Source organism: Telmatherina bonti (assembly GCF_933228915.1).
Source record: "Telmatherina bonti genome assembly, chromosome: 7".
NCBI classification, from domain to species: domain Eukaryota; kingdom Metazoa; phylum Chordata; class Actinopteri; order Atheriniformes; family Telmatherinidae; genus Telmatherina; species Telmatherina bonti.
In genome coordinates, this window is record NC_136625.1 from 12,932,676 (window position 1) to 13,004,764 (window position 72,089).

A 72,089-nucleotide genomic window follows, 5' to 3' on the forward strand; every position below is an offset into this window, starting at 1 on the left:
TTCCTCTTTAAATGAAAAACACAAAACCATATTTGTGAGGCAGGAAAGAGGGCCTGTTTCTCTGGAACCAGTGGAAATATTTCAGCCTTATATTTTCACAATACATCAATCTAAACTTAAATATTTCTTATAAACCTCAAACTTGGATTGGATTAGGACTGAAGGTTTGGATTTACTCTTACAAGAGATCAGTCATTGCTGACCCTGTCTGTGGCAACATCAGAACTATCTTCAGGAAAACGAACCTGCATTATGAGGCCATTCAGCTTTTTGCTTAGCCTGAAAAATGTTGCAGGAATCAAAGTACTTTCAGGCTACTTTTCTGGAAGGTTGTCATACCAGGATGTTTTCTCATTTAAACTCCCCTGATTACCTGTCTAACGCAACACTGTTGCTGTAAGTTATCACAGTTTGGAGGACATCAGTCATCTTGAAAGGTTCAAATAAATAGCAGCTGCCTTTTAAATCAGCATCACCCTGTCCTGTTTGGTAGTTTAAACCTCATTATTCTCACCTCCTGATTTCAAAGATTTGACCCAATTCTTTTCCATGTTATCCTCAGCAACAATTACACATCTTTCAAAGTGCAGATCCCCTCGTGAAACGCACCACTACATGGTCAAACACACAGTTGTGTGTATATCTGGAGACCACAGCAGCGTAAGTTGACAGAAGGGAATGGGACTTGGGGGGGGGGGGGGGGGAATCGTGCGCGAGCTCGCGCACATCAAAGCAGACGCGAGCAGAACGCGCTGCAGTGACAGTGGGAAGTACAGTCCGCGTGCAGCCTGCGCGAGGAAAAGACCAACTAAACATGCTGGATGGATGGACACAATACGGTAAGAACTGCGCTTCCAGCGCAAATTTCCTGCTGCTGTGAAGTACTTCTACTCGTAAAAACACCGTTTTTATGTGGCTTTACGCGTTATGACGCAATGTTAAGTGTAAATCGTGTGTGAGAGGTTTTTATTTCAACTTTATATTGTGAATATAAAACTATATTTTCTAAAAATGAGCATAGTGATAAAAAAAAAAGAAAAAGAAAAAAAGAGAGAGGCTGAAGGGTTTTCAGTGTTAACCAACTCCAGCTGAGACATGAAGCAACACTGGATGGATGAATTAGCAGTAACCTGTCAATACTTTATGATTAATGAGGAAACTTTTCCCTGGGTACCAGAAAATGATTCTGCAGTGTGGTTTAGAAATATCACACTCAGGTCTAATTTTACCTCCATCTCAGGGATTTCACAACTTGTTTTGATTGTGCAACAAAGACTTGGAGAATTAATACATCGGTTGCCATACACTGGTGAGCTCATGGCCAAATGGTTCCCTGTGATATATATTTTTTTCCTCATATCACTTACATATTACTCTTCCTTTCCACTCCTCTGCAGTCCACAGATTTATGTAATGTAACTGGAATGAGAAGTGCAGCGCAGGGGGTGGAAATCTGGCTTACTAAGAGTCCAACAGATGAGAAGGCTTGTTTTAATCATTAGTCTCATGATATTACTGGCACAGAGTATAAACTGGGGAATTATGGTTTATGCTTGCAATGCTATGGAACAGAGTTGTGTGCAGCCAGGGTTAAATCACTGTAGATTGTATTATCAACTTTATTTAATCTTGTCTAGGTGGCTGTTAGAAGGGTAATAAACAAGATTTGCACAGTTTCTAAAATGACTAAATTACTGTAATATGCTTTTGGGAGGTCAATCAGGTTGTTGATCAATATCAGTGACTTTCTGATTATTTCACCAGATGCTTGGATTGTTTGGTCAAGTGCTCAGATGAAGCATGGTGCTACAAGCATGAAATAGCGAGCCAAGATTTGTGTCGACCTGAAATATTTGTTTGGATTGGCAGATGTTTTGTATGTTCATTTCAGTTTCACACCAGGGAGAGAGAATTACGAAAGCATTTCTCTTTTATTTCCCAAATCAGACTTTGTTAAATGTAAACAACAGTCATTGTTATTGTGTTAGAACATGGCCGGATAAACTGCTGGACAGATCCCTGGGCAATAATATACTGTTGGGCCCTTAATTAATGCTAAAAAAGTCATTATTTCCCTATAACTAAGAGATTAAACAGCATTGTAACAGGGCCGTTGTAAATTTGTATATCAGCTAAGCCTTATGTGATGTAAAATTCTTTTTTGGGCTATAAATAAAGGGGAAAAAGTTTGGCCTTTTGGTTGTAAATAGAGATTGGACATTACAGTAAAGAGCAGGGGAGCAATGAGATGACTCTAAAATGGCAGAAACTGTCATTAAGCTTCATCAAGTGGTGCAAAACCGACGGCCCTTAGCATGTTTCCCTATGTTATCTGGTCTTCAAATGTTAAAAGAAAAAAAGAGGTATGTGCATGCTTTAGTATTTTATGCAAAAGAAACTGGATTCATCCAGTTGTCACAGATGTTTTGTGAGTTGTTTCCTTTTTTTTTTTTTTTATTCCTGGTCACTATCACATCAGAACTGCCAGATTCAGTAGATTCAGTCGTCATTTTAAACAGTGTGTCCCAGACAGGATGTGCACTTTATACTCTGACACTATTTTAAAAGTGGAAGTTTTCGCATTGCAAGGAATGATTCCTCGTTTTATTTCATAAGAACTGTGAGGAATGGATGAAATGAAACATTACAGCCTACATTTTTCTCCGAACAATATATTTTAGTGTTAAAGAGACACAAAGAGATATCTGAAATGAGCTGTGTTTGATTTATATTATACACAAACACACACACACACAGACATGCAACACACACACATGCAAGACACACGCACTATGTAGCTTTCTGACCTCCTGACCTTAAACCTCATGACTCGTTTTAATGGCACACTGACATTCATTATGCAAATTTTGTCAGAAATTGTTCATTTAAAGCAATAATGTGTTAACACAAGTTCCTTCTGATGGCACTGATTTAGAAATATGATGAATGCACACACCTTCTGTATTGCTTCAGGTAGTGATGCAGAACCAACTGAAACGGAAATGGACACAGAATGGATCTTTCACATGGAAAGTTTAGCTTTAAAACTCTGCCAGAATGTTTTCAGAACAAAACCAAAGTAATGTTTCTACTGTCCACATGAACTGAGTTATCACCGTGGTGCGTTGCGTCTTAAATACCACCTGCTAAATGCAAACACACAACAGATTCTCTTCCTCTAAAGACAAACCAGACTGAATAATTCCTTCTTGAGGACTTTAACAATTTTTTAACAGCTGATCAGCATAAGCTAAAGAAGTCAGAAACAGTGTGAGAGCACTGCAGGCAATTTCCTCCTGTTTGTATGGTTGTTTCTTAATGAAAGTGAGGCAGTCAAAAGTGGTATGAGATAAATTGTGCTCATATAAACAGAGTATATATGTGTGGAAAGGCTTTGAACCTCAAGCGGGGAAATGTTGCGAACAGCTGAAGTGCCTTTTTCTAGTCGCAGAAGTATTAAAAACAAGATAAATATCCCTTTAGGAATATTTAGAACGGATAAAAAGATCTGTGATTAGTTTGTATGTGTTAACTCAGAACACCAATTAAAGATTCTGATTGATTGACTAGTTCAAGCCATGGTGGCCTGATCTACTTTTTCCAGCGCAGGTCATCATATTATATGTGTTTGCTTTACTGTACCGTGTCATCCATCAGCAGATGGATATCATCACCTCCCATTTTGAATGTGCACCATTCAGCAAAGTCCTGCCAGAAGACATTGTTGGAAGAAGTGAGGAAAAGAAAGAGAGAACAAGAGTTAACATTGGACAGATATTTACTTGTTGGAGAGAGCTCAGATAAGAGACGGGATGCAAAACAGATGCAGGGGCCACCAAAGTATGACAATGTCTCAAAGTTTGGCTCAGTTTTATTGAGACTGGGGTCAGATCGACTGCTTGGCTTCTGTAGGTGATTTGCAGCTAAAGTGAGTTTGAGCGGCAGCAGAGATGCGCGCATCATGTAGTATGTTTGGATCATCTAATCTGTTAACAAGCTAACATTCATTCATTCATTATCCTAACCACTTAGTCCAATGAAGGGTTGTGGGGAAGCTGGAGCCTATCCCAGCAGTCTTTGGGCGAAAGGCAGGGTACACCCTGGACAGCTCGCCAGTCCATCGCAGGGCCACACAGAGACAAACAACCACTCACGCTTACACTTGCTCCTGTGGGCAATTTAGAGTAACCAATTAACCTAACATGCATGTCTTTGGATGGTGGGAGGAAACTGGAGTAACTGGAGAGAACCCACGCATACACGGGGAGAACATGCAAACTCCACACCAATATCCAAACCTCACCCTCACCCAAGGATTGAACCAGTGGGCTTCTTGCTGTGAGGCCACAATTCTAACCACTATTCCATTGTGCACCCCTAACAAGCTAACATATTGATCATTATTTCCCATTCTCCACTTTAATGCATCTAGCAGTCACTGAAGACACCTTGGAGTGAGTCTGTGACGCTCGGTGTCGTCACACGTTGCACTTTTACGAAGGCAAGTAGTTTTTTTATTTCTGTTCTGGAAACTGTTCTGACGACATCATCTAGCTAGCTGAGATGGAGGAATCTCCAAAGTTATCTTCAATCCAGTTTTGTTGCATGGGAGTTAAACGGTTCCAATTAACTAGAATTATGGAAAATGAAAAAAAAAAAAACCACAGAGGAGGGATGCAAGTTAAATCGGAGAGGTCAAAAAATAAATAAATCATGTCACGCTCACTTCAGGAGAGTTACGTAAAGGCAGCAGATGGAAAAACTTTATTCAGCTTTTCTTTTGATGATATTTGATAAATTTGATAAAGGCTTGAGCAACATTTGGGTGGAAACAACTTATTACTGCAATTCCCTCTGGTGACTAATAGAGTTCATTTAAAGTCACAGTTGCCTTCAGTGTTTACATTACGCAGAAGAAGATGACCTAACATATTTAATTAAGGGTCCAAAGTCGCAGTGAAACAGCTATGCTTTTCTTCATGTCAGGCAACAAATGATTTAGTTGTCTCATACATACCGTACCAGGCAAAGGTTTGGACACACTTTCCCATTAGTTTTAACACATTTTCCCATTAAAACTAATGGGAAAGTGTGCCCCAGCATTGGACTGGTGCTGTATGTGTTACCATGTCTTTAACTAAACAGCTTTCAGGCTGAATTTGTCACATCTAACGCGACTCTGCTGTTTTATGACAGTCACTCTGTATCCACAGCATGCCGATGAAATGGTTCGTCACATGTTTTTCTCCGCCGCTGGATTCCTACATACCTTTCACGGACATTAACCGTGACTGCCCATGAGCAGAGCTCATTTCGGTTTGGTTCAGAAATGTTATTCCTGGCCAGAGATGCCTTCTCTGTTGCAACACCCAAGGGTGACACAGCTGGGTGATACAACTCTATACAAGTATCAGAGGTGACTGTTTCAATATTGTTTCTGGTGGGTATTAACTGAAGCCCAACGTCTTTATAAATTATTCTCACTCTGTAAATTATTTCACCTCCAAGAATTTATCTTTTTAGCACGGACCAGGGATTTAGTAGGATAAAAGAATTCCACTTGATACATGGAGATTAGGTTAGCTCTTTTAGCTCAGGATATTCTCAAGGTGCATTTCCTCTTGTGTTTTACACTTTAAATCTATATTTAGCAGCAAGAACACTATTTGTCTTAAACTTTGACAACAGGTTTGATTTACAATGTGCTACATTTTATTTAAAACTAGCATGCAGATGCGTAAAAGAAAACTACATTGTTAGTATTATTTATTTTGTTTTATTATTTCATTTTTTTTATTCCTTGTTTGATTTATTGTTTTATAGTGTTATTTATTTATCTCATAATGGTTTTACTCTCTGGCTGTTTTGGCTGATGTACAGCACTTTGTCCCAACTTTGGTTGTTTTAAATGGCTTTATAAATAAACTCAACTTAACTCAACTCAACTTATCAAGACTTTTCATACCTCTTATTCATTTAGATTTGATTTTGTCAATTGAAATGACTTTTTTTTGTCTTCTTTTGAAGTGTTTTGTTGTTATAATGACAGCATAGCTGTTGCAACATCAGATTTTCTTTGCAAATATTGTTGTCGAATAACCATTCATGACATGTTGAAAAAAATTATACCAAACACATTTTTTAGAATACCTTTTTTTTTTGTATTAGAAACAACAAAAAAGAAACTGTTACAGTTCCTGAGATCAAATTATATGATCAAGTGTGTATTTTTAAAACAATATTAAAATATAACTGTTGCAGTATGTCGTCAGACCCTTAAATGCAAATATGTATTAAAGAAATATACAAAGAATATTAGGTTGTATGATGTGTGTGTGAAACGGTCAAATCTAAACCTACCTGTGGTTGAATTACAGTTACTTTAGTGGGAAGGTGCAACACCAAGTCAGAGTAAATCACATTAACACTTTAACTTTAGTTTCGCTGCAGACAATGTAAACCCATGTTTTCTTTTTTGTCAACTTTATTGATTTGTTGATAAGCAGAAAGTTATGCTGCAACACAAACGAAATGGTGTGATAGTAAATCTTTTATTCCATCGTAATGTTGCTTTTTTTCCCCTCACAGCTATTCACAGCGTTTTGGTAAGGAAAGGAATCATATTCACTTTGCACTTCTGCTTGTCTAAAGAATAAGGAAGGAAGGAAGGATGGTGGTTCAATCCCAGCTTCCCCAGACCACATGTTGAGGTGTCAGTGAACAAGGTACTGAATGTGTGTGCGATAGATAAAATAACCCAACAGAGATAAAAAGTAAGAAGGGCTGTGTGAATTTGGCTTGTTGTGAGTGGTCAATGAGACTGATAGATACAGTCTGTTAACCTGATGAGATTTGTGTTGAAAGATTATTCAGAAAGTCTGTTCTCCTTTGTTTTCACATTACTTTGGGGTCAAAGTTCATGTGCCAGAGGTGTTGGTTGGTTTCCATTTATCTTAGCTCTTCGTCAGTCTCCACCTGGGTTCTGTTCAGATCACATGACGTGTGCATGTGTCCCAGTCAGTTCCAGCAGTTTTTACACCAGTAGATTTCATCTGATGGGCAGGTGGAGACCAGGGGTTTGCTTTTTCTGAGCATGGCTCATTTATGTTTCATAATTTTTTTCGTAATTGAATATAATTTTTTAAACTAAAATAGATTTGATGCAATTGAGATTTTCAAGTAATTGAAAATTTATTACAAAATGCAACAAAAAAGTTAAAATGAATATTTAATCGCTGTTTAGTGCTGTAGTGGAGTAACCTTTTTGAAATCTGTCTCTGTTGGAATCTGAGATTTTAAGTCTTTTGTTGTGGTTGCTGCGTTGATCTGAGAAGGAAAAGGATGAATGTAGTGTCATACATTTAATCTTTAAGCATTAGTGGACAGAAAAGATGAGATATGAGTATTTTATTGTTAAAAAATCTTCTAGCTATGAGTGACCGATATACAACAATGATAGCTGGCTGCTGGGAATGTTTGGAGTATCGATGAGCCTTTCATTTTTTTCCCAGCTTATTCCTCATTTTTTATTTGAAGTGAGAAATATGACTTTTTTACTGACCGTCCAGAATAAATGGAGAATTCACAACTTCTACTTGATATGGCTTCATTTTACGTTTGTCCTTCACAACCAAACAATTCCCAACGCAGCTTCTTCAACATTGTTTTCTAAATGTCCTCAATCAAACTTCTATGATGAGCAAATGCAAATGGCAGTACTATAAGCAAACATTGCTTTGTTTAGGTTTATTTTTATTTATTGTCATTGTTATTTATTTATTTAATTTATTTATTTTTTATTATCTGTGCAGTTGTCTGGGTTCTAGGTTGTATAAATAGAGTACTGCCCCTGACTGTGCTACAGTTATGTCCTCCAGCACAGGCATAAATCTTACATCCTAGCTGGAATGGATGGGGTGTTTGTGGTGTGTCCCAGTGCTATTTCTCTGCCCAGATGCTGGCAAAGTGTAGAGGCCCAGCAGGGGGCCGTATTGTTGCTGCTGGTTTGACTTTGGTTTGATGTTTAAGAGCCACAAGATCTGTTATTTATTTAGGAGGGGAAAAAAATTATTCAGCTTGAGAGTCTTTATTGACAGTATTCACAGAAACCTTCAGTTCTGAGATTCTGAAGCTAAGATTGAAGTTTTACTAATATTTATTGATAACTATGATCATTATAAAAATGAGCACATGGCTTTAAAATGGTAAGATCATGTAAAACACACAAAGATTGTATCAAGCTTTAAAATGCAAACTACACTGATGTTTCTCCAGATCTGAAAGGGATTAAACACGCTTACGTTGCAAGGCTTTGTCCCCGTGGTAAATTAAAACTAGCTTAAAGCAAAACACTGATAATCGGCTACCTTGTTACGTTGATATGGTAAAAACGCAGCTTGTTCAGAGAACATTTGGAATGGATATTAAATCCATTTCACATCCAGTATTTACCCTGCTTTAACTTCCATTTTTGGTTTCTTCAGGGGAAATCTTTGTCTTTAGCTGGTAAATGTTTGCTGTCTGCAGAACTGTTTATTGTACACTTTAAGGTTTGTTATTTAGAGCATCTTCATGCAGCTGAAGGGAACTCCTCATGATGGATTATTCCACGTTACAAAATATAATTTGTTTAGAAGGCTGTGTAAATAATATTAAGCAATAGCAGTGTATATAAAGCCATTGTAGAAAACACTAGTTTAATAACTGTTTTCTTCTAGGGAAAAACACACAAGACTAAACCTACTAAATAAAGATAAACACAATCCAATTAATGAGTTTATTCCCATGATTTATAAAGTGGAGAGTTAGCAATGTAGTAACACAAGCAATAAAAGCAGTAAAAGGGATTAATAAGGTTAAGGCAAAAGAATTAAAAATTAGAACAAAATTAATCACAAAAATAATAATGTCAGATTATTTTGGCATTCTTACTGCATATAGTCACCTCCATGTGTAATGTGATACCATTTTTGTATTAGTTTGTGTTGGGACATGTTCACTAAAGAGAAGACTCAGTGTGGAGGGAGTTTTTCCAATGAAGTTTAAATATTATTAGTGGGAACCACCTAAACCAACATACAAGTATAACAAATATACCAGTTAAATTAAGAGAAATCTGTCAGGATTAATGACGCCGCCTTGCAGAATCTGCAAAGCAGTGGCATATGGAGTTCCTCGTTTCATCGGCTTCCAGAGGAAAATGTATTTGCATTTCAAAGTTTTCGTGCAGAAAGCAGGAGCATTTTGAAGGCTGCGTTAAGGTCCAGCAGGAACTACAGGAAGAAAATAGTGATGAGGAACTTTACTGATGCCCAGACATGATTGTTGATCACAGTTGATTTAGCAACATGAATAAATTCAGGAAAATTAAGAATATGTCTTGATATATTTGTACACTTTGAATTGAAAGAATTATTTAGCTTTTTCTGTTTTTACCTTTTTTCTTTCTTTTAAAATGTGGTTTCAGAAATTTCTTCAAAAGATATGATATACTTGTTATAGCTTAACGTTAAACTTAGCATCACATGAGGCTTAATAACATTAAAAATGACTAAGATTTTGTCTTTTATCAGTTTGAAGCAGGAATAGATCTGGAAATCTTTTGATGAGGAGGCCATGCTGGGATACAGAAAAACAGTGGCATAAATTACATTTTAAAAAGAAATAAAAAAGTACACTAAAAATGTTTAGAAATAATTAACTTATTGCAACAATGTAAGTGGTCATCTAATGATAAAAGTGGCTTAAATTCTGCAAGGGTAAACAGCCAATGATATCTATTAATCAGCAGTTTTTTTTAATTAAGATGGTTGTTTGTTCCACTTCTGTCTTCCATGTAATAATGCAGCCTCACCGAGTTCTGCATCTTTTGTTGCTGATTAAGTGTTTGGTTTCGTGGAAACACACTGCAGTCCTATAAAGTTTACGTGAAGAAAAAAGCAAGAGAAAACAGTTTCCATGCATTTCTTTTCCTGTCGACAGTAATAATAAGAGTCAATCCTTTCTAAAACAAACAGTTGAGATAACAATGAATAATTTAAGAAAAGCAGCAAGAACAGAATGACATTATTTTTCTTCTTATGGCATCTGACAACTGTTGTGTGATTGGTCAGAATTTTGAGGTGGGTGTGGTTAATGCAGAGCAGAAGAAAGCAGGAAGTTGTCATGGATGGTTTGGATGTTTTGGAGGAACAGTTGTCTGAGGCAGTGAAGAGGTACAAAAACGTTTACAACACGTCATTCTAGGCTTTTAAAGACAGTGTCTGGTCTGTACGCAAACTTCTTCTTCGTTATGTGCAGTAGGCCTTAACATGTGCTACTCCATGCATATTTAGTGGTTTAGCAGTCAAAAATAGCCCCCTTCAAACAGTTTTCTTGTGCATTACGTCCTGAACGTCCTGTTTGTGAAAGCTCACTCTGCACTGATTGGTCAGCTCCAGCGACCTGATCAGGTCATTCCCAACATTTGGTAAAGATGAAGACGTTTTCCAGGAAATATATAAAAGACATTTAAACAGCCTGAAAATCTATAGCAATAAAGCCACAGTACAGAACAACTGAAGTGTTAAAGTCTCATACTGACTTCAATCTGGTCAATTTTATCCAGCCAAAAGTAACGTACTAATTATAATTGATTACGATAATTGGATGATTCCAAATGCAGAGAATAAATACAATCTTTAAATGTTAGGCCTTCTTGGGTAAAGTTTGCGGGTTGCTCTTGAACTCTCCCATGACGACATACTGAGGAGCTCTGGAAAGTGTTGCTTGATGTCATCCTGACTGATCTATGGACCAAAATACTGATGGTTCACCAAACATTGGCCCAATTAAACCACTAGATGTAAAACAAAGTCTGTTTTCACAGGGTTCCTCAGACCAAAAGCCACCCAAAATTAGTTTGGAAAGACAAAGTCAGAACCCACCAACAGACTCAGGCCATCAAAGGAGAGTTTTAGCAGACACCTCATGAAGCTGCTCCTATAGGCGCTGCTGCTGTATCTGGTTCATGAGCTCTGTCTTGTGGTTTGGACTGAACCACTGTCATTTCTCTGGAATTTCCTGCCATCTGCACTCAAAGTTTCTCACAGATCCACACCTGCTTGTAAATGTTCGGGTCCTCTCAGGTAGCCATAATTAATGCCCATCTTAAGATTTTGTCATAATTACAAGATCTTTAAAGTAATAACACAGTAAGTCAGTTGTGATATTACTTTCTTCTCGACAGTTTCGTACACGTGTAAAAAAAACTCATGAAAGCCGTTTTGAAAGGAGAAGCAGCTTTTGTCTACATTTCCAGTGGTAAATCTAGACATTATACAGTCAAGCAGCATGAGCATCGGTGTTGTTTCGGTGTTTGAGGGACACATTCAGTGGACGGCCTGGGGGTCTTCTCACAAGGAAAACAGAATGGAATTTCCTGGATTCATAGGGAAATTTTTAGCAGCTAATTTGCACATTTTGTGCATTAATTTATGATGAAAATGTCTTGATTTATGTAAAGAAAAACACAGAATCATTCATCAAGTGTCAGTTCATAATAATCTGAATATATAAGGCTGTAAATCTCTCAGGGATTCTGTGCTGCCTTCAAATATTTATTCTCCAGTAGATCATCTTTTTTCATCTAATATAATCCCCACTGAATTAACACACACAGGCATGATTTACTTTATGTCGTTTTAGTTGGCTGCTGTGATTTTACACTTTTAAACTTTATTAAATTCTCACTGCTTTCAACAAAATATCTGCTGAAGTTTAATTGCTGCACATCTAAAGATATTATTATGAAGGATAATTATTAATGTAGCTTGAAAAACACAATTTTGTGGAAAATAAGGATTTTTTTTTGTTTGGTTTTCTTTCTCTCATCTCTTGTCATCAATATGCTTGCCTGCATCTATGTTTAAAGCATAATTATTTTTGATACAAGAGATTTAGAGGTTGCACAGTTACATAAATCATTCTGGATTACAAAAATTGCTGTCCAGGTCTGGAAAAAAAAATCTTTCCAAGGGATTCCCCCTGATCTCATTGCCCAGTTTTGTACATCTTGGATATCTCTCTTGAACTCCTCTCTATGTGTCTGTTCTTTCCACCTCGGGTACTAGAAAAGGAGTCAAGAGGAGAAAAAAGTCTAAGTAACAGGCATTAAACAAAATGATGTGTACTTGCTTCAGAGCCAGGGAAGGGACTTGTGAGTCATTTTTTGGCATCAAGAAATCCCTTGCTTGTCATGCAGCTAAAGAAAACATGTTTCATCACTACAAATTTACTGCAAGTAACTTTTACTATTTGTTTTTTAAATTCTGGCTCTTTAAACATGTAAGTATTGTAAAAGATTAATCGATCTGTTTTTGACAGAAAGTCACAATAATTAAAGATGCCCTGATCATGTTTTCCATTCATCTTTCATGTTGTCTTGTACTTGTTAATTTGATTTAACCTCAAAGGCTTATAGTTTAAGTGCGTTTATGTTGGCTAATAATAAACTGTCATTCTGTCATTAATTCATTAAATAATACGATACATATATATATATTTAGAGTTCATCTGAAAAAAGCAGCATGTGCAAAATTCAGTTTTTCATATAAAATCATCACCTTGCCAAACTCTTGTTGCTGTTCCAAAGTTTTATAAAAATATATTTTTTGTGCAGTAATCTTTCTTTTTTTATGCGTTGCCAGGAAAACAGGATACAGGTGCAGCAAGATATTAAAACATGAACAATAATAAATAGAAACTGTACATTTCTAACAGGCTTTAAAGTCAACATTTGGTATGTTATCCTTCTTTTTCAATATTCTCATAGACCAGCTTTCTTGTAGCTGTCACAGTCCAATACAGCAGGAGAAGGCCCAGTAATGGAGTCAAGGAGTAAAAAAGATTAAGGTTGGTAGGTGAAAAATTAATAGCAAACAATGCTGGGGGGAACTAGGGTTGGAGGATATGACAAAATATATTGTTTAGATAATAGAAAAGGTCTATTATTTTATATAAGGCTCTATTGTTTACGCCACAATAAGGTGCTTTACTGCAGTACGTCAAGATGCACTTTACAGCATGCATACTGCAATACATAAACAAACATGGAGAAAGACGGTTGCAGACGTGTTTCAGAGCAGGACAATTAACTAAAAGATGACTAGCCAACCAAAACTGATGAGCTTGTTCATAAAAGAGGGGAAAATTCTGTTGCATGGATGCAGTTTAGATATAAAAAGACCGACGTGGAACCGACAACAGATTAGCTCACAGTCCCAACAACGGAGGCCGACACAACTAACTCATTTTATCATCTGTGCAAGAATCAGGATAAAGAATACAGAATAAAGAAAAGAGTCAACGCGCAAAAGCCGCAAAAGCAGCGTCAAGTGGTGGCGAAAGCTCATAATAAACTCCAGACGCAAACATTGCAACCGGTTTTACCCCGTAAAAAGGTCATATGGTCGTAATTACCCCAGATGAAAGGAGATCAAATGTCTGACAAATAACTGATGACTGACACAAAATTACACAAACAATTTTATATCATTATATTTATCGTTATGGGGGTATAAAATGAGCTATATCAGAACATAAGATGTTGGTCATATCGCCCAGCCCTTGGGTGACCATATATGGAGAGATTGTCGTGAGGATCTAACAGCAGCAAAAACACTGAAAACTCACTAAGAAGGGTGAGATGAGTGGCTGCAGGAAAGTGACGAGTGTACGAGGAAGTAACATTATAATCCGGTTTTAGGACAAAGACAAAAAAATGTCAGTGCATAGCAGTTGGATACAACAAAGAAAATCAATCAGAAAAAAACTTCCTATGAACAAAAACATTATCCACAGAACTTATGTAGATACTGACTACATGCACATGGTGACATTAACTCAGGAAAAGAACATCTGAAAACCAAATTATGAAAACAAGACATCAATCTAAGAAACCAAAACACCAAACCAAACCATAAGTCACTGAAATCCTTTGACAATGACAGTAATTTCTTTAAGTAATCTTCAGGAATGCCTTTTCCAGGCTTCTATGACATTCCAAAGCTCTTCTTTGGATGTTGGATGTATCAGGTCTTGTGCAGAATCAGAAGTCATGTTCAGATACTGTATATCTGTGGTAGAGAGTTTTTAGGCCTCAAATTTCTTCTTTCATCCTCGACTCCAGTTTCCTCCAGTCTTTTAAGGACGCACAGCACAGCACATCACGCTGAGATATGACAGGTTTTCAGCCAGCTGCTCTCTGGGAATCACCTTGTTGCAGCAAAAATAATATTTCATGTCTGTCAAACAGTGTTATTTCTGGCATTTGTAATGGAACAGCTAGAGAAGTAAAAACACATGCTTTTATCTTTGTGATATAGGCTGCTATTAAAACGCACCTAAAGTTACTATTTAAATTGGATTATTTGCCAAGATATTTATTCAACACAACAGTGAATTATTTGTTGAGCTTGATACTAGTTTTGTTGGTAACTTATTCTGAATAAATCATAAAATATTTCTCTGAAAAAGGTCAGGTACAAAGTTTGGGCAAAAATGAGTAATAATACAGCCAAAATCCAAAGAAATTCTTTGAAATAACTCAAGAAAGCTCAGGAACTATTGCTCAAGACCACTTCTAAAAATTACAAAATGAAATAGAAACAAAAGTTATATGTGTTTGGAAAAGGTGATGTTCAAGACTACACAAAACTGCAAATAGCTGAAGATAAATAAATAAATATTAACCCTTTCATGCGAGCATCAACAAAAGACAACCACATTTTGTCAAATACAGTATTTTATCTCTACAGACCTACATTACATTGCATACATATGACACTTATTTAGTGATATTCTGAGTTTATTTGATTTATTGAATGTATTCTATATAATATTTATAAAATATATCATCATAATTTTATCATCTTAATATTATATTTGTATATACACATGTATGTATATATACATGTATATGATATATATATATATATATATATATATATATATATATATATATATATATATATATATATATATATATATATATATATATATATATATATATATATATATATATATATATAGATATGATATATATAAAATTTAATTTTTCCTAGTTATTACAAAGGCAAACTTGTGTAATTACAATGTATGCATTTATGTTCAGTTATATCATATTTTTTTTATTCCTCAGTGAGTGATAATGTAAAGACTTACAGTCACTGAAGTTGTTCATTTACAAATATACCATCCTCATCCATGAAAATGCAAGAAAAAAAGCTTCTTAATAGGTTGCCACTATAGTGACCACAAGGCAAGAAAGGGTTAAAACCTGAATTAAATAAAGTTTTCTTTGATTATTCATACTGAATTTTCAACATTATCTTTTTATCTTTGTCTCTTTTTCTTCTCTTTGCTCTGCTTTTCCCTTACGTTAACCATGTCCTCCATGTAAGGTCCAGTATTAATATGTAAATTAAGTTATAAACAAATAGAAAAATAAAAATAATAATCAAATATTAGGTGAGATTTACGTCCATAAAACTCTTCTTGTCAAAGAACAATCAGCCAGACCATTATTCTGTCGTAACGTTGCTGGAAAGGTTTGGTAGAAAATAAAATAAAACAATTCAACATTATGTACCGTTTCGCTTTTATTATTGATGATCATATTTTGACTAAACTTACTTTCTATTGCAGGCTCTGAAGCTAACTAATGTGAACAAATTGATTTCTTCAGCTTAATTGAATTTTTAAATTGATAATGAAGCAAATTTCCGCTCTGGGTAACGGTACATACAGCGTCACATAAATCAGTATATTCTAACCTTAAAAAAACCAAACTTTCAGCATGTTAGCTTTTTTCCAGCAGCACTGATGGATAGTTGACTTCTGTAACTTTATGAGTCACCATGGCAACAGCCAGCCTGTCCCAGTCCAATATATCACTTTTTATTTGCCATGCATGTTATGCTATTTGCATCTCCTTTCTGCATTTAGTTGTATTTTCTTATGTTCTCAAGCAGTGGGACTGTTTAGGTCATGAGGATATTTATAATGTAAATACCACTCATTGTAGCTTTATCTTTGACAGATTGCTCACCTCGTTTTCACTTTTGGCTTTTTCCAACAAGAGTTTCCATACATGCATGGATGGAAGAGTAATCACCTCCTCTGCTGGGGTCCTGTGGTGCAGCTTTGCATTCCTTGCCTTAGTTTAAAGCTGTTTTTGCACAGCCATCAGTGGTGCGTCACCTGGAAAAGCTTCGTCTTATAGTAACGTCTCACAGCTCGGGCATGACTCCATGGTTGTGTCTTTACTGACATCAGGAATCATCTGTTGCTGGTTCACACTGTTCCCTTTATTGAGACGATCACTCACTTGGATGCTTCAGTGGTTTTTACTTGGAAAAAATATATTCATTACGCTTTTTTTAAAAAACTCAAACTGATGCTCAGCAACACATTCAGAAAGAGTTAGGCACATTCTAGCTGTCAGCCATGTAGTTCTCATCAACAATCTACAACCTTTCTGTAGCTGGTTGTTGGCAGCACCTTGCTCCGCACAGGTGTTTCTGCATCATCTTTTATTAGCTTTGATTTCCTGTTGGAGCTCTTGGTCCATATAAAGTGTTTTGAAGCCTTCTTATGGGAAGCAACGTCATCATATCTGCTGATGTGTTTGCTGATATAAAGGTTTGCTTTTACAGAACCCATGTAGTAAATGTATCTCAGGGTGATTTGCATACGTTTGTTTGTAAAACGAGTTTGTATGCACAATCTGCTTCTTTATTTGCCAATAACAATTTAGATGACCGTCACACAGTATTGGAGGTTAGCTGGAGGAAACACATAATAGATGAATTCCAAACAAAAAGGAGCTCATTATTCTACTAAATCTGCAAAGAAAGGCAGTTGCCAGTCTTCTCAGGAGCTGACATCCCAAAAGATCAGCCAAGGTCAGACCGTGCTGTTCAAATGAACTCCAAGCAAGCCACGAGCTACACAGCAGACTCTACAGGCCTCAGTTAAATGTTCACAGTGGTGGAAGGCTGATGGTTTGGGCTTGTTCTGCAGACACAGGACCTTCACCCTTCACAGTTAGTAATGGACTTTGAACTTCTCTGTAGATCAAACTTATATAGAGTAAGATGTGAGGCCATCTTGTCCATCAGACAAAGTTTTGTCCAAATCGGGACATAGATGGCTCAATGATCCCAGACACAGCAACATATCTACAGCAGAATGGCTGAAAATTATCATGTTACAATGACTGAAATGTTGTGGGATGACTTTAAGAGAGCATAAACAAATGCCAACAAACTGAACAATGTTGTAAAAAGAGTGTACCAAATTTCCAACACAAGGATGTGAGGGACCGATGCAGAAATACAGTAAAACTTTAAGAAGAAAAAGAAAATACTTAAAATTAGGCAGTTGTGGTTTTCTAATTGTTGAATCAGAACTGAATGTGTCTATTTGTCACTATACATATGTACAATGGGATAAAAGCTGTCAGTATTAACAGTGCAAGTACAAATCAGTAAAAATATGTATAAAAGATATAAAAAGTTTTCACAACGTAAACATATAGGTAAGGTGCACATTCCTGAAGATAATTGCAGATAAAATGGAGTATTCAAGTATTGGATACATTACATATATTGTATGTCAAGACCTGAAGACATTTGCACTTATGAATATGTTGTATATACAGTATGCAAGTATAAATATATTGCAGACATAATCAGTGAAGCGTCTTTTAGTATTTTCAAAAATGTTTCTTTGTTTTCTTAATTTTGTGAAGTAAATAACACATTTTTATGTTTACCTGAGATTATATTTTCTTAGTCTTAAGTAAAAATCTAGGGTGTAAGCCATATGAATTTTTTAATCACCTGGCTTGCAAAAAGGGTCGTAATTTTTAACAGAGCTTAAACTATTGTCACTCCCCTGCAGTGTAGATTTTATAATTGCTGCTAAAATATCAGCTCGCTATGAATCAGGAAGGGAAGTTCATGTCTTATGTCAGTTTACGGGTGATTTTTGGTCATGAGGTAGTTGTGAAAATCAGTGCAATGTGTTTTGTTAATGTGGACTGTGAAGTACAACACACACCTGAGCCTGTACAGGAGTTATGTTTCACTGATTTGTTTTCCAAGAAAGTCTAAAAAAGCATACAGATCTGCAGAAATGAATCCAGTCAGAAGCCGAGCTGAGCTGTTGCTTCATCTCCAAATGTGAGGTGTGAATGTGTTAACTGTTAAAATGAACAGCGGGCAGCCATTAATAAAGCACAAGTCATTTCATTTCCTCTGGACAAACAAAGGTGAATGACCTGAAAATAAATCATCATTTATTACCGCACCACAAGCCATCAGAATTGGTTTCACAGGATTAACGTGTTTTGAAGGTGGATGATTTATTCAGTGAAGTGTAAACTCCCAGCCTTCAGCCAGCTCTGACCAGTACTGGGATACTAGTCTTTCTCGTCTGTTATAAAAACACGAGCGACAGTTGTGAAAGCAGTGACGTAATTCAAATGTTTTCTTTTATGCAGAGCCAGTCACATTTATGAGATTTTGTTCTCTTGCAAACATATTGTCCGAAGCTGAAATATACTGCACCTGCAGGGAGTTTAACCCAGAAACTTTCCCCCAGTTTGTGTTTGAAAGCCTGAATTTCAACACATACTTTATCAAACGAACATTAAAAGTCTAAAAAGTTGTAGAGAAATTATCAATGCTGCAATCAGATCTGTGTTAAACCTTGAAATTAATTATGATAATTTCATCATTTTTATTGATGGACCATTTAAAAGTGTTTCTGAAGTCCAGTAGGGTGGATTGTGAAAGTTTTTATTACCTTACATGTTGCATTTGAAATACAAAAACTAAACTTATGGATTTGCGCAAAGATGTCTGTATTCTTCATTTAAACATACCATACCATATTTATTTATAAAGAACTTTAAAAACAACATACAGCTGACCAAAGTGCTGTACAGAAACAGCAAGTGAACCAAAACAGCTTAAGAAAATAAAATAACAAAAGGGTAAAATAAGAGATACATGAAAAAGAACAGTTAAAAAACATGTCAAAAGAGATTTGATGTTGAAAAAAAAAAAACTTTAATACATTAAAGTTGCAATATGAGGATTTTTGGGCCTTGTAGCAAATACATGTAAGACACTACTTTAGTGTAGAAACACATCAGTTAGACTGTGGTCGTAAATTCCTCCTTCTAATGAAATGAAAGAAATTTGACCTCATTCAGTAAATGAAAACATTATGAATGAATAAATAGAGATAGTTGCTATCAGACAAGAAACTAGAAGACACAGATAGAATGACACATCTAAAGGTCGCTGTTGGGACTCAGCTGGACATGTGAGTGTCCGGCAGTACTCTGAAAACTGGACACAACAATAACAACAAAGAGGAACACAGTTTGACTGTTGGTAAGAATTAGCAGGCATTTGCATTTGCAAGTCCAAGTTATAGCTGGTTCACAAATTATAAACTGTGATTAATGAAATAAAGTGGAAAAATGACGCTAATATAACTAATTGTTCTTCACCAGCTAGTTGTAAAAGCTTTTTCTCACCACTTAAGTCTTTGTTTGCAGCTTTTTTCCCTGAAACGGCTGCCTGTGTGATTAATTAAAGTCAGTGTACTTTAACCAAAATAAAAAAAAAATGCTGAAAGACATTTAAACGCTGCACAGCCGCAGGGTTCTGTGATTACTGTCTGTTCTTTATAGATTGAACAAAAACATTGAATATTGCAGCTTGTAAAGCAGCAGGGGGCTGGCTGCAGGCAGGTTCCAACACACATAAACACTAAGGAAGTGAAAACATGCTGATTTCCACAGGAAAATGGAGTTGCTGCATTACAAAAAGTTGTATTTTATTAAAGTACATGTATACAGTATGGATATAATGACAGGCTAGTATTTCCCCGTATTGATCCCCTGCAAAACTGTTAATCATCTAAAAGTCTTTAGATGATGATTTATGAGAACCATAATTAGAAAAACCTGTTCTTGTGTATTCACACTCTTGATTTCAATGAGGTTATCTTTCCCACGTTTCAGCTGAACCAAAAAGCATAAAAAAACTTTGTAATTCCAGCACCAAAGTGCTTATTGTTGAGATAAGTACACATTTGCTTGTGCTGAAATGCCACAGCTGTGTTTAGCTAACCTCAGCAAGTGAGTCTATAAAAGACACCACATGAGATGAGGCTGCTATTTTATAACGCTCGCTGGCTTAGTTGAGGTTTTGTGGGACACTTTTTTTTAGTTTCACTGTCTGAATCTTCCTTTTGGACTAGCACCAAAGTGTCTTTTGGTGGACAGATACAGCTGCACCACTGGATCTCTTACATTTCTGAGTGGATGTGATTCAGAACAGTGAGGGGATTATTTATCTTTGAATGTTTTATTTTCCCTCAAAACTCTAATATTGGTTTTAGCTCTCAAAGCCAGCAGGTACTAGGTTGCAATTATCATTCTTTAGTCATACTAAACCACTTCTGCTACACAAGTATCATTAATGCCGTTGAGTTCATCGACACACAGACACGTTGCAGCCTCTCTAATTAAGATTTAACCACAGTTCCCATGACTGGTCTGCTACATGATTCTGGTGGGGGGAACTCCAGCGATTTACGGGAAGAATCATAAATTTGTAAACCAGACTATACCAGGAAACTATGGGCCTGAACCTACACTTAGTGACGCCCTCATCAGCTAATATAACTACAGAAGTGAACTTACTCATCCTCTTAGCTGTGCCGGTTTCTGACTCGTAAAATAACCATCAGCATGAAATCCCATTGAAGCTTTCCGATGACTAATTACTCATGGCAGGAATCCTGCTGTGAATTAGATCATCAATATCTGGCAGGCTGCAGAGAACTGTGGAACTCAAGTCCAGTCCAGTCCAATAACCAGTTGAGGACTTTTAATACAATAGAGCTCCTGTATTTGTGACGGGGGGGGGGGGGATTTCTGTTTAGCCCCACCATTTTCCAGCCTCCCTGTGCTGCATCAGTAGCAAGTAGTAAGATGTGGTCCATTAATTCTCCAAAGTTAACAAGCATCTGGCGCAAGTTCCAAGGCCTCCGTGTAGCACCTGGCTATTTGCTACAAGGGTGGCCTTAACGTCTGCCGTAATGAATCAACTCTGACTGTCACAGCAAAGAAAACTGAATACACACCCAGTGTGGAAACACTGAAATACCTGACTGCAGACAAGAGGCTCAGACCCCATGTTTGTTTGGGTTTTAACCCATCCAAAACCTTCCCAACTGGTCACTGTGGTCCATTTGTTGCTAATGATTGAACACTGTGTGAAAATGACAGAGAAACAGAGTGAAACATAGGTTTCATGTTTCAGACTGATGAATGGTGAGGCAAGCTGGTGTAGCTGAGTCATAGCTTAGCAACACTGCTGGACACCCCGACTCAGTTGAGCTAATATGGTGGAACGTCTTGCTTGATGCTAAATTTAAAGAAAAAATGAGGTAACACATAGAGTCATCTGTGTAAAATGCATCACAAGCATAGACTGTATATAAAGAGATGGATGGAGTCTCCGTGACGTCACCCGTAGGTTTCTGAAGAGCTGAATTGAAGCTCGGTGGGTGGTTCCTACCGTCACCATGTTGGCAGCGTCATGTGCATCGTCTCGCCCGGAAAATACAAATATGGGCAAAGAGGTGGAGCTGAGAGGGGAGCCATGAGCGTCATGGTGGATGATTGACATCGAGTGAATTCCGAGCTTTCTGTCGCTAAAAGCTAACCGAGCTAACCCCGCAATACCCAGCTAATGGAGGTAAGCGGCCTAAAGCTAAGTCACGTTGTTAACCGGCTAAAAACCGTGGTTGTTCTACGTTCTTCTTACTTGAAGCCGGAGATTGGTACCTGTCAATCAAAAGGACACGCCCCTAAATATGCCAAACTTCGAGATTAAATTACTTTAAAATGGGCGAGTTAGAAAAAAATTCACTCACCCCACAGTTGTCATGAAGGTAAACCTGACCTATTAAACCGAAAATGGATTTTTGAACCAGGCTGTAAACATGTTTATTTCTGCCGTGAAGTTGGTCTTTTTAACATGGGAGTCTATGGGGATTTGCTCTGTTTTGCAACCCCTAGTGGATGAAGGGGGAACTGCAGTTTTATGCACTTCCGCATAGGCCTTACTTTTAACCGCCGGAGGTTGCAGCTTGATCACAAGTCAATTTGTAAATGCAGTCTGAACCAAATGAGCTTATCAGACCTCAGCAGAATCACTTTTGCTGCAATGTGGGTAATGTTTGAAGATGGTTTTAACAAGCTAAAAGAGGGTCTGAGATATTTTAAAGGTGATTCTCTGGTTAATGAATTATTATTAACTTTGACAATATTTTTTTCTCTTTGTAAAATCCCAAACTAATCTTTTAGTTGAGGTAAAACATGCAATAGTTGGGGTAATTTATAGAAAAATGTGTAAACATAAATAGAAATGCACCAAATAAGGCAAACGTATAGTTCATACGGTTCTAACCATCTGAACCCATTAGAAAAAGCTTTCTTTGAGGCTCAGTAACACTGTATTGTACTTTTCTTAACCACTTGTCCAATTAAGGGTCGCGGGGAAGCTGGAGTCTATCCCAGCAGTCATTGGGCAAGAGGCAGGGTACACCCTCCATCACAGAGCAAGCCATTTAAAGTTTGAGAATATGTTGAGATTGCTTCGGCCCCGAGACCTCTCCTGTCTCATCTGTGGATGTTGGCTGCTGTTTGCTCCTTCTGCTGTTAAAATTATCCCATGTTGCTTCTCTGGGGAGGATTGATAGCTCCATAACACCCATCGTCTTTTCTATCAATTTCCCTCCTTAAAATGGCTTCTTGACTGCTACCTTTCCATGGAAAACATCTCTCTCAGGTCCTGTGTCAGGTTTGTTGTAGGACATTTTACTCACTGTAGATTTTTTTTTTTCTTTTGTTTGTTTTTTCTAGCTCTGAGAAAAAAAAAACTTTTAGGACAGACTACTCATCATGCTCATTTAGGCCAAGAATTAGGTTCATAATTATTCATCATCTGGCTGCAAAAATATATTTTTTGTCTGTCAAAACTTTCTTCAGCTTTGATATTTCAGAAGCAACTCAATCAATTACAATAAATCTGTCCTTGGAACAGTTTGCGAGCAACAAAGTTCATAAAGATGCTTTTTAAAATGGTTTCCTTGCTGACTTCTTTTTAGTATGTGTAGATATAACACCGGCTCATCCTTTGAGTTACATGTGTGCAGTTTTCAAGACCTGCAAGAAAGAGCATTGATGATTAATTTGTAATGATATTGTAAAAGATGGACAAACTGGTTTGCTTGTCTCAGGAGACAAGCTGAATTTTGGGCCGCAACTGCAGTCATACAAGAACTTCTTTGCAACCTAAGGATGAAGCATGAGAGAAAATCTCAGTGCTTTAAAAATAAAGATTTTAACAGCTGCTTATAATTGGAATATACAATTTTTCCACATGCACTAATACTTTGATGCATCATGGTTATTTTCCCGTTGTATTATAAATATAGGGATCGTAGTATTCTGCCACAGGGACATTAAGTTGTGATGTGAAACTTGGCAGAGAACATTGTGTTTTTTCACTTTTCGGATGGCTGACTTTGGTTTGGTTTCTGTTTCCTACAGTGTTCGAATGAGTACTGACCATGCAGCACTTTGGAAGAAATGACAGAGAATTATACCTGCAGAAGATGCCAGCAGCTCCTCGTCCATCTATTCAGATTAGTTGGGAGTCTTAACAGATGCTGTGGACTGTTTTATCTCCAATGGCTTCCTAGAGTCGTTCCAACAGAATCACCAACAGTGAAATCTCTTAGTGGTAGTGGGGGCCGGGATGTGGCCCCCTGACCTTGGGCCTTCAGATGTGCAGCTGACTCTTCCTGGTTTTGGGAGTGTGTTTGAGAATGCTGAGGATCTACAGGCGCCGCTGTCTCCTGGTGGCTTCTGCCAGCCATCGGGAGGCTTTTGCTGCCTTTCCAGGACCCCTCTGTCCCTGTCCTCGCTGAGATGTGACCTCACCTCCCTGCTCAACTGTAAGACAGCTGGACCCCTTGTGGAAAAGACTGTGGAGAACTTTGCAGCCAAAGCTCAAACAGAACCCAAAAAAAGCACCCAGAGGTTCAGCTCCTATCCTCAGCCCTCCCTTCCCATTCCCTACATGCTACCCAGCTGCGCCACATCTCCATCTTTTCCCTCTCAACCTTTCTCCCTTACCTCTTCGTCTTCATCTTTGAGTCTTACTCCTTGCTTGTCTTTTTCTAATAACCACAACAGAGTCTCTCAGCAACATCACAGCCTACAGGATGAGTATCGCTCCATAAAACAAGAGCCTGTAGATGATTTCTTACCATGTAAAAGGGAACCATATCAGATGAACCAACATCAGGGGGATCTGCTCCACATTGGCCAGTCTCTTCAGGGTTACATTGATCAGGACGTTACCCGGCCTCCCATTCACTCCCCCGGGCTCAACACACCTGCAGGGCAGGACCCCACCCTGGACCAGCAGGAGCAGTCGTGTCACTGGATCGACTGCAGCGCCATCTACAGCAGCCAGGAGGAGCTGGTCAGGCACATCGAGAAGGAGCACATCGACCAGCGCAAAGGAGAAGAGTTTGCATGTTTCTGGACCGGCTGCATCCGTCAACACAAACCCTTCAACGCTCGCTACAAGCTGCTCATCCACATGAGGGTCCATTCGGGAGAAAAACCCAATAAATGCATGGTGAGTCTGTTGATTATTGTTGGATCAGCTGTAATAAATGCTATTTTTTTTATTGCACAGCGGTAGATGACAAAACTGACACACTAAATGTCCCTGCAGACCTGTAAAACATCTACAAGGTTTACTGAACATTGGTAACATGTGCAAGATCACGTTAGCTTATAATACGTTATTGATATGTATTATAATCATAACAAAGTATAAAAAAGAAGGATGTGGAGCAGTGCCTACAAGCTTGTTCAGATAGACAACTTGAGCTGTTTTGCTGCCTCCTGTGTGATTTGCTTCACACTCTTCCTGCCACGTATATAACATACCTATCCCATCTGGGTGGTCGGTTCAAGTTCGTGTCTTACACTCTGCCTCGTACTTGCTGCTTCTGCCCTGCAACATGACATGCCATCTGCCTTTCATGCTACATGCTTCTTCAGCCACTCCACCACATCAGCAACCACCTTCAGACTCCAGGTCTGAGTTTCTCTCATCATTCCAGTTTTAAACTGAGAAAACAAAGACAAGGAGCGATGGGTTATGATCTTCACGCTAAACTTTAACCACACGCTTTTTTTTTGTTGTTGTTTTAAATAAAAGTTTATGTTAGCTGTCAAACTGAAATATGGGAAACATCACTGATCAGTACATCTCAAAGTTGTTCAAGTGTAGTGGTCCTGTCCACTATAACTGGTTTTAAAGCCTTATTTTAGAGCTACACATAATCACATATTTTCAGTGTTAGTTTTTTCCCCTTTGTACAGTCTTGTTCTCAGATGAAGATTTGGAGTTGATAATGCTTCAGGCTGCAATTTCAGTAGGATTCACAGCTAATACATCTCAGCTGTAGTCTTGCAAAGGCAACTGTTTGCCAAAAACAACTCGGGCAAAAAATGAAAACGAAAATAAAATCTGTTTTTATGTGCCAGTAAGTATTTCTGAATGACAGGGGGGAAATGCAGACCAGAATGATATAAGTACTCTACATGGCTTGAGAATATAAGTTATTTAACTTAGAATATGTCTTATATAGTGTCTTTAAACTAATTTGCTGTTATGGTGGGGGTGTAAAACAATATTATAGGCCTACTCTTTGTTGTTAGACAATAAAACACCAAGGTTTCAAATGCATTCAGGGAATCCTTTCATTCTTTCTTTAAAAGTGCTTATGAAGCACAAACACAGTTAACCAAAGTGCTTCACATAAGACCACACACAATGAAAGTAAAGATTATAAGTAAAAAAAAAAAAATGGATATAGTGGGGGCTCATTTAAAGTCTACACAACAAAGTTTCTATTCAGGACAAACAAATACAAAACTACTGTGATTTTAATTATTTTAAAAGCCCAAGTTTAGTTTTTTTTAAAATCCTGAACTGAGTTAATTTCTCCTCTGATATAAACCTCTTTGTGACCATTGGGTTGTGTTTTTCAGGGGACATCATCTAATTCTGTCACATTTGGAAAACCAAAACATAAACACAATCTTTGCATTGCAGCTAAAACATGAACTGTTGTTAAAGGTTCAGTTACTTCAGTGTGACTGACTCACCTTCATAGGGATATTATTTACTCCCCAAATTACAATAATTACAGTTTTGATTAGGCTGAAGTAGAAACGTTTATTTGTGTTGGTGTCTTTCCATTGTTGCTGTGAACTGTTTGGAAGGACAGAAAAAATGAATGGATATCAGTGTTTCTTAACCACAGAGCCTGGTGGGTGTTTATCGATAGCAGTCAGTGACTACATCTGGGTTTTTTTAGATGAAAGAAAAGCAAAGGCCTTAAAGTTAACAATATCTGACCATATTTGACCGATGCCTTCACTTTTGAAGCCAAGATCATGCATACAGCAATATTTTCAAGACACGCAACTATTATGAGTTGAAAATAGAGCTATTGATAAATCCATCCATTCATTTTCTTATCCGTCCCATTTAGGGTGGTGGAAAACTGGAGCCTATCCCAGCATACACTGGGCAAGAGGCAGGGTACAGCCTGGACAGATCACCAGTTCATCACACAGCCAACACGGAGAGACAAACAGCAATGCACATTTACAGTCACTTATAGGGACAATTTAGAGCAGGAGTATTCAATTCAATTCAACTTTATTTGTATAGCGCCACTTCACAACAATGTTGTCACAGGGCACTTTACATACACAAATCAACATACACATCATTTTGAGCCACTTCATACACATCCTATAATAGAATCCAACTGATTGCATCAAGTCATGACTTCGATCCAATCCCCCATCCTGAGCATGCACGCGGCGACAGTGGGAAGGAAAAACTCGCCTTTAACAGGAAGAAAACCTGCGGGAGAACCCGGCTCAGGGAGGGTATCTGACTTCAGTCCTCAAGGGTCACAATCCTGCAGACTTTCCCTGATACAACACACCTGACATACATCAATGAGTCATTGTGTAAAACGTCATAGGCTGTTGGAACCATTTAATTTGATTCAGGTGTGTTGAAGCAGAGACACACTGAAAGCCTGCAGGACAGCAGCCCTTGGGGGCCGACTTTGGACATCCCTGACTTAAAGTAACCTTTCAATCTACCACCATCATGTGGCTTTTGGTTCATCATGTCAATAACCTAACATGGATGTCTTTGGACGGTAGGAAAATGCTGGAGTACTCGGAGAGAACCCATGCATACACAGGGAGAACATGCAAACTCCACACAAAAAGTATAGAGAAACTACCGTTCGAAACTCCCCCGCCGAGGCTCGAAGCAGCGACCTTCTTCCTGTGAGATCACAGTGCTAGCTACTGGTATATATGAGAGGAAATTTATCATTTACAATAAAGGGAAGAAGTTGAATCACTGAAATGGTTTTTATTTAATTTTCTGAAAAACTTTCTAAAACATATTTTTACATAAAAAAAAAAAAAAAACTAAATCTAATTTAGATTGTTTTGTATTTTCTAAAATTTTCTTAAATTTATTTCTCTTTGAATCTAAATTTAAGCTTTAAGTTTTATCTTATTAATTACAATTTAAGACTTCTGATGAAGGTCAGTATCAAGGTTTACATAAAGCTTGTAGTGGCAGATATATTTCTCTGTTTTCTTCACACTTTCAGGTCATACTTTGTTTTTTTTTGGCAACAAAACTGAGAGCAGATCAGATTAGGTTAAACTCAAAGCCCAAGGTCTAAATGAAGTCATCTGTCAGGATCCAAGTGTTTTGTAACTTAATTGAGTCCAAGTTAAAAGTTTCTGTCAAAAGATTGTTTTTCTCCACTTAGCAGTAACTTAAGAAGGCTTTTCATTCACTTCACACGTGGAGATATTTATATGTTGGAATCAAACTATCAACACTGGGAACAGACAGTCCAAACAAATCTCATCATCTCCTTTTTTCCAACTTTGCATTTCTTTAAAATGGGACATTTAGAGGTTTTACTTAGTTTGGCATTCACCTGCTTATGCAGCGTATTATATTGATTATAAATCGGGATGATCAGAAACTCTATTCTTGTAACATGTTTGCCTCACTCAAGCATGCAGAGAAAGAAACAGGGTTGCGTTGAATAAATGAATGAATCAATAAGTGAAAGTATATGTAAAATATTGAAAAGCAAGAAATCTGCTGATGATATCTTTTTCACTTTGACAAATACTGTTCTGGCTTCCTGAATCATTTTGATGTCACATGATGCATGTTATCCTGCAGCACTCTGGGGGTGAGAAACCCCCCTTTACAATCTCACTTTCCGGCCTGGAGCTGCATATTTATCATGCTGGATAGGAACACACTGGCCATTTCGGATGCACGCTAAAGAAACCAAATGTGAGATTATCAGAAATAAGGGGAGAAGAAGAGAGAAAGTGACATAGTGAGAGATAAACCAAGAGTTAGATTGGCTTTACTTTTACTCACTGAAAAAAGAGCTCAGAGAAGAGACAGGATGCAATAGGGATGCAGAATTATATGTTGTTAGGCGATGCCAAAGTGCAAAAATCTGCCACAAGTCAGCAGTTCTGCTAGATCAGTGTGGACTGGTAACATGATCCAATCAGTTTTAGAGATTGTTTTCAACTCTCCCTCTTATCTGGTTACTCATAGCTCTAAAAAATCAGTTTTAGCCACAAGTTATTAATTTTGATAGCTTAAAATTGGTTATTCATAACCTGGTAGCAGCATCATGGCAGCTTTGGCTATCATCAGTTTACAATAAATAAGATGGCTTTCCAACATATCTCTGTACTTGGTTTGACATGTACACTTTAAAACGTCCACTTTAAAACTAACATAGTAACTCAGTAATCATCTCTTGCAACCAGGAAGAGAACCAGTTTTTACTTATGTTCAAAGAATTAGTGGCCTCTTTTGGTCACGAGAGCTTTTGAAGGATAAAAGTGTCTATAAAAGCGATGGCTGTGTTATAAAAGCAAATGCTTTACCCCTAACCCACAATCCTTTTCCAACCATAGTTAAGTAACTTTCATTTGCAACTCCAAACATGTGATGCAAAAGCCTGAAGCCAGTGAAGACAAGACAAAGTTTCACCATAACATGTGTTTACATGGCCACCAGCAAATAAACATCCATTAAGGAACTAGAAAGTATTTCACTGTAGTCATTTTGTTTTCAGACTCAGCAGGAGTAAAGTTAACTGTCTAAAATTGACCCAACCTTAATAAGATATTGTTGTCGTACTTGGTCTTGATCTCTTAACCCCTTGATGCCTTGTGTTGCAAACTTGCTAGAAACCTACAGAAAATGAAAACTATTAATTTTCATCCAGTTAATTTTTTTTATATGTTGTTTATAATTGTTTTTAATTGATTGATTATAGCTTTTGTCTTTTAATTGCCCCCTGCCCCCTTTTTCATATATTTACTTTGTTTTTAAATAATTGGAATAAATTTAGGTGTTCATTCATTTTTTATTTGAATCACTTAGTCCAATTAAGGCTCGTGGGGAAGCTGGAGCCTATCCCAGCAGTCTTTGGGTTAAAGACAGGGTACACCCTGGACAGATCGCCAGGGCCGCCACAAAGAGACACACTCCACTCACACTAACTCCTATGGGCATTTGGACAGTGGGAGGAAGTCAGAGTACCAGGAGAGAACCCACGCATACACGGGGAGAACATGCATACTCCACACCGAAAGGCCTCCCCCCAAGCCGAGGATCAAACCAGCAACCTTCTTGCTGTGAGGCCGGTGCTGACCACTATGCCGCCATGCAGCCCAAATTTGGGTGTTGAGGAGTTAAATGTTTATTTTAAGAGAACATTGTTTATCTGCTCCGTCCAACCATCCCTCCATCCTACAAATGCAGACTAACGGTGTGTTCAGACCAAACAACTTTTGAGCGTCAAGAGCAGCAGGTTTCCATGTAAAGTCTATGTGGAGGCGCGGCAAGGGGGCGTCAAGTTTTTGATGCGGGGTGTCAACCAATCAGAGCGACCAGTTCGCAGCTCCCGGAGGATTCCTGCGGTGAACCCAGACACAGGGCTGAGATGCCATTACTCTGTGCAATATTTAGGATAACCATTCCTTGCTAAAAAGCTGAATGTTACTGATTTGGCAACGTAGCAGGATACGTTGCCTAGCAACGCTTTGTTTGTGGGGGGGTGGCGGCTCTCTGCTGAGTGCGGCTCTTGTTGCATTAACACTGAGTATTACTGCCCTACGACAACGTCCTCTAGCTTTATTATTAAATAAAACCATGCTATATCTCTACTGAATCCGCCATCATTCAGACTGACCGGAAGAAAAGCTCCGCCTTTCCCTCCTCTCTTTTCCGCCGCATTTGCTGCTTGCTCCAGACAAGCAGCAGACGCGGCAGAAGCGTTGGGAGCGTTTTGGGTATCAGACACTAAAGTGTCAGTTTAGTGACCAGCGTCGAGCGTTTGGTCTGGACACACCGTTAAAAGACTAGTGGAAAAGGATTTTACGGTCTTGCTGCTCGTAGGCAGAAGAGCCTGTATGTAGCATGTTTTTTTCTAATCCTCATCTTACAGAACACCTATGAGCCATATTTATTAGTTTAAACAAAAGAAATCTATGAGTATTTCCGTTTAAGGACATGAAGTTTGGTTCATTCCAGTTGTCTTGTAATTCAGAGCATCTGAGAGTAGGTAACGTCATTACCAGGCTGTTGGCACAACAAGGTTTTGTGCAAAGTTTCCACCATAAAGTGATGGAAAATGTCTTAGAAACTGTAAGCATCAAATATGATACATTTGGCTTTATGAGGCTAAAGCCCACAATATGTTTGGTCACATTGCTGCTGGTGACGCTTGATGAACATCAGACCAATGAGCCATTGTGTTTTTAGCATTTTTAGCAGGGAGGCTACAGTAACGTTCATGTCATTCAATGACTGCAGTAATGTTAAATGACTGTAAAAAAAAAGTACTTTTCCAAAATAAAATAACTGTTCCCACCGTCAATGGAAACATCTTCAGCCTGTCTGAAAAACTGTTTTATAGAAAATTCCAGGCTGTATTTGAGAGGTGCAGACGACTTTCATGACATCTGAGAAAAGAAACTGTGATGTTTCTGTATTAACCATCATAGCTGTTTCCTTTAAGTTAACAAAGGCACATTGCTCTCCATCACCTCTGTCATCAGTCATTCTCTAAAGCTCAACTCTTCGCAACTGTCCCACGATGACCTTCTGCATGGAGCCAAATTCCCGTCCCTGAAACTGAGTAGCTCTCTGTTATATTCAACTGTCATCAACCCACAACTCTGATTAATAATTCATTCAGAGGTTTTTAGTCAGGGACACACGTCGCCTATAGCTGAATTACTTCATTATAGTATCCTTCTCAGCTGCCAGCTCATAAATGTATTCCAGTGTAAAGTCGCCCTCAAACAGACTAATATTAAATCAACATCGACACACAAAAATTAGTCATTGGTCACACTCAAATTACTTCAGCAATGTCATTTCATTTTCATAAAGTACTAAGACCTGAATATGTGAATGAAGTCAGTTCTGGTGCTGCAATGGAAAAGGACTATTTCATATGAATGTGGTCAGTGTTTGTTAATGAATTCAGCTTTATTTACCAGCTCGTAATGTTGGCAGGTGTTTTTCATGCTGTAAACACAGTCTCCAAAGTGTTTTTAAATCCACTGTGGTTTAGTTATAATTCATAGGGTTTCTGTGACATTCAGAAAGAGGAAGAGGGGGAAAATTGAAATTTTCTGTTTATGACAGGACTACGTGCCTTGCAGTAGAGCTCTATAGTTGGAAAAATAGCAACAACATCCCTGAGACACAAAGTTGTGTTGGCCAAAAAAGACTAATTAAAGACAGATAATCAGAAATTGTTCAAGTAAATTTCCTAAAATCAAACGATCTTAGCTCAAAAAATGAGGAAATTTGACTGTTTCTCCTAGTTTATTATTACTAATTGGTGTTGTATTATACATCGTTGCTAGGCATCAGAAAATAACTGGAACTGCAGCCTACAAAATGATAGTATATGATCATGTTTGATACTGTGCTTTAGTTTAAATTAAAGTTGCATTTTCATTGATCAGCAACATCAGGAAATATAAAACATAATGAGTTTCCTTGTATTGCTCTACTGCTATGCAGATCTTACTTAATATTTAGATGAAGATACAGATCAGCAGCAAGTGTTTTAAATGAAGATATGTGGCACTTTCTGGGTTTTTATTAACTAAAATTCAACCTACTGAGACACACACACTGAGTAAAATATGCCATACAAAAACTGAATATTTAATGTGCTTATTATTATTAAAATGAAATCTAATGAAATTTTATTCCTAAAATACATTTTATGCACAAGGCAACACAAAGTGCTTTATTAATGATTAATTATAATAAATGCAATTTATAACGCACTTCACTTTTGAAATCAAATCTTAAAGTGCTACAATGAGCAGGACAAAAACAGTAATAAATAAACAGCAAAATAAAAACAGCATCAGCATCAAGAGCACTTAACAATAAAATAAAGAAATTAGCCATAAAAAGCTTTTCTTTTGTTTTTTTTAGAAAGGAAGGTTATTGGAAAGGAAGGAAAGAATTATAAAAACAATTTATACATGTAAAAAACCTTCATACAACAGAGTATATCACAACAATAAACATCAACAGGATGAAAATATCTGCCTTGATGCAGCTGTGAGGAAATAATATCTTGGGAATCCATTCATATCACAACTCAGCCCACCCGCGGCCATAGATGGCATCACCATGGTAACTACTCAGGCCAGGGTGGGCAAGGGTCCACTTCACAGCCACAGGTATACCAGGCTGGACCCCCACAGCCACCCAGACCAGGGCAGTCCCCATGACAACAACCCCAAATGATGTTACATAATACCTGTTTTCAGCCTGTAACCTCTACCCTGATTAAACAGCAAGAATATTGCAGTGGTTAAACTTTGCACCAAATCTTTGGCAACTGTAGTTGAAATGGATCTACTTTCTTGTTTTAAGTGTAGAAATCTCTGAGTATTTATCATATGGATCATCAATATGAGCTCTTATTACAAAAAAAGAAATTACAAGAAAAAATGACAAAAACAACAATTTCTGTATTCTACTGGCCGAACTGAAGGTAAAAGACAGTGAGTGGTGGACGTTAGTGGGGATTTATTTTTATGTAACATAATGTATGCACAGCACTGCTATGAATCACTATTTTTGAAAAGCACTGAAAAAAAGCTAATTCAGCCGAATCAACCTGCATGCATTGATCAACTCTTTCATGCAAAGTTGCCACTACAATGTTGACCTCATCAGAAACCTTTTTCTACTATACGCATGAATGCACTGTGCACCTTTGCCACTTCAGTAGACCTTAGTGAGTCATTCCACCCAAGGACCAATAAAAAATAAAAATGAAGAAAATTAAAAACAAATTTTCAAGAAGCAAATAGAAATGAATAGCACTTAATCTGCACAAGTAAATTATTATGTGTGAAAAATGTATTTCACACTTTAACAGCTGTTCATGCAGATCTTAGATTTTCTTAAAATGTCTTTAAAATGTTAATGTGACATGTGTCTGCAGGTCATAATGGGTAAATCAAAAAGTAACTGGGTGGAAATATATCATGTTTGAAGATACAACACATGGAGATGCATGGAATACTAAAGAGGTGAGTCATTAATAAATTGTGAAACAAGATTTACATCTATAACTGGAACAATAACAATCTGTTTTTCACACTCAGCGTAGTAAAGCTTGATTTTTCACCCAAACTGTCTTTAAATATAGACAAATTGTTTTTATACCTAAATCCTAATATGCTCACAACATGGAATTTGCTTCTTTAAAAAAAAAAAATAAAAAATTATAGATTATCTTTTCTTCAGTGCACAAGAGAAGACTTGGAACCTATTACAATAACCGGAGGAGATATTGAACCCAAACTGTTAAAACTCAGTTACATGCCTGAACCTAACGAGGTGGTCAAGGCAGTGAAGTCCACTTATGGTATCTTAGCATTTTTCAGACACGTTATAGCAGAAGATGTCTGAACACCTGCACCTAAATTGAATGCCGTACAGATAGAACACAAGTTATCACCCTGAAAACTAGTAGATCTACAGTATGTGTGTGTATATATATATACATATATATACATATATATATGTATATATATTTAGTGCCCAAACTTATTCACAATCTGAATGGACAATGTAAACCATAAAGTATGGAGTGGGAAGAGAGACGCCACATGTTGCCTGGATGATGATGACAGATGTCCAAAGTCAAAATACAGAGTCTATAAAACAGGGAAATATTGTGTTATTTATTTACTGAATGTTGTAATACTCTGGCCCTTGAGGGCTACCATCCTGCAGGTGCACATAAGCACAGAAATTGACTCCCAAGTTTTTAAACATTTATTATTATTATTAATTAGTCATTTATAACGGTTTACCGTTTTATGATATTGTCCTGTCAGTATAAATATTCTGCTGTTTAATATACTCAAAGGAGCTTCAGATGTGTACTAATTCATAGCTGAATACACATCTATTTACAAAGGTTTTCTAGAAATACACTAATGCTTATTTATTGACCTTTGAATATCTTAGTCCCCCACACTGAGCTGCACCTTGCTTGGAGCTGAAACAAGGTAAATATCAGCCACGTTGTTTTTAACAGTAATTCATGCATGAATGCATCATTTAAGTGTCTGTATTGAAGTTTGACAAAATTCTATTGTTCATTATATTTATAAGTCATTAATGGGCAGATGTTACATCTTGGTGTGTTTAGAAAATAAAGATGCAAATTAGTGGAAACTGAGAAGCACACAGCGTAGAAACATTAGAAAGCATTATCAGATCATCTTACATGTCATTAGGTTTGATGTTTTCAATTTATTTAATGATATTAAAAGCATGAAATACTGTTTTGTTTTGTTTTTTGGCAGTATTATAGCCAGAACGTGTTTTTTTTCTTTAATGTTAAGATTTTAAATACAAAGTTAAAGTTTTTTTTAAACAGCTTGGTTTTAAAAAAGGGGAAATAGCTGCAAGTAATTACATTTAAAAGTATCACAGAACTCCATCTGTTTGTATATTTCACTCTCTGGGCTGTATTTTTATACAGGGTTGGTTTTAAAATGAGATTTAGTCCATCATCATGATGTAGTGGGATATTTTTTTATTTACAGACTTGTGAAACTAAATGAGGTGAGTGACATTTACAGACTCATTAGTGAGACCTAATAAAGGACAGAATAAATATAAGGAAGAAAAACAGTTTAAAAGGGATGAAAGTTTCTCTCCAGACTGTTAAAATAACATTAGAATGTTGTTTAGCACTAATTTCCAAGACATGTTGAGAAGTTTCTTTTTTTTTTTTTTTAAATCTGCCTGAAGGAACTCTGTTAAATTATAGTTAAAAAAAATATTTTCCTATAACAAACAGCTATCTATTCCAAATAAATATAAACATTTCATTTTGTGGATATTAAAAATTGTAATATTACACTGTTTATTTACAACATCTATAAAGAAAAAACTTGCCTTGCAGTTGTTTTGCTTCCTAAAGATACTGAAGTTAAACCTTTGGCATGAAGCTCAGATGTGACAGACGGATAATTTGTAATAATTTAGATCTAAAAATGATTTTGACAGACTTTCTGCTGTTTATGGCTTACAGTGTGTGAAAACTGCTGATGCTGATATTAGCATCTTGTCAGGCTTCTGTCCAACAGAAACACTTATTCACAACCACACCACACCTGACCGTGTGTGTGTGTGTGTGTGTGTGTGTGTGTGTGTGTGTGTGTGTGTGTGTGTGTGTGTGCAGTTTTATTGCAGTTTGTTCATGGGAAAAGGCATTTACCTACATTTTATGATTCTTTATTTCCTCTTTAATTAATCTGTCTTAAATGTCACTCAGCTCTGATGTGAGAAAAACATTTTATTACATGTTAATAAAAAAATACAAAGGGATATGTGATTTCATTTGAGGGATTAAAGTTCTGATGGTTTAATCATACTTCTTTCTTTCCTGTTTTGTTTTGATTTCATATAAGGGGACTGTGTTGAAGATGAATAAATACTGAAGACAAACTATTTCCAAGTCTCATAAATGGATATTTTGTTTACAATAGAACATTAAAAACATTTCAAATGTTAAAAGTAAGACACTTTACTGCTTAAAGAAGTAGGGATGTTTGATATTGACTTTTTTACAGATGTCCAATATGTGAATTTTGTCTAGCACCTAATTTCTGAAACAATATCAGCCGATACCAATATTTTTGGAGCAAGTTTTGCCAAACAAACAAAAATATCTCGAAAACTATACATGACATCTATTATATTTTGTCATTTTGAGTTATAGGAGACTTTGCTGAAGTTTTACATATAATATGGCCTTGTTGTGTGACCTCTGTTCGTTTAAAAAAGTAAAAGTCGATACTTATAATTTCTGATGTTGCATTATAATGTCGATATCGTCTAATGTCGATATGAACATAATATCAGACATTTCTATAAAGAACTCCATTAGCTCATCAACACACTAGTAAAAACATAGAAGCAGGTCCATGTTTATCATCACGTAGCATCTCTCTGCTAGCCAGCAGACTTTTGTCTAGTCTAGTCTGAAATCTGATTCTTTCTGCTCAGCAGTCTTGGGTTTTCTTTCTGTTTTCAGTTGGTGAAATGGTCTCAGCTGCTGGTCAGTCCACGACCATTACTGAAGCAGTCCTATAATAGATCTTGGATTTGGTTTACCAGTGTGTTGCACAACTTTGCAGGTCATTCCCTCAAAAATACATAATTTGATTGGCATCATGTGTTCCTCTAAAATTGGAACATTTCAGCAGTGACAATTCTAGATGTGCAACTTTTCACTTTCATAGTCACTAATACATCCCATCTCATCACACCACTGGATGGTAACACCGCAGGATGCTTATCGTATTAGATTACAAAACTTTCGCAATCAACTATTGCCATATATATTTAGTAGGTTTAGTATTTATCAAATCTTTGTTTCTAAAATACGCTGTTGTCTTATGAAAACTGTCTGATGGTCACCGTTGACCACGTCCAAAGACTCTCCTATTAAAATTCTGCCTCCTCAACCTCAGCTAGATAAAGCTTTAGATGTCATCCCTATATGTGCTGCTTCAGTTACATTATTATTGTGGATGGAAGCACCATGATTTCTAACAGAGTCATCACCGTCACTGTTGCTAGATGACCAATGCAGGAGGCAAATATTTCCCAAATAGCTGAGAAAGAACTTTATGAGCAGGGAAAAGCATTTTAGCATGTTGCTGCTTTCTCTGCAATCCATCCTAACCCAATCCTAACCCTAACCCTGACTATAAGAGCCTCCTCATCTGCTCCGCATGGCGTCTTTGAAACACGACTTCCTCATAAGCGCGTACCAGTTATGCTACGTTTACATGTCTGACATCTCATGGTGGAAAGTTGTAACAGGTTTAAGCTCTCTAGAGATCTGGCTTGGCGCTTATTGCAGTTTTGAGACATTGAATGGTTAAATGAGTTTTGGCTCGATAAAGACTGCAGAGTTTCTGAATCATGGTTAAAGTTGGTTTTTTTTTTTCTGCATGATCAAACTTTCACCTGTATCTGTGATGTCACACTGAGCCGTATTCGCAGACTGATTTCTGGAAGATTTCCCGAACCCATTAAATGATTTCCTGACAGACTCATGTCTCTTTAAATGCAGTGCTAGTTTAAAGGTCTTCAAATTAATCCAATATTTAATTATGGCTGTGTTCACTACACACAAAAAATGTATCCAGATGTCTGATCTGTAGATTCATGCTAATTATTTCTAACAGATGGTTTTTAGTTTTCTTTTTTAGTTTTCCAGAAAATTGCCAGATTTGGAGCAACAAGATTAAAATATGATAAATCTTCATCATAAGTAACATGTAGCCACTTCCCTGAATGTGCTGCACATGAAAATGTCAACATGTTGAGTTTTAATTACAGAAACAACTTGGTTTTCAAACACCAATGTCAAGGGAGAAGATGGTTATTATGTCATAAACTTACTTGTTTTATTTATTTCTTCCTTCCTCAACTTTTTGCATTCATAGTTTGAGGGCTGCTCTAAGGCCTTCTCGCGACTGGAGAACCTGAAGATCCACCTCAGGAGTCATACAGGAGAAAAACCGTACATCTGTCAGCACCCGGGCTGCCTCAAAGCCTTCAGCAACTCCAGCGACCGCGCCAAGCACCAGCGCACGCACCTGGATACGGTCAGTTCACGTCTGACAGACTGCTCTTTACATTTAAAAAGCACAAGATCACACATGTACAAACATGTTTTAACCAAGAGCCTGATGAGACTTCAGTGAACAGTGAATGGATCAACTGATGATCCAGATGCTTCGCTCAGGTCCTGCATTTCAGAAAGATTGGTCGCTTTAAGCTCCGAATCTCTTCCAGGTTGACCTGGAGGTGGCAACATAAAACTAAATTTCACTTAAAATGTTTACATTCAGATGTCAGTAAAATACAAAATAATATAAAGTCAAGTAAAGACAGCTGTCAGCTTCCCTACAAATATTTAAAACAACATGTTTTATCTAACACATTTCTTTTATCATTATTAAAACATTTATGAAAAGAGGAGCATGTTTGTGAGATCGTGATATTTTAAAGCTCATGCAAGGAGAGAGCGGTTTTGCTTGGCTCTGAGCGCACCTCAGGAACATTTCGAGAATTAGATTTTCATGTTGGATACTGTGATATGACAGGAGCTGGCGGCGTAAGTAGGTATATTACCCAAAAAATGTCTTTGCAAAAATCACATCTAATTTTCTTCTCTGGTATGAAGACGACCATCTTAAAGGTACAATGGTGAGAGCATGAGTTTGCATTTGTTACGCATTCTAATTCAGCAGAATATGCCAAACCTGTTTTCAACAAAAGATGTAGATTTTTTTCATTTCGGATTCACATGATAGAAGTCAAGATATTTGGGTAGTAGTTTTTTGTAAATCATCTGTCATTTTTGTTTGATCTACAGGTTCATGCTAAGTGTGTTAAACAAAGAAAAAAAAACACATTCCTCCAAAAACTGTCAGGTTTAATGACTAAACATGTGTGGAAAAGCAGCCATATTTAAATAAAAGCTTTGAAAGACTTTCAGGAAATCTGGAGAACTATAACATAAAAGCACTTTAAAAGATCACAAGAACTTTGGCGCCTTGTAAGTAAAATCTAAAGAACTGAAGGATGGCTTAAGACTCGGGAATGGAGCTGTAGGTGTAGTGCATGCTTGCCTCTCTAACTGCAACCCTGGTGTAGCCTAACCACACAATCACTGTCAACTGGTTTATGGTCCAATCTTTGTATTCATTAAAAGAATAAATGTCTTTTACACAGAATATGTTGATATATATGGTTACAATCTTTTTAGTATTTATTACCTATTCATAAGATATCTGCACTTTAATATTGCAATATATGCAATATGTCTCCTGGTCACCTTAAAAACTTGATTTTTCACTGTTGCTTTTATTCTTTTATCCTGTTTATTCTATTTTATTTTTACTTCTATTTATATAGACGTATCTTAAGTGTGTCTTACTGTATGCCTGAAGCAAAAAGCTGCTGAACAAAATATCATTGTTCCTTGCATAATCACAATAAAGATGTCTGATTCTTTTTTTTTTTTTTTTTTTTTGTCTTGTCCAGCATTTAGGCAAGCAGAATGATGGTCTGGATGCTGTGTTCTGCTGAGCAAATTTTCTCTGCCAAGGGAAGCTTTATAGATATAATGATCCCCTTGACTTTCTGAATTTTTATTTTATTTCTATGTTTATTTTGTATTGTTGTTTGAATTGTAGAGTTTGTACTGCTGGACCAGAGAGGACAGACAAAAGACAGAAAGAGAAAGGAGAAGAAACACCTCATAAGAAAAGGGAAAGAGATAAAGGGAGAGAAAAGGGAGAGAAAAAAACAACAACTAAAAAATAACCCAAAAACAAAAAGAAAGAAAACAACCTACAGATGTATACATACACACATACAGGCACACACATACATATACACACACATACACACGCATACATACACATACATATACACACACGTATACACACATAATATATATATATATATACACAAATATATACATATGTACACATATACATATACACATACATACATTTACACACACACCTCTATGCACACACATACACACACATACATACGTACAAACATATACGCACTTGCCAGTATTAACACATATACATACACATACAAGCCAACTTTAGATCATAGTAACTAAACTATGAATCTAAAAAGTTAAATATAAATGAGAAACAAACAGAAATGAGAAAACTAGCTGCTGTTAGTGAATAAAACGGCGTGACGACTCGGTGACTGTGTCACATGCAGAACATGCAGAGTGGAACGTGTTCCGGAAAAGGTGATCATGCCAGTGTGACCCTTCCCACACAAAGGCAAGAGGCACGCAAGATGTCTGATTCTGATTCAGATATATCAAATCATCATTACAGATTAAAGATCAGTGACTTTTAACTAGCAGCCCTTTTTGATTGCTTAGGAAGAAGTCAGTCAGACCCATTACTTTATGTTTTCAGTAAAAATAAAGGAGTAAAAATTACAATATTTTCCTCTGAAAGTACTGAAATGGAAATGGAAAGCTGTAAAAATACATGCTGCTTTGTTGGACTGTTTTATAGCGTCTAACATAGTAATACTTCAAAGGTTGCATCCATTTGTCCAGAATTCACACAAATATATTAGGTTTAATTTACAGTGCAACAGCTCCCCTCGTCCTTCCTCTCTGCCTGATATACAGCCTGAATTTGCTGGGACACTTAAAACTGCATACCCTCTGTGGATTTATTCTGCAGCCCAAAGTTATTTTTACTCCTGCTGACAAGCAATGAGGATTTAGTAGTAATCCAGCAAATCAGATCTCTTATTACACGGATGAGATGGGGCTGCAAGTCGCATTCAGCTGTTATTACAACAAAAGTAGAAAGTTATTTTCTCCCTTTTGTGGTTTCGTACCGGCTAATGGCGGTTTCACAGTTGCGTCACAAATCAGGAATCAGACACATCTGGCGCCGTTTTGGAGGACTGGCAGAATGTAAATACTTACTAAATATAATATAACAGCCAGCTAAGACTTGTTTTTCAGGTCTGATTAAATGGCATGCATAGCGTTACTGAAAATTCCAGTGCAAAAACTTGCAGCTTTTGAGGGATGGATTTTTGAGGGATTTAGTTTGTTTTTTATTTCTTACCAAGAGCTGGTTTTCATCTGTTTTTTGCAACATTTGTTTTTCACCGTTGATTTTGGGATGGCGGTGGCTAGTTTCTGTAACAACAAGGCGTGGTGTTGAGTAGATGCTTTGCATTTATTGTCATCTTAATGATAACACAAAGTATTTGTCATTCACAGATTAATTTATATTCATCCATTCATCATCCTGACAGCTTAATCCAACAAAGGGTCGCAGGGAAGCTGCAGCCTATCCCAGCAGTCTTAGGGCGAAAGACAAGATACACCCTGGACAGCTCGCCAGTCCGTTGCAGGGCGATTTATTCATTTGATGCATTTTGTTCTATGTAATGAGCTCATTTCTCTGTTTTTAGGCAGTTTTATACACGTTTGTAGCTCTGAAAATGTCTTCTGGAGAAGCTACAAATAATTACAACTTTAAGTACAGACTATTCGTCCTGCCAGTTTGATGGTAATGAATCTAAAAAAATATAAAAAGTGAGTCACTTTTTGGAGAAATCATAACCATCTAGCCTGCGTGCATCTTCTTAGTCTTTTCTCTCAGCCTTGTAATACTTTGCACTCACGTTTTGGTAATGTTAATGTGTCAAAATACATAAAGTTCAGATGTAAAACCAAAGCCTGTCAATGTTAGTGTTGAGAAGGACGCCTTGTCATTTTCAGCACGGTGCACACCAAACACTGAGATTTCATTTTATTTTTGCATCATATCCTGTCCTGTGTGCTTCATTCACAGACCATCTGGGACAAAATGTCTCATCCTGGTAAACTTCAGTTGGAAAGCGCTAGTGTGTTTGGGTAACTGTTAGGAATATCTCAATCCAATACTAGAAGATCAAACTACATCTTTTATTAGTTGTTTTTCTGCTGAGTTATCAAATAAAAATGTCACCAAACAAAATAATGAAAGAATTAAGTTCAATAAGCTTGGTTGATATTTTCTTTTGGTAAAACATTTTATATTCAGCAAAATTTTTCCTTTAGGTTGATGTCTTTAAGGATTTTAAAGATTTTTGCACAGATAAGTGTTAAGTTGACGTGCATTTTCATTTCCAGTCGACCGGAGCTGGTCTCAATAGTAATCTTATCCATCAGAAACTGTTTCAAATGTCTCAGATCTGGCCAACAATGGGGAGACGTCCTGATGCCAGATTAATGCTGAATTCCATTAATCCATCCACCCATCAAGACATTGGAATCCAAGCACCAGTCGTAGTCTATAGTAGGGATCAACAAATCCAGACCTCTTACGCTGAAGTCCTGCAGGTTGCTATGTGCTTCAACACTCTGACTCAAATTAAATGACCTATCCATCCATCCATCCATCCATCCATCCATCCATCCATGTTCTTTTTGTCCAAGGTCGGGTTATGGGGTCAGCACCTATCAGGGAAGTCCAGTCTTCTCTTTTTCTGGCCACATCTTCCAGATCATCCCACTATGTTCCCAAGACATCTGAGAGATGTTTCCTGACTCTTCCCTGGCCATCTCTTCCAGTGGGACATGTCCAGAACAGCTCGCCACCTGTCTCAAAGCGGAAGCCCAGACATCTTGTGGAGGAAACTCTTTTGGCCACTTATGTACGCAATCTGGTTTTTCGAGTCACTAACCACGGCTCAAGGCCATAAATGAGAAACGTAGATCAACCAATGGGCTCAGCTCCTTCTTCACCACACAAAAGTACATGAATATACACCCTTGCAGGTTGTTTTTTGACAGGTTCCCATGTGAATAATGGCTGAATTCTTCTCTCTTCCACTCTCTAAGCTTGCAGATGAAAGGTAAATCTATTGCATTTTCAGCTGAGGAGCTTCTTATGTAACATGTTGACATGATTACATGTCCTTCCTTTCTCTGTTTGTGCCTTTATCAACAAATTCAAATTTTTATCCTGAATGTTTATGTGTAGATTGTAGATGCATTTGTACTGTGAATTGTAAACATAGTCTATGTCTGGCTTTGTGATTGCACATGTGTGATTGTGCAATGTGTTGTTAAGTTTCACAGTTTCTTTAAACATTTCCCACCCATCCCAAATGGAGAAGATTATGTGACATGTATATGTTTATAATATATAAAAGACAGCATTCAGTCTCTTCTATGTCCGAAAGGAAAATACCAGAAGCTTTGTTGTCAAGTTTTCCCTTAATTTGAAAACCAGTTGAGAAGTTCTCAAAAATCCCATCTTAATGTTCATTTTGTAAGAAGCTTTGTTTCAACATTCTTTGTCTATTTCATTTTAATTTTCTCCCACCTATCTTTGTCGTTTACAGAAGCCGTATGCCTGTCAGATCCCAGGATGCACCAAGCGTTACACTGATCCCAGCTCGTTACGAAAGCACGTCAAGGCTCATTCTGCGAAGGGCCTGCAGGAAAAGGAGATCAAGGTACAGACAAAACCAACGTTCTTGTACATTAAATAATGCAATGTGGTAACCTCCACGAGCCACCACATCAAAAACAAAACGGCAAATTCTTTAGCTGTCATCAGTCAGATCTCAAAGGTACAATTTCCTAAACCAGTAGGACACCAACATCCCATTTAATATCATGGGAATGTAGTGAAACCAGCAACTTCTTTTATGTTCAAGCGTGTTTGGTCAACAAGATGTTTCCTTTACTTGGCTCTTTACATGCACAATGGGAAACCTGATTCCGGTCCCCAACGGGACAAACCTGACTCAGATCCGTGAAGGATAAACAGGCTTGTGGAATAGTTGACATCAAGTTGCTGCAGAGATGGTGGCCCCAGTTTAAGATCCCATACAGGCATCATAGTGATCTAAAACGAAGTAAACTAAAACTTAATATATTCTTTAATCAGTTAGTAGGGTCATCCAAGACGACTAACGCCAGTAGGTTTGGTGTTGTGAGAGTTAAAGATTTTGTTGCAGTCACCTTCATAAGGCATACTGCCTGAGGAGTGACTGCACATTTAAATACAAACATGAAATATAAACTAGTTTGGTGCAGCATGACCTTGGCCACACTTTCCGCTGCCTTGTAAACAAATTCCATACAGCTCGGAAGTAAAATCAAGGATGCACAGCTTTTAAATATAATATAAACTGTTTCTTTGTCTACTTTTTTCCTAAATGTGTTTTATTTTTTCCTTAAACTGCATTTGCTGAAAACCAAAATACTTATATACAAAAAGCTACATATTTTTAATAGGTGTACGTGTTAATAGGCAGTTTTAATGTTAGTTTTTTCTTAACATTTCAGGAGAAAAATAGTTTTGAATCAAAGTTTAATTGGAGTCAGAGATGCTTTGGGTGCCTTGCAACCACAAGTCAGTGATCACTTCGGTACCACGTTACTACTTCCATTTTAAAATACAGTCTTTTATAATTATTTTGTTACCCTATAATGTTGGAATAAAAGTTGCTAAAAATCTACTAAAAGCATGAACTCAGCAGGGTTTCAGATTCTTAGTTACAACACACATTTCTGTGTATTTCATTCTTCTTGAAAAAAGCAACTCTGTAATGACTGTCAGCAGGCAACAATTGGTGACTCACTCCAAATCTTAAGTTAAGTTAAGTTGTTTTCTCAAGCTGAAAAAATACCAGCTTGAAATAATTAGCTGTGTAGAATCTGATGTTGACAATTCGTGTTATTATTGAACCATCTTGAATACCTAACTCCACAGATATTCAGCAAAACCTTCATTGAAATCAGATCTTTATAGAAAAAAATGGGTTTGTTTATTTTAATGTAATTTTATAAACAAATGGGACTGTTTGTTTTGGTCCTGGTCTTTCGCCTGAGCTAAACATCAGCGGTAATAATGATGACAGGAGAAAGAGAAACGCAAAGCAGAAACTTGTTTTCTCTTCTGCTGATTTCATGATTCTCGTCTGATGGAAGTCAACATTTGGCTCATAGGCAAATGAGATGACTGTGCATTTTGTTCTATTTAAACCTCAAGGCTCAAAAAGCTGTTGTTCCAGAAAGAATTTTTTTTAAGACTTTCACTCAGAAAAGAGAGACTCCTGAGAGATCGGTGGTTATATGTTGTGTTTCTGAGAAAAGCAGATGGAGAGCAGAAAGGAAGGAAAAAGTGAACATGTTTATTATTCAGTCGGATGAAATACAACTAAGCATCACACTCTCTCCCTGGAAGTCAGAATAGGGAGTCTATTGTTTTGCATTATCTGGGCCTTGTTTGTTTTCTATGGACTGTGAGTGACTTTGAATTTTGTGTGTATTCAAATGCTTTGTTGGTTTAAACAGAACAACATGTGCTTGTAAGTTGTGACGTGGCCAACACACCCTGTGGAGCTAAATAAGACTTTGAAATATTAAACATGCACTTTAAAATCTCCTTAAGGTTATATATTTCTTAAAGCTTATGTGACCCAGTTATTGAAGCATGCATCTTAATAAACACTGGTTTGGGCAAATCTTCCATGTTGATTACATGCACTTAGTTCTTGGCAAACTTTGGGTGCCCTCTGCAAGCTTCCTTTGTCAATAAATTGTTGTGGAAAGTCCTGAGGGATGTTCTGTTAATGGTGGATAATAAAGTAAATTATATTGCCTTAACTTCGTTTGAACATTTCGGAATGAGATTGCCAAACACGATTTCTGGATTTTGTACGTGAATATGCTGGATCGCAAGACGAAACAAGAAACAGGCATCTGGTGAAAGCATCATTTATTGGAAAAATTTGGCTGCAGAGAACTAGCTGTGTTTTCAGTTTTTATCTATTCTTTATAACAAAAGGGTAAAAAAAATCTTTTTAAATGTAGTTTAAACAGTAAAACACACAATGAAAATATCGAGGCTGCAGCTTTAACATGCTACATAACTGCATTTGTCAGCTCAGTCTTAATAAACAAGTGTTTTGCCTTGCCGGCAGGCTAAACTGCACACCGCTCTGGAATCAACCATCTTGACTGATTGCTTGGCGAGGCAGCATCTCCACAGTTCAGCATCTTCCCACCAGGAAAACAGCTCACCTTTACCAACCTTAGATGACTTCACAGGTATGTGCAGATGAAACAGTAGCAAATGTCTGTGTTTACTCTCCAGGAAGTTGGTAAAAAAACAAAGAAAAGGGGGTAATTGCTCAAACACCTGGGCTGTTAAGCTGTCTCTTTCATTTTCTCCCGTGGCCTCATTTGCTCCTTTTTCACTCCCTGCCGCCTCATTCCTTCTATGATAGCTCATCATGCCAGTGTTTACCTTGTCCAATTACCGGGCACTGACTGTGGGCAAGTTGGCCCCGGTTCCTCCCGTCCTTCAGCTTTTCCAACACAGGTTTTTCTAGCCAAGTTCTTTTTCTTCCCCTCTCAATGGCTGAACTGGGATCAAGAAACTGTCAGGTACACTGAGGCTCAGTTGGCAAAGAAGAGGAAAGAGCGTCCAGGAGAGCTGTCCATGTCTATTACTTCAGACTACTTGCAGTTTTACCCAAAGGACTTAGAGGGAAAAGCCTCAAACGGCAAACTCCGCTCTATGTTTATTCAGGGTGAAACAAGCATGTCAGTGTTTAATTCTCAAAGTATCCCAAGAGGACTCAGTCCTTATTAAAAATGGACAAATGTTATTAGCCTGAAACCTTTCTGACTAAAATGGAGTTCTTTTTGTTGGGTTTATGGTAACATCATCAGCTGTGAACTCAAACCCGTTGAAAGGCCTGCTAATGACATATAAAAACAGTTTGAAATGAACAGCAAAGTGATCTTTTTAGTAGTTTTTAGCTCTTGGCTGATGAAGGCTAAACAGCTGGTTATAAAGCTTGATGGGAAGAACACAGTCTTGCCAACCATTTCCACTGGAAGCGAAAGCATGCTTCACCATTTTGTACCGTTTGCTCCACATCTCATTACTTCTCTCCTATCCCTGTGCTCACATATCTTTTTTTACAGCCAAAATTTCATGCACACATTTTGTTTCTGTTGTATAACGACAAACTAGCCTGAAATATTCATTTAAGACATTTTAGGACTGCTCCAGATTCTTAGATTTATGGCTTGCTGTTTTCATAAACTGTAAATTGAGACGGTCATGGCCCACTGGTCACATAGAATTAGCAACATATTTTTCATAAACTGGGTTTCTAGCTGTAAATCGTCATTAACTGTGCTGACATCAAAATACAGTAACACATTTAAACTTCTTTTTTGTTTCAAATCCTTCTAAATTGGCACAAGAGACTGTGTTAATCCAATCCAATCCAATCCAGTTTATTTATAAAGCACCGTTAAAAACAACAAAGTTGACCAAAGTGCTGTACAGAAGAAACAATAAAACATACATATTTACATCATAATTGGGGCATCAGCACATTGTTAATAGTAAAACAACCCTTTAAATTAGTAAAACGCCAAAGAGAAAAAATGAGTCTTCAGACAAGACTTAAAAACAAGAAGCGATTCAGCCTGTCTAATGTACAGGGGCAGCTTATTCCACAACTTGGGACCAAATTAAGACTAAATTCATATTAGATTTCTGAATGTTATGTAAATAAAGTTATATTTCTTTGAAGCTGTTATTCTTATGGAAGAGCTGCAAACCCTCAGATGCTTTTTACTTAAATCTTGCAATCTCAGATACAAGATTATGGACTCTAAACTGAAATTTTCTGAGCTGCTTTTGACATCCTTTGGTTTATGGATAGTCCATTAACAAAAGAAAATACCTGACACTGTCTGTGGTTTCCTTTCAGGTTTGTACTCAAACACCACCACCACCTGCAACAGGGGGAACCCAGAGTTTCTGCCTCCATCAGCAGACACCTCCTCCAGGTATTCAGGCTTGGAGGGAAACTTTGATGCCAATAGTCCAATATCTTCATTAACAAGCCCAGGGAGCATAAGGGAAGGGTGAGTTTAACTCCATTCTGCCATTTAAAGGTTTGTTAATGTTATTTTGAAACATCCATCCCTGGAAATTTAACAGATTTTATAACAGGCTGAAAAAAGGTTAAGTACCTTGCTCATGCACAGCAACAAAGAAGTAGGAGTTTATTAGTCTCTCTCAGATTTTGGCCCTTTTTGCACGATATGATAAACTATAGATGAGAAAACCATTTCTTCCATTTCAACACTTCCATGTTTGTAATGTTAGGTTGCTCCTCGGGAAGCAGAGCATGTTAATGAAATTTAATTATGTACCCAAAGGCAAACTTAAATCACCAGTCCATCCCTAAAAAAAAAGAAGAAAAAACATGTTTTCCCACTTATTCTTTGTGGTCTCTGGCAGGGTTTCATGTTATCTGTATGGATTACTGCTGCCAACGCCATATAATGGAGTTGAATGGGATTTCATTTTGGCAGTTTTCACTCTGAGCTTTTTTCTGCAAAAGATAAAAATAGTGAAAACTGACCACAGTTTTCTTCTCTTCTCTGTATCTGCTTTTGGAGCAGCTGCTTTTTCAGGATTTAACCACTGAGCATTTGTGTTTTTATGTCTATTTATTAGACAACTCTGGCAAGTATCATTTTCAAGCTGCTCAATATTGCTAAGCAAGCCATCCCTGGGATCAAAACCCTCGTTTGATGTGATTCTAAAGGTTTCGCAGTTACTTTGCTTTCTTTCTCGTCTGGAAAGCACATGCTCAGAAACAGGCAGATTGATATGGGCTTATGCAATCTGGAATAAACCAGAGACATTATCACCAGATATGGAGTTATGGCTTTGTGGTTGTTCTGATTGGGTATTTGGATGCCGCAGAACTTATACATGCTGTAAACTGAGACTAAATTTGTGTAGCCCAAGCATGAAAGTAAAAAAGGAGGCTAAAAAGTTGCAGCTGAAAGCCTCCAGGGCTGCACTTTCTGAACGTTTTGGCCTCAGATCTTTGGTCATTGAAGGTTTGCCTGAAAACTGTATTTTATTGGCACATAAGTGACAACAAAGGCGGTCTATTCAATAAAGTAATGCTAATAAAACCAAAGACAACATTCAAGTTGTTAAATTATTTATATTAATATGAACATGAAATCCACCTTGTTTGATTTAAAATTGTCCTGAATTTCCACAAGTTGTGTTTTCAAATGTGATGTTTAAAAGTACATTTTTATTAGATTTATTTTAAATATGATGCAGAAAATAACACTGAAAACAGAACAGAAAATGAACTGCAGAAATCTTTAAAAAGATGAGAAAAAAAAGATAAACATCCCCACAATTACTGCATGTGTAAGAAAGAAAAATGTTCCATTGTCAACTAGAATCAATACTTTTATCACCCTCACCTCACAGTTTACAGCCATGTATTATGAGACTACGAATTGGACCAGTGGACAAACATTTGTACTTTATGTTTTCTAGATTCAAAGCAGCATCATATGAAAGAATTTAAAGCTTTTTTTTTTTTTTTATTAATCAACGATAACTCTGGCTTCAGTGCACCTGATAAAAATTAATCAATTATTAACAGACAGGAAGAACTTGATAAAAAGCTGAGAATTGCCATTTAATTAAAATAAGGTTAGAGCAGTGAAATGTGTAAAAACCTGCAAGACAGAAACTCTCACAGGCCCCAATACTTTAGTTTGGTGTTTGTGTCTGAAGTTTGATTGCAACCAGAGAAAGAATCTCTAAAAGGTGTGGGGTTTTTGAAGGACTTCTACAATGCCTGTAAACGGGAGAGCTCCTTAAACTGTTTGGTCGACTTGTTCCTGATGGCATTGGCAGGAAAGCGCCCGTCCTTAAAAGGTCATCTGATTTAAGTTAAAGCTGCAGCGCTGAAACTGTCCGTTTAAGGCAGAACTAAAAACAGGGTTCTTATCTGTGCTGCATTTTGGTTTGAAACTTGACACCAACATCTTGAAGATATGTGACACTTGAGTTTACTAAAAAAAAAAATTGTATGTTATTAGCCCCTAAAAGTGTGCCGCCAGAGCTTCATAAAGTTATGCACTGTTTCTCCACTGACGTCTCTTCATAGAGACTGAAGATGTCAAGAATCCTGCTAGTGCCCACAGTTCATGACAACCTGCCAAAGCTAATCAATACAAGCACTTGTTTTTCCCCTAAATAACTTAGCAAGACATTCAACTCGTTAAACTAAATTATGTTAGCTTGACGCGTTAGCCTGCATCATGCTCTGACCTCATAGCTAAGCGAGTGTTTACTCTGGCTGGAAGGAGCCATCTCGATCTCTTTTAGTACTTGAAGAATGTAGCGGCAGCATTGAGCCATATCCATCAGCGAGTATTTGTGATGTGCAGTCAGTGTTTGTATATTTTGTGGCCGTGGCGAAGGGTGGAATGGAGCTGGCTTGGCTTTTCAGAGCGGCATGTCCATCAGATTCATGCACATAACCAGGATGGCTCATGCACAAATATGCTGTTACACAGTTTGAAGGAAACTCAGAAACGTCTTTGGAGCAAATAGTTATTTTAACTGAAGTGTTTGACACGTCCGCACATTTTTTTTTTTTTTTTTTCTATTTATGCAACTCTAAGATGAACCGAGCTTTTCTAAGTACTTCATTGGTACTGCTGAAATCGTAGTAAACTGGCAGCTGTTTTATGCACTAGAGAGCACTTGTGGTGCTTTCATGCAAGAATGAACATATAAACACAGAACCTTAAAATTCTGCAAACTGGATTCTTCTCATTCCAGGTAAAGAGAAAACAAGGCAGCTGGCTGTGGTTAGTTAGAAAGAAAGAAGTAGGTATGGGGTAGTAAATATACGATCAAAGAAACAGTCTCCTGAGGTCGCGCTGACAGTCGCTCCCTCAGGCACTGGCTCTGTTAAGCTTATGCATGTGAGCATTTTGAGCCCAGCCGCCGCAGAACGACAGATTGACCCACCGCAGCTCAGACATCTCAGCTCTCTGCTGCAGCGATATAAGAATGCAAGCCGTGGAGCAGACGCCGTTGTTTATAGCTAAGGTCAGCCCTGATGTTTCAGAGGCCACTGAGGGGAATCCAGAGACATGTTAAATTCTTTGGTCTTGCAGTCACTGCAGCACAGTCAACAGTCACACTATATCAAAGTCCACTTTGTTTACATAATCCGATACAAAGCCTGCTTTTTATTACTGCCAAAAGCCACAGCCATCTGTAAGCTATATCAGTTTGGGTTTCAAAAAGTCCTTCTGATTAATTTTGGCTTTTATTGTGTTTCTCCACTGAAAGTAGAGACTGTTAAATTAGATGTAATAGCATTTGACATGGGAAATGGGTAATAAAGAGACCTGGGGATGATAAATGATAGATATGTAAAGAAATCTCCAAATATTTCCTTTCATTATAGCTGGTCAGATGCGTTTATAGACTGCAGAGGGCGAGCTGCCATCAGGATCTGTGACGAAGCCTGGCTTCTTTATGAAGGCCACTAAAACTCTCCCAGCAGAAACCAAGGCTGCATAACTCTCTGGGGACCAATATGCTTCAGTACATCATCCAGGAGAGCTCCCAGGGTAAATGAAATGCTGAGGGTGGGGGGGTGTGGGGGGGGGGGTTCAAATACCAAACTGGGGGTCTTCAGCTGCACACCTCCTCAGAATGATTTGGTTGCTTTCTTTTCTTCTTGTCGACTTGGCTGCACTGACTCATTCGTTTCCATGTTGAGTCAGAGTGTTTGTGCACAGTCAGCACATTCCTGCACCGTGGCAACGGATACAGCTCTGCACAAAGCCCGTCTACATTACACCCCCTGAGGTGGAGGAGCTTCTTTATTTAAACTGTACTGTTTGCAGATGAGACATATTTAAATCTGTTGTAAAAGTGGCTGCCTAAAGTTTATGTCTATCTATTAAAACTTTACTATCGAAGCAGCGCTTCAATTAAACACACTTTTGAAAAAAAAAAAAATTTGAAAATTTTTGCAGATCAAAACCTATGATGAAGAATTTAATCAGTAGATTTTTTTTTTTTTTTTTTTTTTTTTTACCATATTTCTTGACTTGACAACCTTAATGATACTTAAGAAACTCTAATGTGCATTTCTATGAGACTCTGTCATTTGAGCCTAAATTAATGAAAAAAATTCTTGTTATCTAGACTACCAGTTAAAAGTTTAGACACGATTTTCCATTGGATATAATGAGAAGTGTGTCAAAACTTTTAAGTGGTTACGTACACAAAAGGTATCTAAAGGTTGATCTACAGAATCATAAGCATATGCCATGTGTCTGTACTCACAAAAACTTAATCTATTGATTTCTACAATTCATTTTCAATTCATTTTCTACCATTTGTTATGTATTTCCTCCATGGAGATGAATAAAGCACAGTCATCTTCAGATTTATTCATCATTCATTTCTTTCATTAAAGAAAAAGCTAAATTTACATCAGTCCCTCAAATAACTGGAGACTAATAAAGAACCAAAAACTAAAAGTTTGCTAAATTATTATTTAGTGATATAAAACAGTTTATTTTGTTTTGTTTTTCATTTTATTGAGTTGAAGAAAAACAAACAAATCGGTCCTGTATCAATTAGAGCATTTTTCTGACAAACAGTGGGACAAAATACCTGTCAACTGGTGCAGACGTGTGATTGAGAGGAACAGAAAACACCTGACTGGAGCGGAAACATCAAGGGGTTGTTCAACAAAATATTAATTTGTAAGTGGAAAATATTGTACTGATTTTCATAAAATTTTTATTTTTTATTACTGTCGTTAATTTCAGCTTATTTCACAGGCAGCAGTTTTTTCCTTCCTTAATGGGACGGTATGAATAAATCTTAGGACAAGTGTATATCTGTTTACGCACAAAAGAAAAAAACCTTGTAAATAAAACAGAGGAACAAGTTGTCGTCACATTTTGTGAAATACAAATGGCTACTGCAAGGCAAGGCAAGTTTATTTGTGTAGCTCATTTCAAGTACAAAACAATTCAAACTGTTTCACATAAAAACATCAAAAGAGAGCACAAAGAGTAAACATGACTTAACATGACATTTAAAATCTGCATTTAAGATGGGAAGTGTTGGTGGGTGGAGCTACACACACACACAACTGTCAAAGACATGACAAGTCATGGTAAACAAGAGTTTAGCTCTCAAGAGTCTGCAAAGCAACCTGCACTCTGCAATATTGTCACAATGCTGATGGTTCAGAAGCCATAAGAAAAAAAGAGCTAATACACTGGGAATTTGGGTAGAAATATATTTTACGCTCAAACCAGAAAAAATTTAACTGAATTACAATCAAACAAATGCCGGTCGGAAAGGGTGGTCCTAATATAGCTGATGGAAGACCCTGGCCAGTTGTCTCCAATCAGCCATCAGCACCAAAGCCTGCAACATAAGATCAAATATCAGTCAAACAAATAACCGATAATCACATGGTCAAAATACAACAAGGCCCCTGACAACGGGGCCGTCACAGTGCCAACTCAGACGCCATCGTCTAAAAACTGTTGAAGTCTGAGAGTTTTAGTCTGAGAGACTGGAAATGTAATCCATTTTGAAGCCATTTTAATAGTAACTCTAACAGCAACATGCATTTATTGTATTAATATGTCATGTCATTTATTTACAGGCACAGACCAGCATCTCTATTTGAATCCGAGGACATCAGCCCTGTAAGTTCCTCCTCAGATAGGAGTGAAGTCCAGCTGCAGGCCTTCCAAAAAACCTACCACCACCAGCAGCCGGTGTTCTCCCAGCAGCAGCAGCAGCAGCAAAGTAACAACACTACACTGAACTACACTCAGTATGACATGCCCTGTCTCTTTCAAATGTTTTTATTTGTCATTAATTCCTGTGTTGCTCTCCAAGACTGTCTGTATGTAGAAGGAAAGGTGGTTCCTCCAGTCAGCGATGGAAGCTTGGAACCCGCTACTTACTTCCCAAACCCGTCCACCTCTCAGTCTGCAGGTAAGACAACTAAGGAAGAGTAAAAATGTTGTATGATTAAACAATAAGAGCTACAGCGCTCTGGTACAACAATCCATCACTAAGACAAAGACACTTCTTTGTGTTTCCCGTTTTCCTCCTGTCAGGGTTTGACTTGCTGCAGGACCTGCAGAGCCAGGCGGGGGGTGGTTACTCAATGTCTGCCTGCCCAGACGACAGCTTCCTCTTCCAAGCAGGAGGCGTCGACCACTGTCTCAGTCAGATCTACTCCATCTACCTTGACTCATGATGGCAAACTGGCAGAAACAAACTAAAGCACTTCCATTAAAAACTGAACAAAATGCAGCATGAAGGATGTGAGCAGCCAGTTGCATCTGTAACATGCTTCATTTTCCAGGATTAATTAGTCATCATTGTTCCTCTGAGCAGATAAAGATGCCAATGAGGAATTTTAACGGTGGAAAGAAAGGAGACAGGAAAGTGTGAGCAATCTAGCAAATATTAATGACCAAAACAGTTCTCTTAACAAAACAAATGTAAATAGCAGTGAATTACATATTCAGAGATGACCATGGCATTTGTGATCTGGATAAAATGAGCTTCATACTTTATATTTATCCTCTGTTTCAATGTCAAACTCAACCAAACATGATATTTGTGCCTCCACAAGTCAGTTTGACTTTAATTAATACAATTCCCCCAATCCAGGGGTAAATGAATTAATCTCTGTCAAGAGCAAAAACAAAACAATACAGTCTGACTGAACTATTTGGGTCCTGGACAGCATTTGAGATGAGACAATCTATGAAGGGTTAACGAAGCCGTTTACAGCCGCGTTTACACATATTGTAAAAAGTAAATGTTTTGTCATTTGTCATGAACCAAAAATGTCCAGAATCATCATGCTATAACGCAAGGTTTGAGTACAAGTTCGGCTTTGGGGGAATATATGCACTTCCTGTTTGGCAAAGTGATACATAAGAAGCTAAACATCATTTCTGAGCAAGTTTTACTAGCTGGTTAACTTAACTTAGCATAAAGAGTGAAAAGAAGCAGCATATCTGGCAAAAAAAAGGGTTAGCTATGTTCAAAATGCGAAGACAAACCAAGTGTTTCTAAGATCACATAGTGACTTTTTAAAAGCCAAATTATCTTGTTTGTTAGAAAGTAAGTTATATATTGTATGCAGAGTGCACTAAAGTGACATTGAGGAACCACCAAGTTCATGTTCCTGGAGTTGAAACTGCGGCAGTAAACTGGAGCAGTGCTTTCCCCCCCCTTTATGTTTCTGATGGGAATATTCTAAGTGATGGTACAGAGGAGCTGTAAAAAGAAACAAAAAATAAAAACTGCACTAGACTTTCGTTACTTTAAAAACAGCCCATTTTATTTTCTTTATCTTGCTTTAAGACGCTGCCTTTACATGGTTGTTGTACACTTTGTCAGTGTTTTATTCAGTGAAAGCAATACATGTGTGACCTTTAAATCTTTTCTGCACCTTTTTCTGTCTCATCATGAAGCCTTTCAGAAAATAGCAAAACAGAAAATGTTTACATTGTTTTTGTAGCAGTTCAGAGATTTCCTATTTTCATTGAGCAATGTATAGACTGTATAAAAATGCATCAGTCTTTTATATCTAAATAAAAATGTATTTTTCATTTTTTTTAAATGGTAACTAGTCTGTGTGGTTATATTGATCTATTAATAATTTACACATGTCAATAGATATATCATAATAAGGATATGACAATAACCGAATTTTATTCATGTATTTACTATTATTTTAGTCTATTTTTAAAGGGGGTGTTGTGCAACTGTGGTCAATAAATGAGTGTAGTGGGTAAACAGTGCCATCTAGCGGCCAAATGTTGAAAACACAGCTGATGTCACTGTTTCTTATTTTCAAGGAAAAATTAATGAAGTGAAAAGTTTCAACATTTTTTTTTAAGACCAGAAGTCAGAAGTAACTTTAGATTGGAGGCTCTGGTGGTAACTTTCTTATAGAACAGGTCTGATTTTCTTGTAATGCTCATTGAAGCAGCATTGAGATGACTTTGGTCAGGGATCCCCAACCCTGGTCCTTAAGGACCGGTGTCCTGCAGGTTTTCCAAGTGTTCCTGCTGGAACACACCCGTCTCAGACTCAGACAAGCTCTGCACATGTCTGCTAAATACACATTGATTTGAATCAGGTGTGTTCCAGCAGGGACACTTGGAAAACCTGCAGGACACCGGTCCTTGAGGACCAGGGTTGGGGATCCCTGACTTAGGTGACTTAAATCAGCTGATCAAAGGTTTGTATTGTAATAAGATTTCTGTTTATCACACTGCCACCACCTATGTTATTCCGGTCTGGTCCGGTGTCAGAGGCAAGAGAGTACCCACCACACCAGTTTATAAGTATACACAACAAACTATTAGAAAAATGTTGATCCGGTAAAAAATGTCTGGGACCTGCAGATGAAATAAAGGAGTCAGTAGGCAGAGCACTACACCATGTTCTGCGTGCCAACACTGCAAACCAAAAAGGAGCTATTAACACCCAAAGAGGCACACAAAGACAGCTGCACAGCAACACCACACAGCACACTAGGGGGATTCACCAAACACCACCCCTTTAAGGACCACTGCAACACCAAGTAGGTCACGCCCACATATGACGTCAGAAAGGTAAAGTGTTGCTCGTCTGACTGACCGCCTGAAATGACAGCTCCCAGACTTATAAAAGATATAAAAAAAAATTTAAAAAAAAAAACTGTTAGTAAGAGTTATAAACAAATACAAAACAAAGTTATAAGAATAAAAAAATAGTGACTTATCCTGCCCCGGTCTGACGACAAGACCCTCCCGTGGGGCGGAAGGATTAAAGTCTGCTGGACCCAACGATGTTGCGGCTCCTGCCACGAAGGGCGTACTGGCAGGGCTGATCCGCTCTCTGTGTTAATGTCTTTGTGTGGATTCAGTTGTCGAAACAGCTCGGAGGTGCACCGGCCAGGCACTTACTAATCCCCGGACCCTAGCTACCTAAAGGAGGCATCCAGCCTCCCCTCCTAACCGCAGGAACGCAGCTGTCTTCGCTGCCGGCAGCACTATAAGCTGCGAACAGCACCCACCCACTCGAGTGCCACCACGTACGCAGCCGCTGAGCTCGGACAATGCTTGTCAAACGCCGACAGACAGCCACACCGTCGTCCAGGCCCCCGTCGCTCCTCCCAGTCTCTCCTTTTCTCTCCTCTGCTGCAGCCACAAATCCATCTCGCCCCCCCCCCCAGGTGAGCAGCATCAGTGATCAACTTCTCGTCCGACACACCCACATTACACTCCTCCCTCCCCTAATGGAGAAGACTCGTCCTCGAGTCAACATGAAGAATCATAGTCTTTTAGCCATGCAGGTGCTCTTTTCTCACAGACAGGGCGCTTCTCTTCTATCAGCAGGGATTGTGGCTCACATGGTTCCCTAGATATCCCAGCTTCCACTTCTCCCTGACAGTCCAATGCTGAAGCATCCGCCTCTCGTCTGAGGGCATCTCCCTCGCCACCACTTGCAGATGAAGGTATTTGTGGTGGTTCAGCAGCTCTCCTTCTCTGATGCTCAGTTCCCCCATCCTGGGCTGATGGAGGACCTGTACCAAGAGACACATAGGGTTTAAGGCGGTTAAAATGCACAACTGTCTCTGCACCCCCGCCTACTGGCGCCACCCGATACAACACTTCTGTGACCCTCTCTACAATCCTAAAAGGACCCTTAAAGCGTCTCTAATTTCGGGCATAATCCTCTCCTCCTAGCCTTATTATGAACCCATACCAGTTCTCCTTCAGAATAGTACTGAAAACTCACTCTGCAGTCAAAGTTGGTCTTTTGCCGATTTGAGGCCCTAGCCTGATGCTGTCTCACAGCTAGCACGCATGGCTGACATACGTGCTAGCTGAAGAAAATGCTTCTCTGGCCCCAACATCAAGCATTATGTCTACTGGGAGAACCATCTCCCGCCCAAACAATACTTTATGTGGGGTATATCCCGTACTGGCATGCACACTGCTACGATATGCCATCATCACATATGGTAGTAAAGTGTCCCAGTTGGATTGATTTTCCTTTACAAAGAGTGATAGCATGCACAACAATGTGCGATTAAAACGCTCTATAAGACCATCTGACTGGGGGTGGTAGGGAGATGTTCTTGTCTTATGAATGTTTAAGAGCTGACACAATTCCTTAAACAATGTAGACTCAAAAGACCGACCCTGATCAGAATGAAGGCTTCTGGGGGCCCCAAACCTGCATACCCACTCCTCCACTAGCACCTTAGCAATAGTATGGGCCTCCTGATTAGGTATGGGATATGCTTCTGTCCATTTAGAGAAATAATCTCCTATAACTAGGACATACTTATTTCCACCAACTGTCTCAGGCAAGGGGCCCAAAATGTCAAGTGCCACTCTTTCATAAGGTCGGGATACAGCTGATGTTTGAAGGGGGGCACAGGGGAGGCGGCCCTGAATTTTTCGGGATGCACACTCGGCACACTTCCTACACCACTCTTTCACATCCCCAAACCACCCAAGCCAATAGAACCGGTCTTTTATTTTTCCCTGTAATTTCTGTACTCCCAAATGGCCTCCAGTAGGAGAATCATGGAGTTGCGCCAAGACCTCTGGGACCAACGCCTGAGGAAGAACAACCTGAACATGTGAAGCATCAGAATTTGCTGGCGGCACTCTCACCAGTCGGGAATCCCTCATCTGTAGTTGGGACCACACAGAAGCATACTTCTGCAAGGATGAATTCTCAGGGATGACCAGCTCACGTGTTTTAAGGTCAATCAACTGTTGTAACTCCTCATCCTCACGCTGAGCTTTGGCCAGCTCATCAACCACTTCTTGGTTTTCTTTTGTTCTAGGCTGAACCTCTTGCACAGAGCACACATTTGGTTCTTGAGGGTGCCTAACATTCTGCATTTCAGGCTGAGTTGCCTGAGAGAGGCCCTCAATGAAAGCAGGTAGCCTTGAAAGGGCATCAGCATTAGCGTGCAACTTCCCTGGCCTATGAACAATCTTATATTGGAAACTGGCCAGCTGCTCAACCCACCTAGCCAACTGCCCCTCCAGACCCTGGAAGTTATGCAACCATCTCAAAGAGTTATGGTCTGTACGCAATATAAATTCCTTCCCCAACAAATAGTGCTTAAAATATTTTGTGGAGGTTACCATACTCAATAGCTCCTTCTTAGTCGTGGCATACTTTCTTTCCTGTTTGGATAGTGCTCGACTTGCATAAGCAATGACTTGCTCAAGACCATCAACCTCCTGTGACAGTACCACACCAATGCCCACATCACTGGCATCAGTGTCTAAAATGAATGGTTTGGCAGGGTCTGGATAAGCCAACACTGGGGCTGACATAAGCTGACCTTTCAACCAGTCAAAAGAATCCTGGCAAGCTTCTGACCACTTGAATCGTCTGCCCTTCTCAGTTAACTGATGTAGGGGACGGGCTATCTCTGCGAACCCCTATATAAACCATCTGTAATAGGATGCCAACCCCACAAAACTTCTGACCTCTGTCTGGTTTTTAGGTGTGGGCCACTCCCTCACTACCTGGACCTTGGCTGGATCTGCTCTGACCCCATCTGCTGTGATAATGTGACCGAGGTACTGCACCTGAGTAGAAAACAGATTGCATTTAGATGGTTTAACCTTCAGATTTGCTTGCTGTAACCTAAGCAACACCTCATCCAGGCACGATACGTGTTCTGAAAATGTGCGGCCAAACACAATGATATCGTCTAAATAGACCAAACAAGTGGTCCACTGTAGATCAGCCAACACCACATCCATGAGCCTCTGAAATGTGCTGGGTACATTACACAAGCCAAAGCTAAGCACATTAAACTCAAACAACCCCTGTCGAGTTATAAATGCAGTTTTGTGTTGATCTTTAGGATAAATTTCAACCTGCCAGTAGCCACTGGCAAGGTCTAACGTTGAGAACCAGCAGGCTTTATGCAAGCTATCTAGAGCATCATCAATCCGAGGAAGGGGGTATGCGTCCTTTCGAGTGAAATCATTCAGTCTACGATAGTCAACACAGAATCGCAACCCTCCGTCTCTCTTTCTCACAAGAACTACCGGAGCAGCCCATGGACTACAAGAAGGCTGGATGACACCACTCGTCTGCATCTGCTTAATGTGCTCTGCACACTCCTCCTGCAAATGAAGCGGGACTCAACGTGGTGGCAATTTAACAGGTTTAGCATCCCCAGTATCAATCGCATGTCTTACAAGCGGGGTTCTTCCAAAGTCTGTGTCACCTGTGCTAAAAACAGAAAGATGTCTACTCAGCAAATCCTGAACAACTCTCTGTTCTAAGCTTCCCAGCCCCTTCTGATCAAGCCCCAACTGCTTAAGCAGATCATCTAAAGACCAAGGGGATTCTTGACCTTTGTTTCCCCTGTCTTGCTCTAAACCATCCCACACCTCTACATCAGAGTACAGTGTGCCAACTTTCATGCCTTTCCTCAGCGTCAATCCCTCATCTGTAACATTAATGACCCGAATTGGGACAACCCCCTGCTCTACATGGCACACGACTCGGGCCACTAAAACATCACAATGATCAGACAATGAAGCTGAGGGTTCAAGTAGACCTTCCACACACTCACCAAAGGGACTTGTGACAACTCCTGGGAGAATTACCTCACTCCTGGGTGGGACTGCAGTATCAGATTTTATAACTACAGTCCGAGGTTTCTTCAGTTCTTCATGGATCAACAGGGGTACCGTTTTCCCCATCAAACGAAGGACCCTCTCCTTATAATCAATCACAGCTCCATACTTGGACAGAAAGTCAAAGCCCAACAGAATATCACGAGGGGACATCAGCAACTAAGAACTCTGTCACTAAAGCCAATAAGTCAAATTGACAAACAGTTTGCCACACTCCCAATATCGACATGCCCCCCCCCCCCCCCCCCCCCCATTGGCCGCAGATACATTCCCAGAGTATCCAGTGAGTTTTCCTTTCCCCTTAGTTATCGTCACCCACAGCTCTTTGGGGATGATGGAGCGATCTGCCCCACTATCCACTAACACACAAAAATCCACTCCACCAACTTTAACCGCAACATGGCTGCCCGTTTTTTTTCTAGAGGCCACAATCTGAGTCTTAACCGAAGGGATAGGCATTTGGCCTGCTGTACCCACCCCTCCTAGTTTCCCGACACATAGGGGCAATCGCGTCGCAGGTGTCGATCACACCCACACTCCCTGCACACACCAGCCTGTTTCCTAACCCTGCGCCTGGAGGCGGAACCAAATGTAGCGTCAGAACTGACATCCAAGTTCCTAGATGGCCTAGAAGAACTCAAAGGTGCTACAGCACCCGGCGGCTTCTGGAAGGCCTGTACAGCAGCCTGTATCGTTTTAACCTCCTGGCACAGATTCTCAACAGTTCCCAATAAAGCCTTTAAACGGTCATCAGTTTCATTAGGGTCTTCTGTAATTCCTCTTACTTTAGCATCGGAGGTAATATGCGTCTGCTCCAAGGTCCGAAGGAGCTCCATTTCAGCAGCCAAATGGATGGCAGATTCCAAAGTTTTAGGTTTAGCTGCACGGAGGCTAATACGGAAGTCTCCGGTGGTAAAATGGGTGATAAACTGATCTCTGACCAGTAAATCCCGCGTATGGTCATCTACAGTGGGGTATGCTTTAGCCACCAATCTGTGCAAAGCATTTCCAAACTCCTGAGCGGTCTCATTAGGTTGCCTCCTCCTTTCGCCAAAAGCAACTCTGTTCCATTCGTCGCTATGGCAAGGGTCTGGACACCTAGACATAGCTACTTTCAAAAAGGCATAATCCCCCTTTGCCTCCCTGGAGAGTCCATTATACATGTCCCGAGCATGACCAGACAATAGCAAAGACATAAATTTAAGTTTAGCGGAACCATCCCAACCATTCACATCAGCAGCCAACTCAAATTGTTCAACCCAATCAGACCATTCACGACCCACCCCTGTAAATACTTCAGGCATAAATACAGGGCGGCCAATTCGACCGATTTGAGCAGATGAAGTACCCATAGCACCAGAAGAGTTATCCTCAGCAGCTGGTTCAATTGACCTCGGCTGGGTTGAGATACTCTCTGCCTCTGACATTTTCTGTTTGATCCCACCACTGCCACCAGTGTAATAAGATTTCTGTTTATCACGCTGCCACCACCTTTGTTAAACCGGTCTGGTCCGGTGTCAGAGGCAAGAGAGTACCCACCACACCAGTTTATAAGTATACACAACAAACTTTATTAGAAAAATGTTGATCCGGTAAAAAATGTCTGGGACCTGCAGATGAAATAAAGGAGTCAGTAGGCAGAGCACTACACCACATTCTGCGTGCCAACACTGCAAACCAAAAAGGAGCTATTAACACCCAAAGAGCCCCCCACAGGTGAGCAGCATCAGTGATCAACTTCTCTTCCGACACACCCCCATTACAGTATCAACCAGCAGCTGTTGCGTCGAAGCTTCCGTGAGAGAAAAAGATCAGGTTATAATAAGATAAATGGCTTTCTCTGGGTGAAATCCTGAATAATTAAAGTTTTTTGTGGTGCATGAACTTCTTGATGGGAGCCACATGTGTAGAGGCCTGCATGAGATATATGCAGTACAAAAGCAGTTTGCAAACAATGGTAAGCACAGTTTCTATCGTGCAGCACACAAAAAATACAAGTTGAAACTCAGGTAAAAGACTACCAAGCATTAGCATCTAAACAAAACACGGTTCAAACTTCAAACCCCAAAGCAAGAAAATGGATTGATCCAGTTTTATCAATTTTATCTTTATTTCGCCGTATTTTAATTAGCAGTAAGTGGGCATTTTCACATTTAATGTGTCTTGAAATAACTATTTGATTATTTTGGGATTAAATCACATATCTGGACTTGTGGAATGATATTTGCATTTCCCTGTACGTATCTACAAACATTTTAACTTAAACTCGTGATAACAAATCACTGAATCGATTAGAAGTCGTTTCCTCCACCAGATGGCGCTCTACGTCCACGCGGCTGCAGCTGCTCAGTTCAACTTTTGCCCTGAACTCTCGAGAAGATCAAAACTGTTGTGTTTGTTCAGAAAGTCCTCCACATATACACTGTTTAACTGAACATTGTGTTTGGATGGATTTTGTTGACACTCCCTGACAGATAAGCACACAAACCGCCTCACACACATGAACAACAGGCTGTGTTTCCACATTCCGCGCGGAGGAGACACACCCTCAGATCCGGAGGAGGAGGAGAGCGACAGTCAGTCGATGGGATGCAGGAGAAGAGAAGGACGTGATATTTGCAAATAGCAACAAGCTGCAGCCATGGAAGCAACAGGTAAGAAAACACATTAATGACAGTTTATTGACTTTTCGGCTGCTTCGGTATCTTTGGTTAGTCTCGGTTGAAATTGTTTTTTTATATTTTCAGCCAAAGTTTAAACTACTCAGTTCCTGCGGGTTGTCACTGTATCCCTGCTCCAACACACCTGACTCAAATTGATAAGTCATTGTAGAGACTTTCATAGGCTGCTTGATCCATTTAATTTGAGTCAGGTGTGGTGGAGCAAAGATACAATAAAAACCTGCAGTGCTTTGGCCTTTGTAGGACTGAACTGGGTAGTCCTGTCATAAACCATTTGCATTTGGCACATTTTACAGTAAGAGCCACTCATCCATATGAATGAATCCGGTCATAGTGTGTTTTGAGCAAAGGTGTAAACAGAGTATGGAGGAGCTGGGGCTAAGGTTCAAATAATGCCCAAGACAACTCTAAAGTCCATCTAAAAGGACTGATTCAACACCCTCTGCACTTTTAATTTGAACATTTAAACAAAATTGTATTGAAAATTTGCAGACTGAATCTCTCAAATCCACAGAAGTGGTACCAGGCACATACACTGTTGAGTTTCAGCTCCAAATTTTACTTGGATATGTTGTGATAAAAAGACCCGTTATTTCAGAGGAGGCTCCGCTGGCATAGAGGAAGTATAGCAACTCGCATTGTTTGCAAGTGAGATCATCCAGCATCTCCAGATATAAATCCTCTGTTTGGATGACAGGCCTTCACTCTCACTCTGAAGCTCTTATAAGGTCAGCCATTCTCCTGTTTGCATGTTCTCTTACAGTCCAACATCAACTCATCTTTCTGTGTTTCCACTGAATGCTTGCTTGATATTAATCAACAGAAACCTCACACAGCACTCAGATACTGCTTTAACCTTTCAACTGCTCATGTTATCAGGCTGAGATGGAAATTTGGCTCCTCAGGAATTAACTTAACTCATGAGGACGAGTGGACTTAGCCCTGGTTACAAAACTTGTTCAAACTCCGCACAGATGTAGATGTGAACATTTGAACCAAAGCATCCAAACCTAGGCAAATTACTTCCTACATGTAAATCCACAAAACTCCCCACTTTCCTGTTCCCCTTTCAAAGCGATAGATCTTTAATTGTATGTACCTTTTGATAGCCATCAGTTAGAACAAAAGCCCTCCACAGAGCCGAACAGCATGCAAATAGTTACGAAGTTAAATGAGATGAAACGTGGCGTACTATAAATAAACACAATGAACCGCAGGGGCTAAATTCACATTGCAAAATCCTCAGGAAGTTGAGGTTCTGAGACAAGAAAGCTGAGACATGTACTCGGATTCTGTGCAGTAGTGAGCAAAGAATTTAAGGACCTAACAAGGTTCCAGCAGGGATGCATCTTATCACCACACAGTTATTCTGCAGCAAGCTTAGACATAGCCAGTCGTAACAATTTATCTTCAACCAAGGCAAGAGCAACGAGATGGATAATGCGGCCTCACTGAGCGCCAATCTGAAGATGTGAGGGCAGTTATCCAAAAGGTTTTTTTTTCTCACCAGAGAACCATTTTGGTTCTAGCCCAGGATCAAAATTCTGGGAATTAACACAATGAAAACCTGTGAAAACAAACAAGTGAGCTGATTAGAGTGTGGAACTCATGCTGCAGAGAAAATGAAGCCTCTGCTGCTTTAAAATCCCTTCAAGATGCTGAAACCAAATTAAGAGGCCTCGACAGCAAATAGTCTCACAGGCAGGTTTTTTGTTTTATCGCTTCATTGTGCAAAAACTAAACTTATTTACTTACAGTGCAGAGAATGTGCACCAAACTGTATTTTAATGCTTACAAGAAACCACACAACTGTTTGAATGTGAAAGCAGTTGCTAAAAGTAACAAAACCAGAGAGATTTCTCACTTTTCTTCTGTTCTTTCTAGAGATTTCTGGCTTGTAAATGTGCTGTCCTGATCCATAATCACCTCTTGATGGTGACATAGTCGCAGCATTACAGATTAGAATAACACTCAAAGGATAACTCAACTCAACTCAACTCAACTTTATTTATAAAGCCCTTTAAAACAACCAGAGTTGAAACAAAGTGCTGTACACAATCGGCAAAAATAAAAACAGAATAAAACAGTTCAAATGCAAATAAATAACATAAAAACACCAGGTCATACAAGGGATATGGAATTAAAATAATAAAACAAACTAAATAAATAGTAAGTAAAAACCAATAATAAAAATAAGATAACAACACTGACCTCACCAGATGTCCTGATAATAATTGTTGGATCACCTATGACATGTTTGCCATGTCAACCAATTCATCCAGTACGTCAGGGACCGCCGGGCCAATAAATCGGTTGCTTATAGCAGATGTATCAGTGGGCTGATGATTAACAGGAGATTGCAGCAGGAAAGACAGTCTGTTATATAAAGCATTGACAGATAGATTTTTTTGTTTGTTTGCACTTTACTTTACAAAAAAGACAAAGTAAATCCAAACTCAGTTCAAAGCTTTCAGTTCCCGCAGCAACATGTTATAATAATCTTATTACCATAAAAACACGAGATATGGCAACACGCTGTCCAAGTTTGATCCTCTCTCATCCTCATTTTGGATTTATTAGATCACTTTTACAAGCTGCAAAAAGCAGCTCGAGGCTCATTACTGACACTCACTTCCTGACTTTGTTCAAGGTTTTTGTTGTTCTATGGATCTTCTGAGTAAAGACTAGAAATCGGCTTTTTTTCACATCTTAATCTTTGGTTTGCATCACATAATAATACATACAGGATGTGTTCACTGACTCTCAGACAGTTTGAAAGGTGATTCTACACACTACACACTTTTTTTTGCTGTGATGACGCAGACACGACAACCCCTAGACGAGCAAACATAAAAGTAATTCATCAAACAAAAACCTGACGTAATTTTACTGTCAATGTTGTTGAAGACACAGGGCTGATGAAAATCAATAAAGTACTAGATGCTTAAAAGTATCAGCCTTTTGAAGAAATATTAAGTTAATTTAGACCCAAAAAAAGGGTAACAAATATTTCTATTGCTTTCATAAGCGTTTCCTCTGTTAAATACAAGTTTCAGGAAGCACTGAAGTTATACATTTGCAGCTCTCAGATATTTTTGGTCAATTGATTTATTTAAGAATCTCCCAAAGCGAAAATGACTGCTTGCCAGGACCTTTTGTTTCTCACAGTTCTGTAAAACCTGAGTAAAGTTTCCCATTCATCACGTTGGCGCTGGTTAATTAAAACCAGTCAGTGATGGGGTGTAAACTACACAACAATTATTTGTTTGTAGTTTGATACTGCAGGAGGTTAAACAGTGAGTACATCATGGTGTGGTTTAACTTTTAGTTTGAGACAGGCCAAACCGTGTTTAGTTTCTGATCATCAGCTCCATCGCTCACAGATTCTGATTATTCAGGCAATAGTTAAATTAATTTGTTTAATGTTTTCTATTTAATGTGTTAAAAATGGTCCAGTCGTAAGACCCAACAAGCTTCACTTTGTAGAAGACATAGAAGACTTTCTATGCTTAATCTGGAGACTTTGTTGTTGCTGATTTACCTTCTTTACCAAAGTTTCAGTCCTATTACGTTGTTCCGAGGTTGCTGGAGGTTACTACTAGAGGTTTGGACCTGGTTCTGCTGCAGCTCTGCATCGGTGCTTTACAAATAACAACATTGTAGCACATGGTGGTCACTTGAAGGCAGTCTCATAAATATGTGAAAGAACCTGGGTTCTGGCTAATCCTAGTTGTGTTGGTGCTGTTTTTGGTCCTTTAGCATTGTTCAGCAAAAAAAGGTGGTGGCGATCCCTCTGTAAAACAAGGAGCTATCATGGCTCCAATGGAATAGAAAAGCTGTTCTGATTGGTCAGCTTTACTGGTCTGAACAGACACCACCTACAAATTCACACTAACTTTGCTGAAATTCAAAGTTCAACTAAGCTTTTCACCAGCTAAATAATAAACATAAGGCTCCGTGTGAAGAATGAGCCATCAGCATATTAAGCCAGATGTACAGAAATAAAAAACATTAATACATGTAGCTTTTATGTACCTTTAATACTTAATAGAATTTGTTGTTGGTGTGTAGAAGATGTATATTACATGTATATATAGTTTATATTTCAAGCAAAAAAAAACCAAAAAAACATGCAGATGAAAAGTTCACCAGCATGACCACAGCCTGCGTGACCGAGCTGGAATAACGGATACATCATTGACTTATGCCCAGTTTATTCTATTCTGGCTTTGTATACATTTTTACAGAGCTGACTGCAACTTTTTTCTTTTGTATTTACTAATTCCTTCACCCAGATACTGAAGGAGTCCTTGGATTTTCAGAATTTTCTTTTTAATGCACAAAAAAAAAACTATACATGTAGCAGCTTAAGGCGATCAGTCTCGAAGAAATAAAAACTAAGTGCATTAAGAAAAATTTGTTCACACTGACAACTCAAGTTTGAGTACTGAACCTGAACAAGCTTTTTAAAAAAATTTTTTTTCCAAATTCAAGTTGCAACAAAAAAGGCATTGTCATTCCAGTTGTTGCTACGGTAAACATGGGAATTACATGTAGTACAAACTGCATCAAATCCACTCAGCTACATGACTGTACAGCTGATACCAGAACACAGTACATGAGAATGATTACTGTACACGAGTATTTTAACATTTGTGGGAACAAGCAGGAACAAAAATGACCAATTAATCAAGAAACTATAAATATGACAGATTGAGCCACAAAGTTCATTTTAGTCTATGTAGTTGGGAGATTTGGGAAACGCTTCTCTTCTGAAGGCACCAGTGAGCAGTGAGGTAGGGGAGGGGGGGTTGTGTTAGTGTTCACCCCCATCATAGGACTGAAAACTGTCCTATGATGGGAGGAATGTGCGTTCTCCTCAACAACTTCACCATTTTCAACAAATCCATTTAAAGCAACGAGTTTGACATCATTTGTCAATGAACTCATTTTCCTGACAGAAAACTCTTAACTGTAGTCTTCCTTTCTGTAAATAACCATCGCATGTTCATAAATCAGCTTTGTTTTTCAGAGTTTGAGGTCTTCCTGGTCCAGGATCCAGTTTTACCCTGCACTTATATTTCATTCTGTCTTCTAATAAACAGTGTGATCTACATGTGAGATTCAAAGCATCTGTTCCCTCTCTCACAGCCAAACTCCTGGGCTCCTGCCCCCCAGTGAACTGTGTCACCATGCCAACGTTTATGATCCTCGCAACAACCAGGAGTCCTCAGAGAAGCTGCTGAGTTTACAAGCACATTTACATCTCTGCTAGCCTACATAAAGCGAACCAGCTCCAGCTGTGGCACAGAGACCAGGAGGCAGGTAGGATTGAGACAAAAGACATTGGTGTCATAATAAACATCAATGGAGGTCATGCTTTTATAGATTTTTGTCTTTTCTGTTTCAGAAATGTTTTTCCAGTGGAGTTTTCTCTTGATTTTTACCTTGCTGGTGAAGACGGCACCTGTTGACGGGTGCATCTGTCCAGGAGCCACCATCCTGACTCGGTTTCCCTCTAAACTTCCTGCTGACGTCTGCTGCTTGAACTACTCTGGCTCTGCGTTCAGTCATGTGCACTGGTCTGTGTTTACCAATGAGACAAACATAGAGATACTGGATCTCTCCAACTGCAATATCAGCTTTATTGATCTTGATGGAAAGGAAGCTTCTGCACTGCAGAAGGTTTACTTGGATCACAACAGACTAACAGTGTTGCCAGAGCAGTTTCTTGCCGGTCAGCTCAATTTGACTGAGGTGAATCTGAGTGAGAACTTCCTCCAGGAGCTTCCGTGGGGCTTCCTTCAAGGCTCTGACAATCTCCAGAGGCTGTATCTGCAAGGGAACAGTTTACGCTCCTTCCCAGGTGCTATACTACAGGTAGCCAGTCTTCGAAGGCTGGAGTTAGATGGAAACCCCTGGGACTGCTCCTGTTTGTTGTTGGAAGGCTTGGAGGCTGGCAGGGGGGCTAATAGGACCATCAAATTGCAGAATCTTGTGGGAAACCTGACTTGCTTCTCTCCTTGGCACCTCACTGGCAGGACTGTGTGGTCTGTGAACCTTAATGATGTGTGTCGCCCAACTGGCCTCACTGCACTCTTTATCGTGCTCCCCCTCCTTACACTGTCAGCTTTGCTCCTCTGTTGGTGCTGTGGGAGGAAGAGGAAGAAGAAAGAAGCACCTGTATTCAAAAACTCAAAGAAGAGGGCTTCCACCCTCAATGGCCAGAAACATCTCAACAAGCAGCAGCCATCAGCCACTGAGAAAGACAAGGATGGAGACTCTGGCAAAGACTCTGGCAAAGAGGGGATCCTGAAGAACCACCTGCTGCTTCGCCCGGCGTCCGCACTCCTGGGCAGCACCAGGGACATCTATGAAGAAGTGGAGATCAAGTTGGACTCGGTGGAGTCTCTTCCTCAAGTCTCTTCACGCTGCTCCAGTTCTGCAGAGTGGAAGCAGGGCACCCAGGAGCCTGATGGGGCCAGCAGGACAGAGCTGGACACAGTCAGTGTAACGGAAGTGTTGAAAGACTCTGCTGACAGAGAGAAAGCTTATATGGCTCAGTCGACTGAGTACTACAGCCTGGTGCCGGGCATAGAACTAGAGGACTCGGACCATGGGGAGTATGAGAACGTTGACCTCTCATGACACCATCTGAAAGGAAAAGTTCAACATTATGGCAAACACTTTTGTTTATTTAGAAGGAGCTTCATGAGGAGATCACTCACCCTCATTTGATTGTCTTTGGCAACTTGCATTTCAGCGTAGTGCTTCAAAAGGTAGCATTGACATATTTGATAACCACACAAATTTTAAAAAGCAGCAGAATACAGCTATTTTTAACACTGTACACACTGCTAATGTGAACTTATACATTACAGATGTCATTGAAGTATATATACTACTGCAGTTTAGTATATATACTACTGCAGTTTCACAGCAAACACTGATGTTTACTAACATTCATTTCAATGCACAGGATTTTTTTTACTCACATAATGCTAACCAGGATCATTTAAACTGTAATCAACATATTTGGATCCAAGTAATTTCTGCAAATTCTCAGGTAACCCTCTTAACAAACAAATATCACAACTATTACGCAGCAAATCTTTCCTCACATAACTTTAATATTCTACAGAAGCAAAAAGGCACATGTGACAATACAATGAGTGTTACTACAAAAAAAGGAATAGTGGGTTAATACTGTGTCTTCACTCCCAACCCCCAGCACAATGTGCTTTTGTTTGTTTACAGCCTTTTTTTTTTTTTTTACAGCCTATTGCTTGCTTTCCATTGCAAAAGACAATTTTAACCTGTATTTATGTTTGGATTAGATAACAAATATGCAAGTGTACAGCCTGTTCATACACATTTTCATTCATGTTGCTGCCTTCTCTTAAAACAGATGCCAGGAGAATCACCTGAGATGTCAAGGTAATGGCTAAAATGCTGGCACTCTTCCCAGCTTAGTCACAACACTGTCTTACAAAGATAAGCAGCATCAACTACACACATCAGAAGGCCTTGGCATTGACTTTGGAGAAGCTAAAATATCTTTATGAATAAAATCTAAAAACTGCTATAAGAGCATGTTTTTCCAAGCCCTCTTAATAATTTTATCCAGGTGCTAGTTCAGCTTATAAATCACAAGCATCATAGTTCTTTCATTTACTATATTTAGTATATTATTTCAGAAATGGTAAAACCTTTGTTGTTTCTGTTGCTGCTTACACCCCAGCAAAAAAGGTTCAAGAAAGAAAATTAATTCAAATATCTGCAAAGCACATCTGTGGTTATAGGAGTGCACAGTTCTCTAATGTGTTTGAGCCCAAAGACTGATCATCCATCCACTGGCTATACCTTCTTATTCCTGTGAAGGACCACAGTGGGATGGAGCTCATCTGATATCTGGCAAGAGGTGGGGTACACCTTGGATAGGTTATCGGTACCCAAAGTCCAAAAACCCTTTTTAGAAAACAAATCCCTGCGTGCGTTAATTGTGTTTGATGCTTGTGCATCCTAATTAAAATGAACTCTACTCTTACAGTTAAGAGCTGAGCCACATTATATTATTTTTTAGTTTTTTTTATCCATAATATGGGAGTTCATATGTGAATAAAGGTGAGCTGGAATGAATCCAAGCTGAAATGAACCCTTTTTCTTTTAATGCTGGTGTAATTTGAGTTGAATACAGCAGGTTAGCTGTGTATCTTCCATCTGTTTTGTTTTTGTTTTTTTTTATTTTTGCCAGCCTAAACAAGTCTCTTGGTTCCATCTCCATACTTTACTTTCCATACAGATAGACAAGCTTTGTATGCCCATTTCTGAGCAGACATTTTAAATAAGTACATTTACTCAAATTTTATTGCTCTCAGTGCC

At 38.6% G+C, this 72,089-nt stretch overlaps 1 protein-coding gene across 1 annotated transcript; it reads left to right on the forward strand.

Moving 5' to 3' along the window:
- Nucleotides 1-23,891: 23,891 nt before the first annotated feature.
- On the forward strand, nucleotides 23,892-48,367 carry glis1a (GLIS family zinc finger 1a; the record flags this gene model as incomplete). Its single annotated transcript, XM_079243714.1, has 5 exons — nucleotides 23,892-24,782; nucleotides 38,342-38,503; nucleotides 43,803-43,916; nucleotides 46,395-46,521; nucleotides 48,207-48,367. The coding sequence occupies 5 exons, from the start codon at nucleotides 23,892-23,894 to the stop codon at nucleotides 48,365-48,367; spliced, it is 1,455 nt and encodes a 484-aa protein (XP_079099840.1).
- Nucleotides 48,368-72,089: the final 23,722 nt, after the last annotated feature.